This window comes from Cajanus cajan, chromosome 3 (genome assembly GCF_000230855.2).
Source record: "Cajanus cajan strain Asha chromosome 3, NIPB_CcT2T_4, whole genome shotgun sequence".
NCBI lineage: Eukaryota > Viridiplantae > Streptophyta > Magnoliopsida > Fabales > Fabaceae > Cajanus > Cajanus cajan.
Genome location: NC_138519.1, coordinates 30,669,948 through 30,742,036, shown reverse-complemented (window position 1 = coordinate 30,742,036; position 72,089 = coordinate 30,669,948). Strand labels below are relative to the sequence as shown.

At 32.7% G+C, this 72,089-nt stretch overlaps 3 protein-coding genes and 2 long non-coding RNA genes across 7 annotated transcripts; 2 read left to right on the top strand and 3 right to left on the bottom strand.

The window, feature by feature from the left end:
• Window positions 1-4,617: 4,617 nt before the first annotated feature.
• On the bottom strand, window positions 4,618-7,971 carry LOC145956232 (uncharacterized). Its single transcript, XM_083071796.1, has 5 exons — window positions 7,893-7,971; window positions 6,241-7,433; window positions 5,599-6,093; window positions 5,192-5,429; window positions 4,618-5,087 (listed from the first exon to the last, which is right to left on the bottom strand). Exons 1-5 carry the CDS (start codon window positions 7,969-7,971, stop codon window positions 4,618-4,620), a joined length of 2,475 nt encoding a protein of 824 aa, XP_082927922.1.
• Window positions 7,972-15,218: 7,247 nt separating this feature from the next.
• Window positions 15,219-27,377, top strand: LOC109788255 (uncharacterized). Of its 3 annotated transcripts, XR_014432394.1 has the most exons (7): window positions 15,223-15,613; window positions 15,719-15,831; window positions 16,981-17,120; window positions 17,427-17,495; window positions 18,679-18,758; window positions 22,293-22,619; window positions 27,196-27,377. It is a non-coding gene; the product is annotated as an uncharacterized LOC109788255 (long non-coding RNA). The 3 variants fall into 3 exon arrangements; XR_002238715.3 differs by lacking the exon at window positions 27,196-27,377 and having other exon boundaries at window positions 15,219-15,613; window positions 16,978-17,120; window positions 22,293-24,281; XR_002238714.3 differs by lacking the exon at window positions 27,196-27,377 and having other exon boundaries at window positions 15,224-15,613; window positions 22,293-23,852.
• Window positions 27,378-28,417: 1,040 nt separating this feature from the next.
• On the bottom strand, window positions 28,418-35,322 carry LOC145955727 (uncharacterized). The gene is made up of 3 exons (XR_014432395.1): window positions 34,951-35,322; window positions 29,550-34,017; window positions 28,418-28,628 (listed from the first exon to the last, which is right to left on the bottom strand). It is a non-coding gene; the product is annotated as an uncharacterized LOC145955727 (long non-coding RNA).
• A 4,428-nt stretch (window positions 35,323-39,750) lies between these two features.
• On the top strand, window positions 39,751-42,747 carry LOC145956231 (protein FAR1-RELATED SEQUENCE 5-like). Its single transcript, XM_083071795.1, has 5 exons — window positions 39,751-40,755; window positions 41,121-41,410; window positions 41,504-41,583; window positions 41,701-41,769; window positions 42,665-42,747. The coding sequence occupies exons 1-5, from the start codon at window positions 39,751-39,753 to the stop codon at window positions 42,745-42,747; spliced, it is 1,527 nt and encodes a 508-aa protein (XP_082927921.1).
• Window positions 42,748-46,177: 3,430 nt separating this feature from the next.
• Window positions 46,178-47,889, bottom strand: LOC114914884 (hydroquinone glucosyltransferase). The gene has a single exon (XM_029269217.2). It carries the CDS (start codon window positions 47,803-47,805, stop codon window positions 46,393-46,395), a length of 1,413 nt encoding a protein of 470 aa, XP_029125050.1. The 5' UTR covers window positions 47,806-47,889; the 3' UTR covers window positions 46,178-46,392.
• Window positions 47,890-72,089: the final 24,200 nt, after the last annotated feature.

Below are 72,089 nucleotides of genomic sequence, written 5' to 3'. Positions count from 1 at the left end.
AAATTAATAATAATAATATATTTAATTAATCTTTATTTATATATACTTACTTTTATAATTAACAATCTACTTATTTCTATTTAAAATTATAGTTTAAATTATTTATTTTTAGATCAAATATGTAAATTGTCAGAAAATTTAAAAATCATTTGATATCCCGTTTCATTAATTTGAGTCAATGTATAAAATGATTTTATGATTATTCATCAATTTGAATTAATGAAATGAAGTATCAAATAATTTTCAAATTTTCTAAAAATTTTCAGATTTGATCTATGCATTAAGAATTTTAAATTGAACAGTTGGATCGTTGAAATTTAATGTTGAACATGAGTTATTGAACGGAGTAAGTCTAAGTAAACTTAATCTTAGAGTAAAAAGGATCTCTCTTCATATATTAAATTAGGTTATCACGTACCATTATATATACTAGGAGAAAGAGAAAACACACACTTCGTGTCTTTAAATATTTTTAAAAGTAAAATAATTAAAAATTATTTATTTATTTCTTAAGAATTAAGGGTATAATTATCCATAATTTTGGAGAAAAAAATCAGTTACAAGATGACGTATATTTCCCTTTATCTATTACTATAAATAATCAAACAACTATTTCACTATTTATATTCCATTCATTTTCTTTCTTTCTCTCTCTCTCTTTATATATATATATAGAGAGAGAGAGAGAGAGAAAGGTTATTATACTAACACCGGTGTAACTTTTACCAAGTATTACATACTGCTCAATAACTTTATATTAAATGTAAATTTTGTAAATCCAACCATTAGATTACTATAAAAATATAATAATATATAATAATAATATATTTAATTAATCTTTACTTATATATACTTACTTTTATAATTAATAATCTACTTATTTCTATTTAAAATTATAATTTAAATTATTTAATTTTATAATTTATAATGATAATATAATTTATAAAATTATAAATATTTATTTATTACTTACTTATAAATTAAATTTTAACATTTTAAATATAAATTATTAATTAATTTAATATATTTATTTATCTTAAATCAAACATATAAAATTCAAAAAAATGTATTTATCCTTATTTTATTTTCTAATATAAAATTTTGTATATATGATTTAAGAGTAAAGAATTTTCAATTTAACGGTTGAATTTACAAAATTCTCACTTAATATAAAGTTATTGACTGGTGTAATACTTAGCAAAAACTATACCAGTGTTATTATAACCCTCCTGATATATATATATATATATATATATATATATATATATATAATTTTATTGATTTTTTTAATATATGATTGTCAAATTTTGTAAATAAATTCTTATATTTTTGAAAAATATAAATTTGTTAGAAATATTTCATCAGTAATATAACTTTTCCTACAATTTTTTTTTCATAAAAAATAAATTTTTCGACGGAAAAATCCGTCAGAAATTTTTGACAGAGACAAATTCGTCGGAAAATTTATATTTTCTGACAGAAAAATCTGACGAAAACTTCCAAAAATCCATCAGAAATCTGACGGATTTTTTTGTCAAAAAATTTATATTTTCTGACAGATCCAAATCCGTCAGAAATTATCCATCGAAAATTTGTGTTTTTCTTGTAGTGTGACCTTCGTTGGGTATGGAAGTTTCAAGGCTTCTTTGTGACACTTTTATCGTGGATGAGTTGAATCATGCTATGTGTAAACACTCTAGATTGCTCTTGGTGATGTTCTTGCTAAGCATGAACTATAAGAATAGGGATAGAGAGTAGTACAGTTTGACCTATAAGAAGAGGGATAGAGAGTAGTACAGTGTGACCTATTACGGTAAACCAATGGTAGGAAATTTCTAAGGTTAACACCCTACTTTGGAAGGTCATTAAGTCCACCTATTAGTGCATGGTTTTGTGGGTGGATCTAAAAACTCCTCAAGATTTATTGGTCCCCATGTTGCCCTTATCATATAAATAATTAGGACCTAGCGCATGAATCAATCACAAGTAGGGAACATACCCTCTCAATATGATTAAACCATGCTACTAGTAACAACCTGAGCAGTGACTCAACAACGGTCAAGTGAGCATCAAGCCCCTCAATAACAGTCATCAAGCCACCTTCTCTTCTTAGGTTCGCACAGGCTCGGGTATAGAGCCCAAAGTGTGTGAGGTACAAGTGTTAGTGGGTATGTGGGGTAATAAACAGTCATGCAAATAAAATAAATAAAACTCTAATTTAAACTTAAATCTAAACAAAACATGCATAGCACAAAAAAATAATAATAATAATAAAACAATAAATAAATAAATAAACAAAACAAAAATAAAAGGAAACAAATTAATATTTATAAAATCATAATTTTGCGCAATTAATTTAATAAGGCCTCACTCTCAAATGTCTCCAGTGGAGTCGCCATCTGTCGTAACCGGGATCACGACGGGATGACGCTAACATTTCTTTTTCAATGGAGCCGCCACCAATATTTTATTTCAAGGGAAAAATATTGGAAAACCCTTTAAAAGATAATTTTTAAAATTAAAGTTGGGTTCGGGAGTCGATTACGTGTAGGGAAGGTATTAGCACCCTACAACGCCTGTAAAAACAGTACCTTTAATTAATTGCGCAAAATTATATAAATTTATAATTTATTTTATTCCTCAAAAATGTGTATACATATATGTCTCTCTTTTTTTTTTTAAATATGAGAGATGTTTCTTTTGCATATTTTTTATTAAAAAAAAATCATAAGGATTTAGGTTAGAAAATGACTAATCAATAAACCCTCCCAATAACATGAAAGATAGAATTGTTATTCAATCAATGTTATTTATTTTTATTTGTTGATAATAAAATAGGCTTAAAGGTTAGGACAACAAATAATTATTCTATTAACTTTTATGATTTACATGATATTAAAAGGGTAAAAATGCTACTCAATTAATATCATTAACCATAAAAATAATGTATACGTAAAGCAAAATTATGTTTATATTTTTATATTTTTATCTAAAGAAATAGATTTTGCATAAGGATTCAAGTTAGCAAATGGCTAATCAATAAACCCTAAACCCTAAACCCTAAACCCTAAACCCTAAACCCTAAACCCTAAACCCTAAACCCTAAACCCTAATAATGTTAAAGATAAAAATTTTATTCAATTAACATTATTATTGGTCGTATATTAAATATTTTTATAAATAATAATCTTAAATGCAACAAATCATATTCACTATGTACAAACAATAAACAAAAATAAATAAATAGACAAAAAAATAAAAATAAAAATAAATAAAAGAAATAAATAAAAGAAAGAAGAAAAAAAAAGTTAAGAAAAGAACGATACCAAATGAGTTGAATCTTCGAATATAATGATTAAGAAGGTGCTTTTTGGCTACCTTTCACACTATAGAGGTGTCTCATAGATCTCAAGAAATACAAAAGAGAGGGGGGGGAGAGAGAAAAAATTTCGAGCTCTAAAGAGTATTGGACGAAATTTTTCCCGGTCCTGAAAACTGTGCCCCAGACGTCTATTTATAGACGTCAGACCTGACCAGAACGGCTCGTTCCAAAATCGGAACGGCCCGTTCTGAAAATAAATGTTATGTGTTAAATGTGAATCTGGAACGGCCCGTTCTAACTTCAAAACGACCCGTTCTAAAATCGCAACGGCCCGTTCTGAAACTTGGAATGGTTCGTTCTGGATAAGGCAATTTAGGCCTTTTAAGTGACTTGGAACGGCCCGTTCTCATTTTGGAACGGCCCGTTTTCAATGAGGATTGTTGTGTTTTTTTGGAACTAAGAACGGCCCGTTCCGAATTTGGAACGGCCCGTTCTTGGCTAAATATATTTTTTTTTTCAAACTTGCTTGTTGTCACCTCCATACTTTAAGAGCTCCTCCTCTTCATAGTAGATGTCCATTTCATTATTTTTGTGAGTTTGGATAAAATTGATTATTCACAACCTTCTTCTCTCATCTCCTTTTATGGCAGTGCCCACTTTAACTTCCTTCTTATCATTTTCACCTCCTAGATTGATCATTTCAACTTCTTCCTCATGAGGTTGAATTATTTTGTCTTCTTGCTCCACCAATCTTCTCAACTCGAATGGGGCCTCTAGGTCATCATCATCTTCCTCGGCTTCGTAAATAGGATGATCAAAATTGTGACATGAAATATTAGCGCTATTATTTTTAATGTGATTATTTTTGGATCTGCAATTTAGGTTCGACAAAGGATAAAATTGATAAATAGATATTGAAGCGGGAAAGAAAGGAAAATGTAGGACAAAGATAATGATTGGAAGATTCTCAAAATGTATTTCATTCATCTGATATACCAAAAAATAACATGCAAGCCCATTTAACAAAAAGTGATACTAAAATCCTGGGCATGATCATAAAGTTTGTATTACAATTACTTTGAAAAGGAGTTAAAAATCACAGGAAGTTCAATGATCGTCCAATTATGAAGTTCTTCATTAGGGTCACATCGATGCACCAAGTTGACTTGTTCATCAACATTTTGATCTTCTTTAGCCATAGCCACTTGATTTGTGTGTACCCGTCCTCCACTTCGAAAACTCTGATAGAGATCACAAATGGGAATTCTTTTAATCCTTGGCTCCCGATTCTCCATTCAAGCCAGCCTTTTCTCTCTATTTTCCTCGGCCATTCTTCTTTTATCAGCCCTAGTAAGTTTATATCCTAAACCACAACGGTTATTATTCTCTGGAAGCTCTATCAATCTTGTAATTCCTTCTAGGTTTTTTCCCAGCCCCTGCCCTGATTGATATCCTCCATTCATCATGAATCTTGCTACCATCATTGTTGCTTTTGATGGTTGTGAATTCTTTGGCAATGACTCCACATAGGCAGTACTGATTACTTCCAGAGACTGAAAAGAGGTTTCTAGAGCTTCTTCGGCTGCTTCAATATAGCGAGCAGGTGTAGGACTACTCACCAACATGTCTTCTTCGCCTGAGACAATCACCAATTTGTCATCCACTATAAACTTTAGCTTTTGATGCAAGGAAGAGGGGACCACCCCAGCTGAATGGATCCATGGCCTACCCAACAAGTAACTGTATGCTGGTTTGATATCATGACCTGGAAAGTGATATTAAAAGTGAAAGAATCGATTTGAATCGGGATTTCAATCTCTCCCATTACCTCCCTATGTGATCCATCAAAGGCCCTCACAATCATAGAACTTGATTTCATATACGTCCCATCACAAGGTAATCGGTCTAATGTTGACTTAGGCATTACATTCAATGAAGAACCATTATCAATCAACACTCTGGCCATAATATGGCCCTGACATTTCACAGAGATGTGTAAAGCTTTGTTATGCCCCCTTCCTTCAACTGGGATTTCCTCATCCGTGAAAGTGAGACGATTATTGGCTGTAATGTTACCAATGATGCCTCCAAATTTATCTAATGTAAGCTACATGTGCTTCATTCAAAATCTTCATCAGTAAGTTTCTATGACTTTCAGAATTCATTAACAAAGACAGTAAGGACACCCTGGCAGGTGTACGATCCAATTGATCAATGAGTTTATACTCACTTTATCGAATGAATTTAAGGAATTCGAAAGCTTCCTCATCTGGCACTTCCTTCTTCTCTTCCTCATTTTGCACAATAGCATTTTTTTCATTGTTCTTTGTGATATGCTCAATTCCTTCACTGACGGTTGCTTTCCCCTTTGCCCCAAGATCCTTAGTTATATCTCCTTCCTTTAATTCTTCAGGAGTGTAGATCCTACCACTACGGGTCATTCCACCTACTCCTGCAATATTTGTAACATCAGTTTCCCCATCACTGACTTCTTTTTGTTGTTCATTCATGTTCCCATTTATCTTCACCTCTGTGTTGTACTTCCATGGAATTGCCTTGGTAGCCTTGTAAGGAAAAGGAGTTGGGACTTTCACAATAAGAGGCTTATGGATATTTTGTTTTGGCAAAGGAACATTTCTAGTAAAGTGAATTACCAATGGCCTTGGGATAACCACATTTGGTCTTTCTTCTGATTGAGCCATTAACACATCCTCCCCAATTGGAAATTGACTCACTTGAACCAAGTTTGAGTCAATCAGGTCTTGTAGAATCTACTTAAATTCATCGCACTTCTCAATAGAATGCATAGTAGTTGGGTGAAGACCACACATCTTAGCTTCCAATAGGTTTCCCTCAATCATCCCAAATCTACACAATTTTGAAAAAATGAACCTCATAGAGATTTTGATTTCCCCTACGTTTTTCACTTGTTGATCACACACTTCTTCAATAATGTTTACTGACGAGGAACCATGACCGGGAAGCGGATTAGTCCCTACATTTGGACTATCTTCTTTAAAGCTTAACAACCCTATATCTATTAACTCTTGCACCTTATGCTTTAATCCCCAACATCTTTCAGTTGAATGCCCAACACCCCCTGCATGATAATCACACTTGGCATTTGCATCATAACCCTTTGGATATGGTGGTTGAATAGGCTTTAAGGGGAATGACACTATCAAACCATTGCGAGTCAAATGTGGCAAGAGTTTAGTGTAGGTCATAGGGATTGGGACCAATGTCCTTTGTTGGTTGTTTCCTTTCTTTTGAGTGTTATCCACATTAGGAGATAGAGTTTTTGATTGATTTTGTTGAGGTATTGGGACTTGCGAAGGTGGTGCATGTAATCGATAGGCCATCCCAAATTGATAATTTTGTGGATATAGAGATAAAGAAATTGCTGCCACTTGTGGGTTATACATGTATTGGGGTCGATGATTAGGTGCAAAAGGGACACGATTGGACCTAATAGAGGTTGACATTACTTCATTTGTTTCACCTCCTCTCTTCTTATCTGTATTTGTTGATGGCTTCTTTGCGCACATTGATCCTGTTGATGAGTGAGTAATCTTACCAGTTCGCACTCCCATCTCAACCCTTTCTCCAATAACGACTAGGTATGAGAAGTTCGATGATACGTTTCCAATCATCCTATCATAAAAGGGTGATTGGAGTGTATTAATGAACATTATGACCATCTTTTTTTCAGACAAAGGGGGTTGTACTTGAGCAGCCACTCCTCTCCAATGCTGGGCATACTCTTTAAAAGTTTCATTCTCCTTTTTTAACATATTTTGCAGTTGTGTGCGATCTGGGGCCATGTCCATGTTGTACTTGTATTGCTTTAAGAACGCTTCTGCCAAATTTTTCCACGTATGAATTTGTCCTCGCTCCAAGTTCATGTACCAACCCAAGGCAGCCCCTATAAGGCTTTCTTGAAAGAAATGGATCAACAATTTATCATTGTGAGCACATGAAGCCATCTTTCGACAATACACGGTGAGATGGTTCTTTGGGCATGTGTCCCCTCTATATTTATCGAATTCAAGAATCTTGAATTTAGGAGGGATCACAACATCGGGAACTAGACACAAATCAATAGCATTGACTAGACACAAATCAATAGCATTGAGTTGTCTTTAAATGAGTTATCCTCGAATTTCCCATAATGGTTCTTTGGAATTTGTGGTCCACTTGTTTCAAGGTTTGGATCTTGGGGTTTTGTTTGGTTCAATGGGTTTAAGACAGAGGTAATGGGATTACTCTCATTATTGTTAGCCACTAGTGGTGTATATCCTTGAGGCAAGCCATATGGAGGGAATAGAGTTTAAGTATTATGAATTTGGTTTTGAGATTCATGGCGGAAGCATGATGATTGTTTTCTGAAGTGTTTGTAGCCACTGGTGGTGTATAGCCTTGGGGTAACCCATATGGAGGGAACTGAACCTGAGTATTTTGGTTGGTCAAACATGAGGGGGGTAAGCAGGTGTAACATGAGGTTGCTCAAACGAATTCCCATTTGTATCTCTTCTTGACTCCATTGATTGTAGCATGTCCAAAATCTTACTCATTTGTTCTTTCAACTGATTAACATCTCCTCTCAACTCGTCATGTTGTTGTTCCAAATCTTCCACTACTCCCTCCATGATCTTGGTCTTGGCGCGTGTCCAGTAAGGGTGTCGTAGGGATATTTTCTTTGCCTCAATACTTGTTTTTCCTTTCACTTTCACGCACTGTGCAAGATTATGTGATGAGTATGTGATGAATATTAAAATGAAATTATTATGCTTTTGTATATGGGAAATTGTTAGAGCACCATAAGTCACCTGGCTTGTGTGTGAACATCCCCTAAAACTATTCACTAAAACATCACGTCATAGGTACTAAGTCTCACAAAACATTGAATCGAGAATTTGCATGAGCGCCTTTAGTGTTGTTTTTTTATTTAGAATGTCACGTTCTAGATTTAATACGAGATTCAGATGTAATTTGTGCACGAAGGTCTATTTTCAAACCTCCTTTATACTATAAGCATGAAGTTACATAAAATGAATGAGTGAAACAATAGTAAAGAGAAAAACATCAACAACCTTCTTCATTAAATAGATAAAGTGAAGTACAAAAAGTTTAGAAGGGTAGAGCACTACAAAATACATATATGATATTTCTCATACAACTTAAAGAAAAATACAAATCATTTATCACTAGTAGTCATCTTCTTCATCTGAGATATCATATCTCTACAATATTCAAAGAACTCATGAATCTCTATGGGAGTGGACAGCGGGTTTATCATTCCTTCAGCTCTTTGCAATAAGTAAGAGGCATCACTGAGCATTCCTTTGATTTGCTGAACTCGATTCACGAGGTTACGTGCCCAAAGTCTTTGATTTGCTTCATGTATTTCAACAGCATTCCTCAATTGCCCCACTTCCTCTACTAGTTCTATAATATGTTGATTTCTTGCATTTAACATGGCTTGATGTTGCAAAAAAAGATTGGCATTTAGTTGTTTTTCATCTTGGACTCTACTTTCATACTCAGCCACAACCTTTTTCAATTGTTGTTTCAAATCCTCGATTTGCCTTTGTGCACTTCTTTCAGCTTCCTTGGACTTTTTCCATGCCTCTCTCCATCGTTCACTATTAACTCTAGCCTCATCTCGCTCTCCTCTTCGTAATTTTAGCTCTGTGTCAGCAGCCTCTAGACAACTTCGAGTGTTTAACTTGCATTCTTCTTCTATTCTTGCTCGTTTGTTGGCTAACTCAACGTACTTCTTTACTTGTGTAATTTCTTCTTGTAAGGCTTTATGTTCTTGGCGAGTCTGTATCAATTCCTTCTTCAATGCTTCTTTTTCGTTTTTAGATTTTTCCAGCTCTTTTTTTAGTTCCTCGATTTCCTCCAAACTCATGGGATCTTGAATTGTTATTTCTTCAATAACTGGAACCGAGCTACGAAATGGAAACTTGACCTTTTTTACTCTCTCACAAAGCCATTGGTGATAACTTCCCTCTATAGTGCAACTTCTTTTCCCTAACTCTCTTCTTTTCTTAATTACTCGATCCCAAGCACGTCTAACCTTGTTAAGCATATCCAAATCTTTACTCATTTCATAGACAATGAACGGAGTGATTGACTCTTCTATAGGTGGCCTCCTTATTGGATAACCAAATTGCCTTATTACAAGAGTTGGATTGTAGTTTATACACCCTTTGGTTCCCATAAGTGGTACGTTAGGGAAGTCTCCACATTGGCAAATCACTTCACCTATGTCTTGCTCACAAGAGTAACACACAACGGTCTTTTCGCTAAGACTTGCTATGTTGTGGGCCCATTCTCTTTTACTTATAGTCTTTATCTATCTTCCTTTTTTGAACATGTGAGTCATGAACCACAAGTATAATGTAGGCAAACAACACAAAATCATCCCCCCTTTTCTTTCATGGCGTAAATTAAGTGTGTGGTATGTATCAGCAAGAATGGTCGGTACAGGGCTTCTCCTCTTATGCTTGTAGGCCAAGAAAACATCAATTGCAGCAAAGTCAACAAAATCTTCAATATTTGGGAATAAAATAATCTTATAAATGATGAGTGCAAGCACATCCATGAAACCATCCCACTTTTCATTTTCTGCCAAACATGATGCATATCCTTCTAAGTAGGCTCTTGAGAAACCTTAAATGCCTCCTTTCGTCTCTTTCTTACTTGCCAAATCCCTTACTCCAATCCCCAAGGTTGCAGCAGTTGCAGCTAGTGAAGGATAATGACCCATATATAGGTAGGGTCTTTTGTTCCCTAAAGGAATATCTAGTATTTGTTCAAATTCTTCAATTGTTGGAGCAAGTTGGAAATCCTTCTTGCACGGTAACTTCTAATAGGTTAAGAAGCTTTCCGAATCTAATAGTAAAAGTTCGACGTTGGCTATTTTTTAGCTTATTACTGAGATCCCTTAAACTCTTCAAATTGGTTTGTCTGATCTTCAACTTCAATGTCTTCTTCAAATCTGATACCATGTCTCTTAGAAAATGTTCACAACGAGTTTTAGGTCTTTATGGTCCCTTAACTACCTAGAAATAGATGCAACATGCCATTTATGATTCCATCTATTTTATTTTGCATTATTGTTGAAATGCATAATGCTAAATACAACAAAAATTATTTTCACTTACTTTATATGAAATGCGTGATACTTATTATGAAACGATATAGTAAAGGAAGAGAGAGAGAGAGAGAGAGAGATAGTTTCTTTATTTTGTGCATAAGCTATGTTATTTGACTGTAGAGGTAGAATACTTCTCCCATTGCATCTTATGAAGGATTCTCCTAACAATAAAAAGCTATAGGACCATTAATATGTGTTCCTCACAATAGGTGGTTCTATAGTTCTAAAACAGGTTCCTAGAGCCAATAACCCCTTTTTAGAATATCAATCACAACAATAGGTAAACTATTAGAAGTGATAATACCCTTGAAAAGATTAAACTCTAGGTGAGGCCTTCATGATAACCAAACAAGATGTACATCTAGAAGGTTACCACTACTTGACCTCTTACTTATCCTAGGTTGCACTCAAGTCCGGGCATAGGACCTCGCTCATAAACGTGTGTGAAAGTGTATAGGTGAAGTGTGTGAAGGGAGTAATCCTAAACTACCCAATCTGCGAAACAAACAACACACATGATATAACAAAATCTTCTACCCTAAAGTTCAAATACCCAACACAAATACACGCAAATAAGACAAATAATGAATAAGGAAAATATTTATTAAAAATAAAGGTGAGGTAAACATTTTAAAACTTATTATTAATTTACTTAATTAATTATTATAGGCTTGACTCTCATAAATATTTCCCAGCGGAGTCGCCATCTGTCACAACCGAGATCGCGACGGGACGACGAAAAATAAATTAAAAATAGGGAGTCGCCACCAATGTTATTTTTTTATGGAAAAACATTGGAAAAACCATAAAACAGAAAATGGTCTACGAAAATTAGATTTTTGGGTTCGGAAGTCGATTACGCCTAAGGAAGGTATTAGCACCTTACAACGTTTGTCTTAAAACGATTACCTTTAATTAATTAAGCAAATTTATTATAACTTTTAAAACATTTATCTCACCCCACATTAATATGAATTAACAATAATAATCAAATATATTATTTAACAAATGTATTTATTTTAATTTAATGAGTAATAAAATTATTTATATTGTTACTATTAAAAAATGAGATAATATTGTTATTTTTATTTTTATTTTTTTGGCTCGACAAGAGTGATCTCCTGCTCCTACGTATCTCCATGTGTAATGAAGAATCAGAGTCACGTAGTTCTTTGGTAGAAAATATTTGTGTGTTGGAATTTTTTTATTTATTTGTTTATTATTTTTCTTTTAAAAAGGTTAGGATTTTTGAACTGTCACAGCTCATACATCCCAAAATATAAAAATTGACAGAGGTGTACACCAAAGTCAGATATTTAATTATTTTTAAAAAATAGCATTATTATTCTTAATATTGTTATTATTAAGGTACATATTTAAAAAGATTTTGGTTAGATATTTTTTATTATTTTGGAGAAAAATTAAAGATATCAAGTTATCACAACTTGTATCTTAAATTTAAATGTTAAAAAGATATTACATCTAATCAATTATTTTCCCAACAAAATCTTTCATATAATGACCTTGAATATTTATATTAAAATTGTGATAATATTTTTTATGTTTAATTATATTTTTAATTTAAATAAAACGAACTTTAAGATAATGAATTGTCACAATTTGCACCTTTAAGTCCAAGAATTAAGGGAATGTCACATTCCAATAATTCCCTTTTTTTATGAATAAAAATTACACGAACATCTAACACATTTATATTGGAAAATAACTTAATCAAGTAAAATCAATTAAGCTAATTTTGTTAAACAATAAATAAATGCTATCCTCTAAGATCAAGGAAACGCCTCATAATTTTATCAATATTATTATTATTATTATTATTATTATTATATTATTATTATTATTATTTATTATTATTAATTTCATCTAAAATCCAAATAGTATTTCTATTGGTCATTTCTTTTAACGTTAAGTTCTAGGACTTAATTTTAAGATATTATTCTTATTTCATTATAATTATTAATGCTATTATTTATGTTTATCTTATGATCGTTTGAGAAATATGAGGATATGGGCCAAGTTATTTGCAACGTTTTAAAATACGAAGGAGAAAGAAAAGAAAAGAAAAGAAAGAAAAGGAAAAGAAAAAAACAAAAAAAAAGGAAGATAGAAAAAAAAAAAGTAAGCCCAAAATCTAAGAGAAATCCACACGGTTACATTGCCACTATCTGATCCATAGAGACCAGCCCACCGTAAGGACCAAAAGAGATAAAATGGAAAGAAAAAAAATGAGGGAACAAATACACAGCAAAGGGTTTCACAACAGAAAGAAATGAGGGTTTGTTTTTAGGGTGAAATGCGGCGCTTCACTTCCCGAACTGCAACGGCACGATGACAAACAGAAGAAGATCTGTGCTACAACCCTGCGGTGGTTGAAGTGATTGAACACGTGGTATGGAGAGAAAGTCAAAAAAAAAAAAGAGCGGATGAGAAAGATGCGAAAGGGAGAAGACGACGACGTACGGTGGTTCAATAAAGATCGAGTACGCATAAACACAGTAAAAAGAAGATGATGAAGGCATACATCACCGTCGTTGGACCTTACCTTCGAAAAGCGGTTCATCGTAGTCGCAAATAGTAATGGTGCAAGAAAGAAGAAAAAGAGAGGGGTACATCTCCAACTAAGGCACACAACAATTTGTAGAGGTTGAAAAATAATATTTTTTATCCATAATTTTTATTCGTCTTTCTTTGCATCTTAATAATCTACATTATGTTGGTGATTTAAATTTTAACTGAGAATGAGGTTATTGTTCAAGTCATACTTGCGATAAAATTAGACAGGAGAAAAAAGAATCACAATACATAATACACAAAAATAATGTTAGATCATAGTAAGGATGATACCACAATTGGGAAGTCGTGGTTAGTTATTCTTGTTCGTGCCTTCTCTTCTCTGACTATACTTCAGTTACCATTGTTTCTATTTTTCTTCAATTTTTCATCCCCTTGTTCATCTTGTGTTCTAGTATTTATAGGCACACGATTTTTTTGAATTTGGTTAATCTGATATCTTTCTCTGCCAAAATCCCTAAATTTAGGGATATGGCTTGTGGATTTGGTTAAATGAAAGGTTTGATGGTTCCAGCAAGGCATGATTGCAGGGTAAGGTTTTGCAGAGTAGTTGAGGAAGCAGTTGCAGGGGTTCAAGGAAGATCGTGTTTTTCTTATTTCCATTTTGTTTTGTTTTGTTTTTTGTTTTTTTTTGTTTGATTTAGTATATGTATTATTATTATTTATGTATGTATGAATATAATTTTGATTTATACAAGAATACAAAATTTGGAGTTAACACTTGTAAATTAGAATTCATAAAAAAAAAATTAATAGAGAAATTTGCAGTAAAATTTGCAAGAAATTCCTTTGGAAAAAATTATAAGAAAATATGCAGGGAATTTACATATTTCTAGTAGTGATATATTACCTAATTGTATCTAATTTTAAATTAGTTATTATTGATTAATTTGAAATTTACATTATGGCTAATTAAAAATGAGCAGTAAAGTCAAATGTTAGAATTTTGATTAATTATATAGAATATTCGTCAAAAGGTATTAATTTTGACATTAAACTAAAAAATTAATAGACTTCATGTATATTTGGATGATTTTTTCTTCTAAATTTTAAAAATATTGACAAATTTAGGTTATTATAAAATTTAGGATTTTTTTTTGTAAAAAGTTTAGCGTGTTAAGTATCATTATAGAACTAAGACATCCTAACAAGATTGACATCTTAAAGTCTACCAATCATTTACAACATACTAAAATATGTATAAAAAAGAGGAAAATAGCAACAATAATATGGGAGACTATATCAAAACCCATGTAGTAATCAACAAAAATGAAAGGTAAATCACAACCATCACGCAAAAACCTACCAAACAAAAGAAGCCAGAACAAGTCACTCTTATAACGAATTTTATGTTTTAAACCAAAACCAACTATTTTGTCTGCACATTGATTTCCCTCCCTATAAATATGAGAATGAAAAAAATGCATATGTGAATAAAGTGTGAGACAATATGTCACCTGTCACAGATGTCACGAGGAACAATTTAAGTGTTTTCAAAAAGCGTTTAGAATAAGCTTAGAATCACATTCTAACCAAAATTTCCGCTACCCAACATCATGCGCATGTTCAATAGCACACAACAATAATAAGTTAAGTATGCAAAGTGATCTTAATAGTAACGTAGGATGCAATAGTCCACCAAAAAAAAACTTTACTACTATCTCTATAAAAGCTACCAAAGGCACCATGATTAAGGAAGCCTTAAGCACCACCATTTGTGTTAAACTTTATAAAGTCATGAGTTGGAGGGTACCGATTAACTTGTTTGATCAAAATGGGCTTCAACGAATGAATAGGGATCATGAGGCATTTCAAGATATTGAATTCCTCCATGGAATGAGAAATCAAACCAGTTGACAATTTACCCGTCAAAGAAACGACTACGACAACCACTAAAATTGAGTATTGGAACCAAAGGGATCTATTGTTGAAGCGCAAATAATTTCTCTCTAACCAGATGATCCAAATGACATGCACTACAGCAGAGGCCAAAACATCCATAACTTGACTACTTCAACTTCTTTATAGGAAACTAAAAAGCGAGATGGTGGATGACAAATCAATGGTAACCAATATGAACTAGAAAAACACTGTTCAACATCGATATATCTATATTGGTTCCAATAGAAATGATGTAAATAAAAAATGCAGTGGCAATTTTGTAAATAAATAGAAGATATAAACATATTTACATCAGTTTTGTCGAGAAACGATGTAAATATGGACAATTCTACATCGGTTTGCTATTGACTGGTGTAAAAATGAAACCACAAAGTTGTTCTACATCGGGTTTGTTGTTCACCGATGTAGAAGTGAATGCTAAATTTTGCCAACATTCATCGCGCTCGCAAGAAGCAAATCCCTATACGTGTACAGATCGATTGCGCCTTTTCTCCAAACTCTCGCGAGTTTTTCCATTCTTGTCTAATAGAAGCTCTTCCCTTCTCGACTGACAATAATCCTTCCCATCTCAGCTTTCTTCGACGAACGGTGTTGTTGGGTGTTGGTGTTATTGTCCAAGTTCATTGCAGAAGGTATTTGTTTGGTCCATCATGCATTACATTTTTTTCAAATTAGGGTTTGTTTCTCTATTGATCTATTACTTCTTGATTGATGGTGAATGGTGATTATGGGTTTAGGTTTAATGTGTATCGTGAGTTGAGTGTGACAAATCCCCCAATTCTGCACTTCAATCAAGACACATTGCAAAGCACGGAGGACGTTAAATAACGTCAAACAAGTTTTGGCTAGAGTGAGTAATTGCCTGAAACAAAGAATTCATGTAATTTTCTTTAGGGTATTGTGCACAAATTTATGGTGGTTTGGTGATTATATGTTATGTGAGAAGCGTAGAAGTCTTGAAATATGCTAAGTATTCTACAATACTAAAGCACAAAGCATAGAGAATTTACTTTTGTCAATCTCTGATGGGTTTTATGATTGACATGATTAGATTGTACACAAAGGTATGACATTCTAGATCTTCAGCAATTCATGGCATCATTTTGGGCTTTCCAGTTGATGTCCCTAAACTGCACATACTGTGATATACATGATTAAGACTAGTTTTTGACATAAATTAATACAAGCAAAAACTTATAACAATGGAATGAATTGAATGAACAAATACTAGAGGTAACAAAGGTTACCTACATAACATTTCTTTTATAGGGTGACCAGTGATAAGAGAAGAGTCTTCCCCATTTTCAATTCTCTAGATATATGGGAAGGTTCTTTCATAAGAGATGTTAGGAACACAACTCTTAAATTCATCTTTGTTTGTTACATTTTTTCTCCCCTCATATACTTATTGGAGTATAATACAATAAGTACCTTAAATACAATACAATTAATCCTCCAAGATAGTTCATGTTGGTTAGATTAGATTAAATAGTTGAGTTGGTTCAATAAAATAATTTGATTAGTACTGTATCATTATGAAATCACACAATTATGTCAAGGACTTATAATTTTGCATCACTTGAGTGAAATACAAATACAATACAAAGTATGTGGTTCTGGTTCATGATTGGACATGTATATATTCTTCTATGCACTTTTAAGATAAGATATACTCATGTTCTTTCAAATTGAAGGTGATATGCCAAAAATTGAAACCATTAAATCATTTATTTTCCATAACTACACATGTATTCAACTTGATGCTGGTCCTAAAAATATCAGTTAGGTAAATAAGTTGCAAGCATCATTTAAAAGATCATTCACAACGTCCATGATATTGACTATAGTTAATAATTAAAAAACTTGGTTGTTTGTAATCGATTTAGCTTTTATGTTTGTATTTGTATTACAAAGTGTTCACTTTCATGAATCTATTTAGGTTCAGATCATGTATTGACTGATGATTAAGAGACAATATTTTTGCTCTTCATCTTAGCAGGATAATTGAAAGTTATATCCTTACTTTCCACCTTTTCCTGAAAAAAAGATAAGAAAAAATCAAGTGGTACAACCAACCTGTTTGGAAATCAGAACTAGCTTGCAACTCCTTTACAACAAATTCATTCTACTCTTGAAAAGGTAAATTTAGAACCTTTACCTTGCAATTTTTTAATGTACTAATCAACTTTTGAAGCCTATAGACAACTATTTTAACTTTTGAACCAATTGTGCTTATTTTCAAGAATTCATTGCTGCTTTCATGAATGGAAATAAACATCCCTTTGCCTTTGAACTAGTAGGCTTGATAATTCACAAAATGAATATGATTTCAATTAGTAGTCCCATATTCTCTAAGTGTAATTCACAAAATGAATATGATTACTATCTTCCTAGAACCTTGAAAGTTTACTCTGCTTCTAATATGAGGGTGTAATTGATTTACAGCTCATACAAGTTGAAGAATCTTAGTGCAGATCAGAATATCTACAATCATAGTTACTAAAACTTTGAAAGGTAAGCTTCGTTCATTTAAATCCCCTGCTATTATTTGTTTTTTATAAAAAAAGAGATAAATAATTAGGAGTCTCAAGAAAAATAAGAGGAAACAGGTTTTATGATTAATAAAAAGAAAAGATAGCAAGAGAAATGTGAAATTGTATTGAATTGTATTATTGACTCATATATTATAAATATGTTTAACTGTTTGTAGAAAAGAAGTTTGTTAGAATAAAATAAAAATAGTTTATATTCCACTAAATTTTTAGTATATTTAATTTAGGGATGAAATCTAGAAACATAAAAAAGGACTTAAATTTTTTTTCTTCCTTTATAATTATTTAAATATTTAATTTCAAATAATATAATGTAATTTCATAATATTGTTTATTACATGTTTATTAAAAAAAATTCATAATTTTTTAATTAAATATATATTTTTAAAATATTTTATACTAAACTATAATCTATATTTACAAAATAATAGATAAACTTTTTATGGGAATGTAGAGGTCATCCCTTTTACATGTTCATCTCTGTTGCAGTTTGTTAAGAAAAGAGAAAATCAATTATTTATTAAAGATGTGAGCAGGATGCGTGACTATGTGTGATAAATGTGTGAGTATGTGCAAAGAATGTGAGTGATTTAATATTAAAGAAAAGATAAATAGGTTATAAATTATTGCTATATATTAATTTAATTTTACATCATGCACATTATCATCCTTCATCATTGTTTATTTTTTATTTTTAGTTCATTCCTGTAACATGCATGTTCCAAACATATATATTCATTTTTTCTTCTATTTTTTTTTTTGTAACTTTTGAGCAAATGAGTTTAAAGTCCTCTATTAAGTTATACTCCAAACCTACTACATAAAGTTAGTCTAGAAATGTTTATCACTTTCATCGTATGTTTGTAACCAAATTTTTGTTAATTATCCAATCACAAAGACTTGCAGGCAACTTCTTCCAGCCAACCTACAAGTAGCCAGCCTTATATAAGTTACCTAATGAGTCAACAAAATCTTACTAAATATAACATATAAATGGTCAACACATAGGAAATCTCAACAGTCTAATACATAGAAAATCCTTAAACCGTCTAATTGTGTTATTCTGTTTTCATAATATTTCAATAATTTCATTATTGGCGTGTTTTGTGTTTAAATCATTACAAATCTTAAACTTGATTTGACAGGAAGCGTGCAGAGGGTGATACTTCTCTTCTTGACATCTATTAGTCAACACATATCTAGTTTGTCGTCTATTCTGATTAAGGTACCTTAGACTCCTTAATTTGTTTTTTTTTTTTAAATGTTACATGTCTAATTTGATGAATTTATTTATCTAGCGGATGAAATGAGATGAATTATATTTGGATCTTCTGCCTACTTAGATAAATAAAATAATAGCTTCAAATAACATTGATTTAGTATATGATTTTCTATTGTACTACATAAAGGCACCGTAAAAACTCAATTTTGTAAATAAATTTGTCCCACAGAAGAAGAAAAATGGACCATAGTTGGATGAATGCAAGAAGATTCACTCATGAGTATCAAAATGGGGTTGAACAATTTTTGGAATTTGCTCAATGAAATCGAGCAGATTTAAATAGAAAATTGTATCGTCCTTGTGTTAATTGTTTAATTGGGAGACGACATGCAATTGATGAAATACGGGACCATCTTATTTGTGATGGGTTTTTAATGAGCTATACAACATGGATATGGCATGGTGAAGATAAAGAAACTCGAACAGTGTCTCATACTGAGTAAGGTGATGTAGAAATGGAAGATCAAATAGAGGACATGATTCGTGATGTGGGACAAGAGTCTTTCCAACAAGAACATTCACATGTGTATGATAATTTAAAAAGTGACTCAAAGACACCCTTGTTTCGTGATTGTACAACCTTCACACGATTATCAACGGTCTTAAGATTGATAAATTTTGAAGGAAAAAAATGGGTGGAGTGATAAAACTTTCACAGAGTTGCATGAGTTGTTGAAGTTAATGCTTCCAAAAGACAACACGTTGCCAAATTGTCATTATGAGGAGAAAAAGGTTTTGTGTCCTATGGGTCTACAGTATAAGAAAATACATGCATGCCCTAATGATTGCATATTGTATAGAAAAGAGTTTGAAACATTGCACAAATGTCCTTCTTGTGGGCTATCATGGTACAAAGTGAATGATGGTGGTGGTAGTAGTGATGAAGATGTAGTTGAGAAGGGGGCCCTAGCGAAGGTGTTATGGTATCTTCCAGTCATTCCAAGGTTTAAGCAATTGTTTGCTAATGCAAATGACACAATGAACCTTACATGGAATGTGGAAAATAGAAATTGTGATGGCATGCTTCGCCATCCAGCTGATTCTCCGCAATGGAAAAAAATTGATGGTTTGTTTCCAGATTTTGGTAGTGAGGCAAGAAACCTTAGGCTCAGACTTGCTTCAGATGGAATGAATCCTTTTGGTAACTTAAACACTAACCACAACTCATGGCCTTTTCTCCTTTCAATTTACAATTTGCCTCTTTGGTTGTGCATGAAGATAAAATATGTGATATTGTGTATGATGATTGCAGGCCCAAGACAACTATGAAATGACATAGATGTTTACCTAAGTCCCTTGATTGAGGACTTGAGAATTTTCTAGGAAGAAGGGCTTGATGTGTTTGATAGGTATCGTCAACAGAGTTTCAAGTTGCATGCAATGATATTTTGTACTATTAATTATTTTCCAGCATATGGGAACTTGAGTGGGTATAGTGTTAAAGGACATCACGCATGCCCTATCTGTCAACAACAGACAAGCTACCTACAACTAAAGCATGGAAAGAAAACTGTTTACACTAGGCATCAAAAATTTCTCATACCTAATCACCCATATCAGAGATTGAAAAAAGCTTTTAATGGATGTCAAGAACATGAAATTGCATCGATACCCTTAACTGGTGAGCAAGTTTATGATCAAGTCAAGGACATAAATATTATCTTTGGAAAGATCCAAAAGAAGTCAACTGAGAAAAACTTGTGGAAAAAGAGGTCAATATTTTTTTATCTTCCATATTGGTGCCATCTAGATGTTAGACACTGCATAGATGTTATGAATGTGCAAAAAAATGTATGTGATAGTGTAATAGGCACACTTTTAAACATTAAAGGCAAGACAAAAGACAGATTTAATGCTCGTCAAGATTTGTTAGATATAGGTATACGTTCACAATTACATCCAAGGTTAGAAGGTAAGCGTACATATTTGCCTCCAGCATGTCATTCTTTGTCAAGAAAAGAGAAAACAAGTTTTTGTCAATGTCTACGAAGTGTGAAAGTTCCACGGGATACTTTTCAATGTTAAGAGCCTTGTAACATGGAATGATCTTAAATTGGTTGGCTTAAAGTCTCATAATTGTCACGTCTTGATGCAACAACTCTTACCTGTGGCTATACGTGGCATTTTGCCTAATAATGTCACAAGTGTGTTAACTCATTTGTGCTTCTTTTTGAATGTTATATGTGCTAAAGTCATTGACCCTAAGAAGTTGGATGAGTTGGAAAATAAGTCTGTTATTATCCTATGCCAATTGGAGATCTATTTTCCTCTGGATTTTTTTGACATCATGATTCACTTGATTGTTCATCTAGTTAGGGAGATCAGACTACGTGGCCCTATTTATTTACGATGGATGTACCCAGTTGAGCGTTACATGAAGATTTTAAAAGGGTATAGCAAGAATCCATACTGTCTAGAAGCATTTATTGTTGAAATGTACATTGTAGAAGAAGCTATTGAATTTTGTTTACATTACATGTCCAAAGCAAAACCTGTAGGGATTCCTAAGTCTCTTCATGAGGATAGATATGAAGCCAAGGGTACAAAAGGCCAAAATGTTAAATTGATTCTTCGAAAGGATTTACTTCAATCACACACACACATATATATATTGAACAACACTAAGGAGGTCCTCCCTTACATATCTGAGCATCAAACCCTTTTGAAGAAAAATAACCCTAGAATGAACGAAAAATCATTAACAAGACATTCTTAAAATGGTTCAAAGAAAAAGTCTTTAGTGATGATAGTGTTTGTGACACATTAAAATGTCTTGCAAATGAACCTAAATATAATGTTTTTACTTATACTAGATATGATATCAATAATTTTTCCTTTTACACAAAGTCATAAGATGACAATAGTACCATGCAGAATAGTGGGGTTACTCCTCAGGCTCAATCCAGGCATTTTTCTAGTAGAAATGATAAAAATCCTGTTGTAGCATCCACAAGTTACTATGGAGTCATTGAAGACATTTGGGAGATTAGTTATGGTGCATTTAAAGTTCCTATTTTTAAGTGCAAATGAGTTGATATTAACATTGGTGTGCGAACTGATGAAATGGGATTTACAATGGTAGACCTTAGCAAGGTGGGTCATAAGGATGAACCTTTCATCATGGCAAACCAAGCAACATAGGTATTTTATGTCAAAGATCCTATTGATAACAGGTGGTCCATGGTTCTGCAAGGTAGAAGTATAAAAAATGTTGATGATTCAACAATTGAGTTTTGGGAGAGTCTTTCTTTCTCAACACGTATGCCTACTAACAATGAAGAAATTGAGCAAGACGGTGTTCATGTCACTCGTAATGACCAGGATGAAGGCATATGGGAAAACATTACTATCTAATTACTGCATTAAGTTATGTTTATCTTGATGTATAATTTATATTCTATTCATTCATTTTTTCATGTTTTTAATTCATTTTATTACTTTTTTCCAATTGACCTTGGTTATTTTTTGTCAAAACAGACACATGGATACTCAACCGAGCTCTACTCCTCAAAGCTCCCCTGCTCCTCAAGGCTCTCCTACTTCTTAAGGCTCCCCTGCTCCTACACTCTCTACTTCATAGGCTACATCTAGGAAAAAGAGAAAGCCGACAAGAATGAAAAGTTTAGCTCGTAAGCGCATGAATGGGCCTAAAATATCACTTGATATGGATCCCACTACTGGGATAGTTTCAAGGCCAAACAAAGTTCAATTTGCAAGTTATTTGGGAACCCTTGCTCGAGAGGATTAGTATTTTAGCTCCTTCTTGGAAAGAAGTCCCACAAACTACACTAAAAACATGATTTGGTAGGATATTTTGGTATTTCCACTATATTTACATAATTTGACAAAATGATGATTATTTTTAATGTTATTATTATTAACTCTTAAATCTGAAGTTGTTTTGTAGGAAGTCTATAACATCACTGATATTTATATATTGAAGAGTAAAATGCTTTCGTGAAGGAGGGGTATTCCTCTCAATATATAGTAGAAAGGTCACTAGAAAAATAAAAAGAAAAACCAAAGGAGAAATTTTCAATGGATTCTAAGACAAGTAGTATAAAATGCTTTAAATGTCTAGGGAGAAGACACATAGCCTCCCAATGCCCTATTAAGAAAACTATGATTTTGAGGGGCAATGACATTTATAGTAGTGATAGTACTTCAACCTCCAGTGAAGAAGAATAAGTCATTGTAGACACCTAATTTTGTTTGGACATCCAAACAAGGCAAGGGACTAATAAAAAGAAGATAGAAGGACCTTAAGGGCCCAATGTGACATCAGAACGAACCAAAATAACATCAAGAGGCCTAGAAGCTCAAAAAGGTTAAATTAGGAGCCTGGAACAGGTCGTTCCCAATCTGGAACGGACCGTTCCAAACCATCAAAAAGGCCTAGAAACCCTAGGTCAAAATGGTTGTTCCCAATCTAGAATGGGTCATTTTGACAAAAGTTGTTATGACCAAATTAATAGTTTAGAACAAGTCATTTCACTAATCAAAACAGCCATTCTAGTTGGTTATGATGCCTATAATTAGGTGCCTCATGCACAGTGCAAATGGACCAAATTTTTATTGAAGATTAGATCGAAGATTCAGAGAAAAAGACTTATATATATAGTGAGGAGGTGGATTGTGGTGCAAGCTATAGGCTAACTATGGTTCAAGGAGAACCATGGTTAGCCTTCTTACACTTAGGCTAACTAGTCTAGTAACTTGGAAGCTTGTGGAATAAGCTAAGCTTCAAAGCTTGTGGAGCGAGCCAAGCTAGAAGCCTGTAGCACAAGCTAACCAAGTGTGTGAGAGAAGCTAGAAGAACTAGGCGTCCATCTTGTTTTCCTTCACTTAATCCAATCCAAAAATGTTGGAATTGGTTTAGTTAGGTTCACCTAATGAGGGTGAGACCTAGCTAAATCAATTTCTTGGATTAAATGGAGCAAAACAAACCCAATATGTAAAAATTAGCCTAGGCCCACTATAGGCTTAATTGCTAGCTTCACCTACACACTTTACTATTTGTCACCCCACTTCTACTACTAAAAATATGAAAACCAATGACCCTTAATACAAGGTCAAATAGAGCAAAATTGTCTAGAAAACATAACCTAAAATCCTAAAGGGATGACCTATAAGAAAAGGAAAAAGTACCTTACAAATACAAAGGCAAAATACACCTATACAAGTATCTACTATATACAAGGTTCAAGAACTCAAACTATACAAGGTATGTACAATAGAGACTATGAGACTAAAAAAAGGAATGATACTCAATGTTCATATTGAGCATAGGTCTAAGAAACACCTCCTCTGTAGAAGCCTCCTCTAGCCTCCTAACCATTGACCTAGTTAAAGGCCCAATGGTTTTCACTCATTTGGTGCAAGACTAAGTACTTGGGGATCTAAGTATACAAGTTGCACTATCAAGGGAGGTGAGCTACAAGGAGCCACTTAATAACCAAGCCTTCTCAAGTGGAAATTACTAAACCCCTTTATACTTGTCTCACAAATCAATTTTTCACACAAGTCAAGTCAAGTAATAGTGTGTGTGTGTGCACGATACCCCTAGTAGGCAAGGAAGCCTTCTAAACAAACTTTGGAAATGTTCCTAATCACAAATGGAAAGTAAACTAACGAAAGAAAGCAATTAAAGCATACATTAGTCGAATTCCCTTGGGTGGAAGTTCAAGTGACACTAAGAGTTTCTTAGACCACTTCTACAAGTACTACACGTTCTATGAAAGCAAGTAAACTAGTCGAATCCTAGTGGATACCCAAATGACACTTGAAGCCTTTTGGGGACACTTCCACAAGTGCTAAATGTTTAGTAATCTTTATTTAAAACTATTTAGGAAGTGGTGGGATTAAGCAAAGGCTTTCCCAAAACAACCACTCCTAAATGTGAGTTTGAGTTAGCAAAGAGATTCAAGAGATTAATCCAAGGATAGGGTTAATGATTTACAAGAAAAATTAAGATACAATACAAAGGAATTGAAAATTTTTACAAAAAATTAGTAACCGAATTTAGTGACAGCTTTGGTGACTGATTTAGTGACTGATTTGGAGCCCTTGGTATTGTTCCTCGAAGATCCGTTGCAAAATTCCGTCTCTAAGGTGTTGTTTTACCTTGCTGGAACAGTGGTCTCGAATTTCGTCGCTAAACTGGTCGCTAATTTCGTCTCAAATCTAGTCCAGCTTCAGTTTGCTGAAATCTGTCTCTAAATCTGCCACCTAAAACAACAACAAAAAAATCTTGGATGAAAAATGAGCAAACAAGTGAGCCTTTCCAATGTGTTTCACTCAAGGATTTTATTACCTCAATCTCCCTCAAGTTGTGGCCTCTTTGAGATGAATCTAATGTGTCTCAATTATCCATTCCTTTCCAAGTGTAATGACTTGAAAATAGACTAATTTCACCAAGATTTAACAACCATCAAGAGAATGTGGAGTCCAATAAAATCAAAACTAAAAATGCAAAATTATAAGAGGCTAAACTCAAATAGGATATATTGTGACAAACTCAAAGAAAGCCAAGAAAGACACAAAGCAACAATTAAAGGACAATTTCAACACTAGCACTCAAAAGATTACTCTTAGAAATGACTCTAGAGTTGATTAAAAAATTAAAACAAAATTTGTTCTAATATTTTGAGTGTTTAAAGGTTCTTTTCCAGCCACTAGACAGAGATCAAACCTTAAGCAAAATCACACAAAAATTTGAATGCCAAGTACTCTAAACTTGTTTTGTTTTCTCATCCTCCTTTTTCTAACTTTTGTTTTTCTTTTGTTTCCTTATTGGATCTTTATTATTTTTTTATACAGAAAATGAGCACTTAAAAACAGAGACCAAACAATGATATAAGAAATTTCCAAGTGGTAGAGAAAAGAAAGAAATAAGAAGTGTAAGTGTACAAGTCAAAATTCAATGTCACTAGTCACTAATTTTACTACTAATTTGTTCTTCTTTTTGTACACTTTTGATTTTCGTTTTTCTTACACTTCTTACTTTATTTTATTTTTCAAAATAAGCACACAAGACACAAAGGATTGTTGGCCTAAAATTTCTAAGAAACAATTAGCAATTGAGGTTCACAAAATTAGCTCTAGAATATGTTAGGACTAATAACATGCACATGAGTCATATAATGAGCACATCTAAGAATCAATACATGTTCAGCCAGCAACAAAACCACAAAAAAAAGGCACAATTTATTAAGATTCAAAAATAAAAAGGCACACAAGAGATGTAATGACAAGTAAAGCAACTACACATGACTCTAAGATAAAACTAGGAGATTAAGAAATGTGAAAAATGCTTACTACTATAGTTTCTTTTAGGAGTTTCTTTTTGACCAAATTATTAAGGAGTCCAAACAAGATAAAAGCAAACCTAAAACATTAAAAGCACATACCAAGGAATCCTAAAGGCACACACAAAGATTGATTCACAAGAAGTAGTGTATGAATCAAAACAAGCAAGACATAGTGAATTGTTCTATAGATTTATCATTGTGCACAAGAACAATTCAAGACACATAATACTCACGACAATGAAGGAAAAAACAAGTGGAAACAAATTTAGACTCAAAACAACATATTTTGACCAAACAACAACCCACAAAAAGCTTAAGGAAGAAGCTACCAAAAAAACCTAGCTCTGATACCAAATGATGGAAAACTTAAGAGGAAACTGGATTGTTGCTGGCTTCTTTTCAAGTTTCTCCCTAAATCTTCGGCTCCTTGATTCTCCTTAAGCTTTTTTGAAGCTTCCAATGGAGGTAGAAGCTCCAAGGTTCACCTTAGAAGGTGAATAACACTCTCAAAAGGTATCACTCATTAGAGGAAGATTAGCCACTTCAAAACTCATCACACTCTTGTATGAAGAGGATAAGTGAATTGGATTGAAATCAAAGAGGTTTGAGACTTTTGGAAGAGAGAAAACTCAGAGGACATTTTGGAATTCTCTCAATAGATGCATCAAAAGTGTTTACAAAGGGAAGAAAAAGACTTATATAGGGAGGAGGTGGATTGTGGTGCAAGCTAGGCTAACTATGGTATATGTGGATGAGGGTGAGACCTAGCTTAATCAATTCCTTGGATTAAATTGGAATATGTGGGATGTGTGAGGCAATTAACATGTATCACTTATGTCAGATACGGCGTGGCCTTGGCATAGTGTTAATTGCAAGATCTGTGATGGATTGGTGTGATTGTGAATTGTGATGTGAAGATGATGCATGATTGATAAAATTATGATATATAGAAATTCTTGTGAATATTTCATTAAGTAATGACTTATGATGAAATTATGTTATGGATTTTCCTTGTGTGGTTTACTTATAGATGTTTTCTTTTCTCACCATAAAACTTGTGGATGTTTTAGGTGAGGAAGATTCGGCTATGAGTGGCATCTAGAATGCCAACAGTTGAATTATGGGTATGCTCTGATATTGTGACATCGGAACAGATGATTTCTAGGACATGGATTTTTATATGAATTTGGAGTTGTATTTATTATTTTGAAAATAATTTGTAAACTCTTATGTTTTATTTTCCAAGTTTTATTTTCAATTATTTTGGATATTGAAGAACAATTATGAAGATTTTATGTGAACTTTTTTTACCAACGTTAAAAAATTTATTCATTAGTTTTATTTATATTATTACAAGATATGTGTTGGGGTAGTAAGGGTGTCACAATCGTGACACTATAAATCTATATTTGTAGATCACGAAAATCGCCTCAATCCACCTGAAATCTAGAAATCTCCAACCTTGTAACATGTAAACAAGTATATAGATACTTTAAAAAAACTCAATTCCAAGTTCAATTTCAAGATGTAACATCATGTATGATCAATCACCAAAATTTACCTCAACACTCAAACCACCAAAAACTTTTTCCTTAACCATTCAATTTAATTTCATCCACATATATACCCACATTGGATGAAAATAACAATGCAATTCACCCAATCATCCAGCCAATTTTTTTTCTAGCTTCCTTTACCTCAAATCTAGCCGCACAAAAGAATAATTGAGGAACAGGAAAAGAAGAAGGAACCTGAGTTCTCTGAAGAACTCCACACAACCTTGAACCAAATTCAAGCTTCAAGAACCTAAATCATGACATACAAGCAAGAATTAAGGATTTTGAGGAAAGAATTATCTGATCAAGAGAAGGTTTGAAGAGAAAGAAAATTTGCTGACTCAAAGTACATCTGTCTAAAACATCTCTTTAGAATATAGAGAATTAAGTTTGTGAGACCCAGTTCTCAACAAAAATATTATATACCGCCTCTTTTCAAGGTCAATTAAACATTTAGTCAAAGATCTCACAACTAATACAATATTATACTTTCTATGAATTTAATATCTATATTTATTGGCCTATTTTATTATCATGGTATTAATGCATTGTGAAGCTCCTAATAAAAAATATTATGTTATGTAGTGTAATATATATATATATATATATATATATATATATATATGTTCACTTATTATTATAGTTGGGTTTGTGACACCCTTACTACCCCAACACATATATAAAAAAAATTTATAATACATTTAAGAAGGTTAAATTTTCTAAGTTGGTAAAAGGGTTCACATAAAAATTCGACAATCACATTAATAGAGATATAAAACATAAAACACAAGAGTTTTACAAATTGTTTTCAAAACAATATTACAGTGCCAAATACACATAAATATTTCATCCTAGAAATCCTCTGCCCCGATGTCACACTATCAGAGCATTCCCAGAATTTTAACTGTTGGCATCCTAGAAGCCACTCGTAGCTGGATCTTCTTCTCCTAAAATATCCACAGTTTATACGGTGAGAAAAGAAAATATCCATATGCAAAGTACATACAAACACATCACAATATAATCTCATAATAACTCATTATTTAATAAAATATTCATAAGCATTTATCTATATATATATATATATATATATGTGTGTGTGTATCATAATTTATCAACCATTCATCATATTCACATCTCAATTCACAATTACATCAATCCATCACAATCCACTTGAACATTACAATTCATTCATAATCTACACAAATTTCACTATGTCAAGGTCACGCTACCCTTTTTCCAACCTAGGGCCGTGCTCACCCCTGACATAACACTGTGCCAAGGTCACGCTACCCTTTTTAGTAGCCTAGGGTCGTGCTCACCCCTGACATAACACTGTGCCAAGGTCACGCTACCCATCAGCTTAGGGTCGTGCTCACCCCTGGTCATCAGTACCATAATCACATCTCATTCACATCTCAATCACATTCCACACTTCTCATTTCATAACTCAAATTCACATCACGTACATAATTCCACATCACATACACATCACATACACAACAGATAAGCCCAACAAAATGAGGGTTTACACACCCTTCAAGCAATTCACATCAAGATCATCCATTCTTAACGGGTAATATAGCAATAATATTCATAAATCATAATAATCAATAAGATAATCAATTTAATATAACAGTGAAACTCATAATTATTCCAAATTCTAGTTCACAGCATTTATGATTTCTTCTTTCTTCCCAGATCATTATTCCTACAATTTGGCATATCTATAAACCTCAACACATAATTTCAATAGAACTAATGATTCTTCAAATAAAATAATTATAAAATCATAATCTTAAGAAATTCTTCCTCTACCCAATTCCCTCATGTACTCTACATATAAATAATCCCCTTTTCCCCCGTACCTGGTTAACTAGAAATTAGGCTAGAACCTCCTCTTCTTAGATAGGGACCAGAACTGTAAATAGACCAGAGCTTCCTCCTATGGATTCCTCTTGGTCTTCAAAGAGAAGAAGAGGAAATGAGAGAGAGTAGAAGAGAAGAGAGAATGAGAATTGAGGGATGGTTTGCAATGGAGAAGTGAAGGGCTATTTATAGCCTTCATAACACATTAAAATATAAGTAAAATGGGCTTAGTGGAGTAATATGAAATGAATTAGTGGAGTTGGTGGAGTTGGTAGAAGAATTAGTGGAGTTATTGGATGAGTTAGTGGTGCTGGTGGATGATTTAGTGGACACGTTCTTAAGCACGATGATTTAGACCTTCTAGATGGCCGAATTTGGTCAGGTGGTCTTCATGAAAGTTTTAGCCGTGGCTGTTATCTTTTCAGTCGTTTTGGAATCACCGAAAAAGGAGGTTTATAACTCCAGATATGACCGTTTTAGTGAATAGGAGTCAGGCTGCCAGCGTGAGTCAAAGCTGTTGCGGTGTTTAGAATATTTAACATGGTAGATGAAGGAATTTGAAAATGGTTTCTTCATAACAGTTATACTATTTTCTCTTAGCTTTCCATTGATACAAAGTTTGCATCATTTGGACAACCACAGACCGAGTTATGCCCCAAAAACCGAGGCTTGCCAGTCAGCCCTGCGAAAACGATTTTAACAAAAAGAAAGTTTTTCAACTATTTAATTAAGTCCATTAACACACCTATCTTTCTAAAACCTACAATTAATCATAAATGGAGTGTAAATTAGCTACAATTGAAATAAAAGATAATCCTCAAATTATGACCAAATACTATGTAATAATAATAATAATAATAGTAATTACCATTTTGAAAATTGGGATGTTACAATACTTCCCCCCTTTTAAGAAATTCGTCCTCGAATTTCCGCAACGAAGAGGTTTGACTATGACTTGTTCAAGATTTCTAAACTTCCTAGGAAAACCCACAACAAGGTCTAGACACATTATCTCATTTCCAAATAGGAACATCTAAAGGCTACAAAAGTCCTAAAGGCTTCTGATGTTTTGTCTCAGACTTATACTATACTAAATATGAGTACACACCATCCTCTATTCCTCTCTACACTTAAGGCCACCAAAATATCTTTTTAAGATTTTGGTACATCTTAGTGATTTCTGGATGGATACTAAGAATACTCTTATGTCCTTCTTCTAGGATTGCTTTATTAAACTCTAGCACACTATGAATGTACAACCTATCCTTAAATCTTAAAATTCCATCCACTCCAAATTTAAACTCACTCTCCATACCTTAATTCAACTTCTCTACTTCTATTCTCATCTTAGACCATCACGCTTCTGCTGCGCCACTCTGATACATTTTAGTAACTCCTAAATAAATGTGAAGAGTTCTTATGTCCTTTCAAGTTTACTTAGCATTCAAATTTGCTCCTTAAAACAATATTGATTCTACTCAGAAACGATTATACGTACTACTACCAATCTTCTCTATTTGATTCCCTAAGAAAGGATCTGACTCCTAGGCTTCTCTAATCTTATCCATTAATTTACTAGTCACTTTAAATATAATCAATTCAATTCTCCTAAGGATAATCTCAAACACCAATCATAAGTCTTAAATTCTTCAATCAAATCCAACCCTTAAATCATCAAAAGTGATATATCAAAGATCAACATAATTAAGGCGTCTGTCACAATATTAAGATTATTTCTAAAGATTAACCACCTAAGCGTAAGTTCACTACATGTACATATCAGATCTCTAATTTCACCACTCCATTTACACCCAAGTTAAACTCTTATTCATCACTTTATCTTATAGCCTCATATCTTATCACCAAATGAATCAACTAATTATGCTTTTCCAATTTCTTTCAAGAATTCACTTGTTACTCAAGTCATACCTAGTTTCACACTACTAGGAGTAATCTAAAAAAATCCATTTCTCTAATCATAAAGGAAGATAAATATAAAGGTTTACTACTCAAAACATCGGTTGCCATAATGGCTTGGCCGAATAATCAATAAGATCAAAATCTTATTTCTCAACGAATTCTAACTATTTCTTTTGGTTAATAGATATTTAAAGCTATTATGATCGCTAAATACCTCAAGCTTAGAATCATATACGTAGTGTTTTCAAATCTTAGTATTCATATTAAAACTGCTAACTCAAAGTTATGGGTAAAGTAATTCCTCTCATGAATTTTCAGTTGCCTAGAATCATAAGCTTCTACCTTTCTTCTTGCCACAACACTCTTCCTGATCCTATCTTTAGAAGCATAACTATATACCACAAAAGTCTTTGTTAACATCTAGTAGTATTAACACTAGCCAATTCTTCCTTAATAGTTTGAAAACTACCTTCTCCTTTGTTATGCACACAAAGGCAACTTTTTCTTAGTCAATCCAGTCAAAGGTAATACTAAGCGACCTAGAGAAGTAAGCGATAAAATGTTTTAGGTACTTAAAATAAACATAGGTCCAGAAATTCCTAATATGGGTTAGCCTTTCAAACTACTGTTGAATTCATGGGTAGGCAAACGACAACTTAGTGAACTGAAACGTCTTAGTAGCTAGAGGAAAAGAAAGCAAAAGTGATTCCTGTAGTAGAGGCGAGTGAAATGAGAGTAGCCTAAACCTCTAACTGCTACCTTAGACATTTACTTAATAAATCTCCTATAAATTATCCTAAGAAAACTCTTAATTTTACTAATTGAATTAGGTATCTCTCACTTAAGAACAACTTCTACCTTAGATAGCTCTATGTTATACCTTCGCAAGAAATTACATAGCCTAGAACACTCACCTCATACAATCAAAATCATAATCTAGCTAAGTTTATCTTAGATATATCTTCACACTTAACTCTAATATGATGGTATCACATCCTAAGGTCAAAACCTCTCATTAACACACAAATATCCACTAATTGATCCATAAGGTCACATACTTGCATATCAATTCATATTAGAATACCTCTTTCACATATATCATCCCTAAATATGTATGAATTTATCACCATGAACCAATCATATCATTTGAATCAACCTTTCAGTGACCAGACCTTAAAACATCATCAAATCTATTTTTATCCTTGTTATGCCTAAAATCTCAAAAATATCATGATAGCATATATCTACCTGACACACAGAGTTATACTCATCCAAATGATCTCAAACCTATCTCAAACGAAAGGTAAATGAATAAGCTATAATTCTTATGAAGGCATAAGATTTCAAAAAGATCACCTTCCTAACTAAAAATTCAGAAATCATTTCAAGTATATTCAGCTCTTATAACTAAACTTCTGATCACCAAAGTAGTCATAACTAAGGTTCTAGACCTCTGTTTTATCTTATTCTAGTTCCATTGGAAAAATAATATCCCAAGCCACAATTCTCATGAAGACCACAAAATCTGAGTCTGTCATATGATACTCATACTAGCACAACAGAATTTCAACGAAAATAATCCCCATATCATAAAGCAGTAGTGTACTAACATTTCACAAAATACCTCAACCATTTCAAATTCACTCCTTCCCACCTTAACTCATATTCAAGTTTTTCATTACAAATCCTAGACCAAAACAGCTCACAAAGGACTTAGAGAATAAAATTCACATACTACCTCAACCATAAAAGTTAACATGCAAGCACCAACACTCAAGGAACGTACCAATCTCTCATCAAAATATCAAAACTCCAATTCTCAAATACAACCTCCTTGGATTCAACCACTACTACTATAGATTCCTAACTTCCATTAACCGTAAACTATTGAAAAATCATCCAAATCTAAGGTCTCAATAATTTCTAGTTGATTATCAAGGCTTTGTCCGTACTATTGGTACATAAGCTCACCATACGAGTGATACTACTCAATCACTACTTCTTACGTAAGCAAAAAGTATCAAACAAATAAGCAATTATGAAAAGATCAATCAAAAATAGCATCATCAATTTATATCATGTCTATCAGACAAATCCTGAGAATACAATACATACAAATAAATAAATAAGAACATAATTAATCATCACATTAGCACATCAATCATCTCATCACATTATTAATCTACCAAACAAGCATAGTAGACTCATAACTCACGGCCGATTGGATCGGCCTGCTCTGATACCACTAAATGTGACACCCTTACTACCCCAACACATATATAAAAAAAATTTATAATACATTTAAGAAGGTTAAATTTTCTAAGTTGGTAAAAGGGTTCACATAAAAATTCGACAATCACATTAATAGAGATATAAAACATAAAACACAAGAGTTTTACAAATTGTTTTCAAAACAATATTACAGTGCCAAATACACATAAATATTTCATCCTAGAAATCCTCTGCCCCGATGTCACACTATCAGAGCATTCCCAGAATTTTAACTGTTGGCATCCTAGAAGCCACTCGTAGCTGGATCTTCTTCTCCTAAAATATCCACAGTTTATACGGTGAGAAAAGAAAATATCCATATGCAAAGTACATACAAACACATCACAATATAATCTCATAATAACTCATTATTTAATAAAATATTCATAAGCATTTATCTATATATATATATATATATATATATATATATATATGTGTGTGTGTATCATAATTTATCAACCATTCATCATATTCACATCTCAATTCACAATTACATCAATCCATCACAATCCACTTGAACATTACAATTCATTCATAATCTACACAAATTTCACTATGTCAAGGTCACGCTACCCTTTTTCCAACCTAGGGCCGTGCTCACCCCTGACATAACACTGTGCCAAGGTCACGCTACCCTTTTTAGTAGCCTAGGGTCGTGCTCACCCCTGACATAACACTGTGCCAAGGTCACGCTACCCATCAGCTTAGGGTCGTGCTCACCCCTGGTCATCAGTACCATAATCACATCTCATTCACATCTCAATCACATTCCACACTTCTCATTTCATAACTCAAATTCACATCACGTACATAATTCCACATCACATACACATCACATACACAACAGATAAGCCCAACAAAATGAGGGTTTACACACCCTTCAAGCAATTCACATCAAGATCATCCATTCTTAACGGGTAATATAGCAATAATATTCATAAATCATAATAATCAATAAGATAATCAATTTAATATAACAGTGAAACTCATAATTATTCCAAATTCTAGTTCACAGCATTTATGATTTCTTCTTTCTTCCCAGATCATTATTCCTACAATTTGGCATATCTATAAACCTCAACACATAATTTCAATAGAACTAATGATTCTTCAAATAAAATAATTATAAAATCATAATCTTAAGAAATTCTTCCTCTACCCAATTCCCTCATGTACTCTACATATAAATAATCCCCTTTTCCCCCGTACCTGGTTAACTAGAAATTAGGCTAGAACCTCCTCTTCTTAGATAGGGACCAGAACTGTAAATAGACCAGAGCTTCCTCCTATGGATTCCTCTTGGTCTTCAAAGAGAAGAAGAGGAAATGAGAGAGAGTAGAAGAGAAGAGAGAATGAGAATTGAGGGATGGTTTGCAATGGAGAAGTGAAGGGCTATTTATAGCCTTCATAACACATTAAAATATAAGTAAAATGGGCTTAGTGGAGTAATATGAAATGAATTAGTGGAGTTGGTGGAGTTGGTAGAAGAATTAGTGGAGTTATTGGATGAGTTAGTGGTGCTGGTGGATGATTTAGTGGACACGTTCTTAAGCACGATGATTTATACCTTCTAGATGGCCGAATTTGGTCAGGTGGTCTTCATGAAAGTTTTAGCCGTGGCTTTTATCTTTTCAGTCGTTTTGGAATCACCGAAAAAGGAGGTTTATAACTCCAGATATGACCGTTTTAGTGAATAGGAGTCAGGCTGCCAGCGTGAGTCAAAGCTGTTGCGGTGTTTAGAATATTTAACATGGTAGATGAAGGAATTTGAAAATGGTTTCTTCATAACAGTTATACTATTTTCTCTTAGCTTTCCATTGATACAAAGTTTGCATCATTTGGACAACCACAGACCGAGTTATGCCCCAAAAACCGAGGCTTGCCAGTCAGCCCTGCGAAAACGATTTTAACAAAAAGAAAGTTTTTCAACTATTTAATTAAGTCCATTAACACACCTATCTTTCTAAAACCTACAATTAATCATAAATGGAGTGTAAATTAGCTACAATTGAAATAAAAGATAATCCTCAAATTATGACCAAATACTATGTAATAATAATAATAATAATAGTAATTACCATTTTGAAAATTGGGATGTTACAGGGTTAACTTGGTCTTTTATTAGAAATTTTCTTCTAATTACATATAGATAAACACTTATTTTCTTCTTCTATTAATTACAAGAAGTGATAGTTGTTAAATAAAATAATCGGAAAAGAAATTAATTAGGTATACCTTTAACTAAGGATGGTAAAAAAGCAAGATGGATAGTAGTTATATGTTACCTCCTCCAGTACGAGTATTTGTGAAATTTTTATATATTTATGACTATTTACAAATATTCGTAGGTTTCAGAAAACGTGAAATTTTAATTAAAAAGTAAGAAATAAAAATAAAATAAATAATTTTAAAACGTATATTTATATTAAAAATAATTTTGTAACACATACTTATGCAAAGATAAATAAGTATGATGTATTTGGTATAAAAATAAATTTAACTAAAATAATTTGTATAATTAAAAGTATTTTTAATATTTTTTAAATACAGATATTGATATTTTAGTATCCGTCTCCATCTCATTATTAAGTCGGTATTTATTTAATTATTTATTTAAAATTTATAATAAATTTTATCATAAATATTTACAAGTATGATTGAATTTTTTTTTCATCCTACCTTCAACCCATTTTTAATTGTTTTTAGATAGATTTTCTCTTATGCTATCAAATAACGTATTGAAACAAAAGGACTAGGGTCATAAAGTCATGAATTCAAATCTATTTGTAAATGTAAAATCTTTATTAGTAAAAAATCTTTAAATATTTTTTATAAGCATTATTATATTTGATGTCTATTATAATCTTTAGTAAATTACTCAATTCACCAAAGCTCTCTATTATCAAAAGAATAAAAATGAAATTAAGGAAAGTCTCTAACAAACTGTGGAAAAAATGCTCAAGTTTCAACACAGTATTTGACATCTTGTCAAGTTGTTACATTTTTTTTTTTTATTCCTTGAAATCAAACTTTGATATCATGAATTTTGTAAGATCAGACACCCTGCTTAATTAATTCAATAATAAATTAAGAATTATATACATTATTACAATAACACAAGAAGTATCTGACGTATTTTCGTGCCACGAGATTTCAATTATGAATTTTAGAGTGACAATGAATGGCTATTCATTTAAATAATGTCTCTCTAGGCAGCAATATCTCAAGCCGGCCTCACGACCAAAGATATTGTTGGAAATAATTGATTAAAAAATTAAAAAGGATTGTCAATTTTCAATAATTTTTGTCACGGGCTCTCAAAAATAAGTGATTTTTGTCACGTAACATCATACATATCATGTCATTTATTCCTTACTTAATTTAATTAGTAACTGTCATGTGAGTTGTGTGGTTGTATGATAGATTTGTTTGTTTTTTTTTTATATATAATTACAATAATAATAATACTAAATTTAGAATCCTATAATATACTACTACTTGAGATCTTGACTACTAAACCCACTTTCGTGATAGTTGTATGATAGATACAACATATAAAGAATTTTATTGATCAGTCCAACTAGACAACTAAACTAATTATGCCACGTGTTTAATTAGGAGTTGCTCCAATGCATATATAACAAAGCAACACATTTTTAAATATAAAAGTTATTGGTGCAAAATCAACTCAACAATATCATTCTAAGTATCAGAACCTACTCGCCCATATATGGGATCTTGCTCTTAAAAAATATTTTAAAGATGACTTTTAATCATTGTCATTAAATCACAATTAGAATCGCCACCGCATCTAATATTCTCTTGTAATTTTTTTATAATATTATTAAAGATCATGATAAAATTATAATCACGATTGCAATTACTTGCGATTCAAAATCATGGTTGGAAACTAATGTTTCAAGACAATGATTTGATGTTTAATGTTTCAGTCACAGTTAAAAATCGACAGTAATAAAATAGTATTAATAGCTAAATAATAGATAAAATAATATTAAAAAATATATAATATCATAATTTTATAATATCAATAACTATAAAAAAAAATTATGAGTTCTTAACATTTAAACAAATGTTCAAATCAAATATAATTTTAAGTTTAATCTAAATTTTAATTAAATGTTGGGTGTTATTTAAGAATAATAATATCTAAAGTGCAAAATCAATTTAGGATTTAGACTCCAATAATAAGATTTTTTTATTTTATTTTGGATGTTGAAGCATCCGTCATAGAAATATTTTTCTATTTTAATAACTCAACACCCATCATTAAAAAAAAAATAAAAAAATAAAAAAAACTGTTTTCTGACTTCTTTCTATCCTATTTTTTTCATCGAAGGGGGAGCTGTGTATCAAATATAATAGGTAACCATGGTTAAAGCGTTTGCCAAACTCCACATGGATATAAAACCCTCGCAATATTGAAAAAGGCTAAAATAAGACGATTATTTAAAAAAAATTTAACAAAGTTGTATTGGATTATCTTTAGTTAGTTATGGTTTATCTAATAGTGGGTCAGCAAATCTGTCATTACATAGTATTATAGGTTAACAATGTTATATATTTTAGGCTTAGCATTTTTTACTTGTTACTTGTAGTTTTTATTATTCAGTTCAATTCAGTGAAGTATTTTTAGTAATTCATCTTCTTCTTGTCTTCTGCTTCCTTGCTTCAAACTCTTCATCCTATCAAGATCTTCACACTTCTAATAAGTTGTAATAGTATTAGTATATGAGCATAATAACAAATAAAAAAAAAACACTACCATATCACAATATTTGATCAAAAATGCAATTGTAATTAGTATGTAAGGACTTATTTAATTATAAATTTTTTCTTATTATAATATTATTTTTAAAAGTGTTTTTAACTACAAAGGACTTAATTTAAAACTTAAAATAACTTCGAAAACTTACGGATTAATTAATTTTTCTGTATATTTCTATATATATATATATATATATATTTTATCATTTTCCATATCTATTATTTTTTTTTATTCGTACACTAAATAAATCAGATAGTATTAGATTATGTTTATATGACACGTATTCAAAATTTTAATTTTTATTAAAATATTTATGATATATATTACATGTAATGTAATTTGTTATGTAAAAATAATGTTATGATTGCTCCCAAGAGTTTGAGATCATACTTGGTCTTAATCTAACCTAACAATTCACCCACGTGCCAAGTAACTCCATATCTGTCTATCTCATTGTAATCATTTTTCCACCATATGCCATGTTAATGCATAGTTGCATACTTATAGACTTTTAGTTTTGTAGCAAAAAAGTTTTTCCTATAACATTATGTGCTGTATGACACCTAGAAAGAGATAAAAGCCAGAAAATTTTACATCGTATAAGTAATGCACGTACCTTTGTGTAGATTAGGATTTTGTTGGGCCTTGGGCCCGAGATCAGTTTATGACCTAATTGGATAGCGAGCCGATGTCGCCTAGCGTGTCCGAGGTTACTCCGTGCTGTGATGCCAAGCTCGAGCTCGGCATAGCGGTACGGATAGTACATATTTTATTTGAAAATTTTCACGGATGCAAATTTTGATGGGTTAAAAAATGAGTCGAAAGCTTAAGGGGAAAAAAGGTATACGAGTAATAAGAAGAAGGTATAGAAAAGAGATAAATAAATTAATAAAATAACGTGAAAATTAAGTATATTAAGGATTATTTTGCTTTGACTCTCTTTTGACGAACAAATCTAAAAATGCGTTAAAGACTTTATTGACTTCTCACGTAAGTCATTCTCATGTTTCTCATTGTCTTTTGGTTTCTCCTACTCCTATTCTTTTTCTCGATTTCACATTACATAATTTGTGGTTTTCTTCTTGATTTAAGATTTATTTGATCTCTTTAAATATCGTGTTTGTTTCATTTTGTTTGAATCTAATTTTGTTGGATTGTTACACAAGTTCATTCTTTATTTCATATGTATCTGATTCTTTGTCACTTGTTTAGAGCATTGTGTTATGGCTGAAGAAGAACATCAAGAAATGGGCATTGATAATGTGGATAAAATTGAAGGAAAAAAAATTGATATGATACATGATACAATTCCTAGTCAATTTATACCAAAAGTTGGGATGGAGTTTGAGACTGAAGATGCAACATATAATTTTTACAATGATTATGCTTATAGAGTGGGTTTCAGTGTGAGGATTAGTAAAGGACATAAAGATAAATATGGGAAGATAGTCAATAAAGTATTTTGTTGTTCATGCAAAGGATATCGTGGGAAAGATAAGCGAGATGATAATGTCAAAAATCCTCGACCACAATCAAGATTTGATTGTTTGGCAAAGATGAAAGTTAATAAACATTTAACGGGAAAGTATCGTGTAATTGAATTTATTGTCGAGCATGCACATGAGACTACAAATCCTAGTAAGAGTCATTTGCTTAGATTTCAAAGGAAAATGACTATTCCTCAAGTAGCCAAGGTTCATTTAGCTTATGATTCTGGAATTACTCCAAAAGCAAGTTGTGAGTTAATGGCTAAGCGAGCTGGTGGTTGTGAAAATCTTGGATTCATTCCCGAAGACTATAAAAATTATTTACGTTCCAAGAGAACAATGCAAATGAAGTCAAGAGATACAGGTGGTGTGCTAGGGTACTTGCAAAAAATGCAATTAGAAGATTCTAATTTCTTTTATGCAATACAAGTCGATGAGGATGACTTAATTACTAATATCTTTTGGGCTGGTGTGAAGATGATGATTGATTATTCATATTTTGGTGACGTTGTTTGTTTTGGTACTACTTATAGAAAAAATAAAGAAGGTCGTCCATTTGCAAAGTTTGTTGGAGTCAATCATCATAAGCTTACCATTATTTTTGGAGCAACATTATTATATGATGAAACGGCAGAAAGTTTTATTTGGTTGTTCAATACTTTTGCTAAAGCTATGTCAGAAAAGAAATCAAAGACTATTCTTACTGACCAAGATGCAGCAATGGAAAAGGAATTAGCTTTGGTATGGCCAGAAACATGCCACTGTCTCTGTATTGGCATTTGTATCAAAATGCATTAAAAAAATTGAATATAGTGTTTGGGAAGTTTCAAGACTTCAGTAAGGATTTTAATAAATGCATCTATGAATATGAAGAGGAAGAAGAGTTTATAATAGCTTGGAACAATATGATTGAGAAATGTGATCTTAAAGACAATAGTTGGTTGAAACAGACTTTTTCTTTAAAGGAGAAATGGACATTAGTTTATGGTCGAGAGAACTTTTGTGCAAACATGACTACCACACAACGAAATGAGAGTATGAATAATGTAATTAAAAAATATGTGAGTTGTCAACATGATTTACTAACATTTTTTCACCATTTTCAGAGAATGGTAGAAGATCGTCGATATGAGGAATCAAAGGCAGATTTTAAAGCAACCCAAAGAAGTTTAATTCTGTCATTTGATGTGGAAATTCTACGGCATGCGACAACAACTTATACTCCTGCAATATTTAAGATGCTACACGAGGTATCAAGTGGTTATGATTGTAGTATGTATATTTTCTCTCAAAATGGGGAAGTTACTGAATATAAAGTTACCTCATATAAGAAGTTATTTCAACATATTGTCCATTATGACTCCTCTATTGGTTCAGTGAAGTGTAGTTGTAAAAGGTATGAGTTTATAGGGATTTTATGCTCACATACTCTCAAAGTTCTCTCTTCAAGAAATGTTATGAAAATTCCTGCTATGTATGTATTAAAAAGATGGACAAAACATGCAAAAATGGGAAATGGCATACCAACTAACCATTTTATAATCCATGAGGACCCTAAGGTAAAAATAGGTATGTGCTATAAAGATATATGTAGGATGCAAGTTTAGTTAGCAACTAAAGGAATGATAACTAAAGAAATATATAATATAGCTATTAGTTATTTGACTAAGGCCATGAATGATATAGATGTCTGTCTTAAAGGTAGAGACAAGGAAGCTAGTACTAGTGATGATTCACTTATAAATATTGAAAAAGGTTGGTGTAGTGGGAATAAGGATAGTGTGAAAGGAATAAAGACTAAAGAAAGATTTTGAGGATCATCTACTAGGCCAAAAGGTATTCTTGAAAGAAGAAAACTATGCAACAAGATGAACCTTCCATGAAAAACTTAGATAATGAATTGCCTTCATCTCAATTTAATCAGGTATTCTCTAATTTATTTTACTTTTTGTTTTTCATGCTAATTTATAATCTATATGATAATTTGTAATTGTTATTAAAATTGCATTATTTAGTTTCCCACATATGTTGCTAACAATACATTCATGGAGTCAAGTAGTAACATGAGCATGACAGAGTTGTTACAGGTGATAAATTATAGTGCCTTCTATTTTTGTTAGTTTAATATTTCTTTTAAATCACGTTTGTAAAATAGAGCATATGTATATGTATAGGCACAACTATCTAGCATATTGAACATGGAACAAATGATGTTACAAATTCTCAAAGCAAAGAAAGATAGAATGATCTGTGAAACAATTTGGTCATAGAGAGTTTTTATAAACATCAAGATGTTTCAATGATTCTAGTTTAAAATTTTGGTTTTATGTATTTTTCAAACTTTGCAAATAAACTATTACAATTTAGATATTTTTCTTGGCCTTGTATCGTAGAAATACAATTTCTCACTTTATTAGATAATCTTATTATGATCAAACAAGAAATTCATTTGTTGTTATTGTTAATGCAAAATAAAAATTATAGTAATAAAATAACCTCTGATCTTTTTTATTATTAATGAATTTATAGTACATCAATACAATTTTACTAGCTCATATTTGACGTTTACAATTGAGTAGTTTGCAATCTTTACATATCAAAAGTCAAAATGTATTTTAGTCTTCAACAATCACATATAATTGAAATTCAGAATCTAATGCATTCACTGATGCATTCTTGTGTGTTTGTAGTCTTGGTGAAGCTTTGTGTTTGGTAGAGGATCCATTGGTGTGATCAATAAATTAAAAACTTGTTGGCTTTGGTCTCACTAACCTGCACAATATTAGATCTTATAATCAATGTGTAAGTTATTAGAATATCAATATAAAAAAGAATGCTAGGAAAAAAATTATTATAAATAAGAAAATTATTTTTTATTTCTTAGAAATATGACGATGAATAGTATCTATTACATATTCTTTTAGGCCTTTTATTTTTATTTATTTTATTTAAATTATTTTTTACTTTAAAAATATTTAAATATAATAGTTTTTTTTAAATATATCTAAAAATGATTTTCCTATTTATAATATTTATGTGAATCATATTCACAAAATTACAAAATAAAAATAGCTAGGAAAAAAGTTATTATAAATAAGAAATTATTTTTTATTTCTTAGAAATATGGCGATGAATAGTATCTATTACATATTCTTTTAGGCCTTTTATTTTTCTTTATTTTATTTAAATTATTTTGAATTTAAAAATATTTAAATATAATATTTTTTTAAAAAATATATCTAAAAATGATTTTCTTACTTATAATATTTATGTGAATCATATTCTTGAAATTACAAAATAAAAATAGATATTTTCTTAGAAATAAAATATATCTGAAAAAAAAAATTATATAATCATTTAACAAAATAATAATTTTGTTAATATAATAGTATCAGATCTTCATCATGTAGTTTACGTGGCAAAGTTTATTCCTTTCCCCTAAATTGTTTTCTTTTCATCCGATTGACATGCTAGTAATTTTGATAAAAATAAAGCATTTTTTTTATGAAGAGAACATAACCTGAGAGAAAAAATCCTAATAGAATCGTTTACAATTTTTTAAAAATCAAAATTAAAATTAAAAGTAGTGATGTGACATTTTGTGATTGGAGAGACAGGGTTTGGGGACAGGGGTTGGAGATAGAAGATTTTGATCCAAGGAAACACTCCCTTGACACGTGGAGAATTAACCACATCTTGCAACTGCTGCCGACGAATTTTAGAACTTTTACTAAGTATTACACCGCTCAATAACTTTATATTAATTATGAATTTTGTAAATCCAACCGTTAGATTGAAAGTTCATATCACTTTATAAGTGTATATCAAATTTTGTTAAAATTGAACAACAACTTGAAGGTAATCAAAGTGTTCATATTTTAGTGTATTTTGAAATGAATATATTACGTCAATTTTATTTTATAAAAATGAAGTATCAAATCATCTTGGATTAATATAAAATTTTGTATATATGATCTAAGAGATATTAACTTTCAATCTAACGGTTGGATTTACAAAAATTCACATTTAATATAAAGTTATTGAGCGGTATAATACTTAGTAAAAGTTACCCCAGTGTAATTATAACCCCTTTCATATATATGAGGATTATAATAACACCGGTCTAACTTTTATTAAGTATTACACCGCTCAATAACTTTATATTAAATGTGAATTTTGTAAATCCAACCATTAGATTGAAAATTCTTTACTCTTAAATCATATATACAAAATTTTATGTTAATCTAAGATGATTTGATACTTCATTTTTATAAAAAAAATTTGACATAATATATAAATTTCAAAATATACTAAAATATGAACATTTTTCTTATCTTCAAGTTGTTGTTCAATTTTAACAAAATTTGATATAAACATATAAAGTGATATGAACTTTCAATCTAACGGCGGTTGGATTAATTTACAAAATTCACATTTAATATAAAATCATTGAGCAATACGTGTAATATTTGGTAAAAGTTACACCAGTGTTATTATAACCCTCTTACATATAGAGAAATCCATTTATTCTAGGAGTAAGTCTATTTAGACTTATTCTGTTTAATAATTCATGTTCTATATCAAATTTCAATGATCCAACTGTTTAATTTAAAGTTCTTAATCCATAAATCAAATATGTAAATTTTTTAAAATTTTGAAAATCATTTGATACTTCATTTCATTAATTCAAATCAATGTATAACATGATTTTATGATTAACTGTCAATTTGAATTAATTAAATGAAATATCAAAAGATTTTCAAATTTTCTAAAAATTTACATACTTAATCTATGCATTAAGAATTTTAAATTCAACGGTTAGATTGTTGAAACTTGATGTAGAATATGAGTTATTGAATGAAGTAAGTGTAGGTAGACTTAAAATAAATCTCTCCTATATATATATATATTATTTTGATTGATTTTAAATGATTAAATATTATTTTAACACAAATAGATAAAAAGTAATTTTTATATAACATGTAATTAAGTATAATTAATTTTTTTTATATATAATATGTAATTAAATATCATAAATTTTTTCTTATAAATTAAAAAATTTAAACGCATGTTTTTATAATGATTAGTTAGGAGTTAGTATCTGATAGTCTTGGATTATCTAACAACTTCTCATGCTAAGAGTGTGTGACAAAGCGTGAGAAAGTAGTAACTTAATGAGATCGTTGAACACAATTGACAATATGGTTTTAAATTGTGGTGATAGTTGCAATTGACACAGTTATATATTGTGAAATTTTTTATGATTTAAAAGCACACCTCAATTGTGAGTTATTACGATTGCAAGAAACACTACAACAATAATATTAAAGCTATGTTGCAAACCATAATTTAGAACATGTTTATATAGCCACCGCTGGATGGCGGCACAGGGATCGATTGTGGCGCCAAGTTTTTCTTTGTTCGTTGTTTTACGATATGAGAATTAATTTAGAAAAGTAGACACGAGACAGAAATGGTAATTAACTTCATAAACTCGTTCATATGATTTAATTTTTTTCTAACTTTGTCATTATGACTTAAATAGGTTATAAAGCTTTTACATGCATGTTAACGTTATTAGCTTGCCTTGTTGGTATTGAACTCTACAATATTTCAAGTTTACATGTAGCATGTTTCTGTTGTGTATGTTCCTCGGCAAAAGAAAATTTGTTCGCATCCTTATATGGTACATTTACTGCATATAGGCAAATGCATTTAATAAAATAAAATATTATTAATATAATCCAAAGCAGACAATAGATCAGTTCAGAATTATTATTGCCAAAGTAAATTATGTTAGAATAATACAAATAAAATGATACATATTGTTAAAACAAAAAGATGAACTAGGATTTATAATATATATACATATATTCAATTAGTATAATTTTTTTTTATAATTATTAAAATTAATATTCTAGATAATATCATATTAATATAGAGATTAGCAATGTGAATAATGCTCTTTACACAATAATATATAATACTATTTTTATAAATATATAACAAGCAATGCAAGTAAAAAAAAGACAACCAAACAGATTATTCCTCAACGAAGCATGAACCATTCCTAGGCTAAAAGCATTTGACATAAAACTGCATAATGTAAACAGAAATTAAGATCTAACAAATGACGACACTATATACAAAACCAATAAAAGTATTAAAAATGAAATCATGCAAATCCAATAATATTGGAGATCATCATATTAACATAATCAACTTTCTACAAGGTCAAGGATCCACATAAGAACCGACGGATATTAAAAAGCAGAAACATGACAGAATAGAACAATTAATAAATTAAGTTGACAAAACCAAGATCCAGATCCCACGACCAAATTATTCGATTCCATAGAACTTGCTTAACTAATTTCGCTAAGCCAAACTCTTCCACTTGAGTGCCAACTGAGAAAGAGTCTTGGTGGAAGCCCCATCTTCCTTGAGTGTGTTAGTAGCAGCTTCTTTCAACTCCTTCATCCTATTGCGAAACTTAACACCTTCCACTCCTTCCATCAACCTCTTCACCACATCACTGATCTCATCCCTCTCCACCAACCCCTTCTCATTCGCCCTCGGCCTCACCCCCACCCTGAGGCTCTCACTCAGCACAACCGCGTTCATCTTCTGCTCCGCGAACAGTGGCCACGTGATGAGTGGCACGCCCTGAAGCACACTCTCCAGAGTCGAGTTCCACCCACAGTGAGTCAAAAACCCACCAACCGAACCATGGCCAAGAATCTGAACCTGCGGTGCCCACGATGGCACCACCATTCCTTGCTCCTTGGTCCTCTCCATGAACCCAAACGGCAAAAACTCCAAAGGGTCAACGCACTTTTCTCCACCACCGAGATAAGCAGCGTTTGCAACGTCATTCGGTGCCCTCACTGCCCACAAGAACTTGTGCTTGCTCATCTCTAAGCCATGAGCCAACTCGTTCATTTGCTCCTGCGACAACGTTCCACCGCTCCCGAATGAAACATACAACACCGAACCTTTCTCTTGTTTGTCCAACCACGTCAAACACTCCAACCCTTTCTCGGACTTACCCGTTCCCGTTTGGACAATGGGTCCAACGGGGTACATTCTAGGGTACCCTCTTATCTCATCCTTCAACGCTGCTATGGGACCCTCTTCCATCTCCAAGAAGCTGTTAATGAAAATCCCATCGACGAAACGGTAGCGTTTGACGCGCTGGAGCAAGAGTTTGTAAACGAGGTTGGTTCGATCTTGAGTTGGGGTGTAGAGATCCTTCCCGTGGAGTGGCACACACCCTGGCACTTTAACCGGATAGGGCAAATCTCTGTACTCACACGATGTTTCCTCGTCGAGCTTGGGCAAGTGCATGAGCACAGAGAGTGTGGTGGCTGCTGCGGGGAAGTACACGTAGGATAAGAGGTTGAACTCTTGAGCGAAGTCTAGGGCTTCGAAGGCGAAGGAATCAACCACCATGGCCACGAGGGCGGTGTCTGAGTCTGAGGTTAAGGACTTCAACGTTTGGTGGATGGAGGGGAGAGAGTGTGTGACCGTGAGTTGCATTTGGACTTCGTTTGCAACCCCTTGGGGAAGGTCTTTGGGACTCACTGGGGGAAGGAAAGTTGAAGTGATGTTTGAAGGGAGGGTCTCGAGGATGGTTTTTGAGGCACTTGGGGGAGACCCTAACGAGGGAATGATGCATGTGACGTGAAAGTTTGGGTGGAGGTTGACGAGTCTTTTGGAGAATTGGAGAATGGGGACTAAGTGGGTGAAGCCAGGGCCTGCAATTACGACAATGTGAGTGGTTTTCGCCATTGCCAAGTTCAATCGTAGCTACTAGAACTTGGAACCAATGTTCTTGTTCTTTGTGCTTTGTGCTTTGATTTGAGGAGTGAATGAAATTAACCACATTTATATAGAACTTGGAACCTAAACCTACTACTATTTGCATAATGGTAGCAACTTGTAATGCTAGGTTGGAAGTTTGTAACGTGTAGGAAGAACAGGAGCATAGAATTATAATAACAATAATTGAGAGCTTAGAATTATACCAACAATAATTGAAAGCATAATTGAGAGCATATTAAATTTGATTTATTTTTATCTTTTCATTGCATTGATATGTGTTTTCATTTTATATTCCACAAATTTCCTTATTTTTAATTTTAAAAATTGCAAAAATAATGAACGGGTAGAATTTCTCTTTTTCACTTCGTGGCTGTGAATTGTTTCTCTTTAAATGCATATTGTTATCATACGCGATTCTGGTGTTGGTGCTTCTATGTGCTTGGTTTCGTGCGGTTATACGACTGGCTTTTAATGCCAGATCAGATATAAACGCACAAGAGTTTGTTTCAAGGGAGTTGCTACGGTACCCTCAAAGATGGAGGGGTTTCAATACATTTTTCTATGTAAATTCATAAAAAATTTTAAAAAAATTAATTTAATTATAAAATAAATAATCCAAATTATACTTATAAAATAAAAAATAAAATAAAATTATAGAAATTAAAATTATAAGTTTTCAATAATATTATAAAATATTAAAGAAAAAGAAAAAAATTAATAAATAGTAGAAATAAAAAAGTTATTAAAATTACAATATAAAAATTCAAAATTTTAAGACAAAAAGACAAAAAAATATACTTAAAAAATTATTAAAATTAAAATATAAAAATCCAAAAATTTTAAGTGAAAAGATAAAAATATATTTAAAAAATTATTAAAATTAAACTATTTAAATATATAATAATATTATTACAAATAAATTAGAATATATAAAATAAAAATAAAATAATTAAATAATTTAAAAATTAAAAGAATAAAATATCATATATAATATTTAAATAAATTACTAAAAATATAAAATATAAAAAACTGTACCGGTACCCTCTTAAATAAGATGGGTACCATAGAATTTCTCTTGTTTCAATAATTTTTTCTAAAAATATTTCTAGATGTAAGGTAAAATTGCTTTATATGTAAGAGTTTATATGGTTAAATTTCTTTTAAAAAAAAATAATTTTAGGAGAAAAATATGGGGAAAAAATAATTTTTTTTTTTCATAAGTTGAAATTAATTAATACAGAAGTTAATTATAAAAGTTTTTTCTTATTAATTTCTACTAAATCTTTTTAACTTATATGTAAGTTAGTTTTGTCTTATAAAAAAGTTTATTTCAATTTTTTTGTTTTATTTTGCTCTCCTAAAGGTTAAGAATAAGATTTTGGTCAAATTAACATGAGAAATGTTTTTATTAATTAAATTATGAAAAAACTTATTTATTTTTATTTTATATTTTTCTCTCCAATAAGACTTTTCGAGAAATTTCTTCGAACAGTCTTATGTTTCACATATTTGCAATATTTTAAAAAAATAACTTCTTTAATTATTTGGGTTACATTTTTAGGTTACTGACTTAAAATCTAATCAAAGGATTTTTTTTTTCTTTTCTTAAATTGTTGTTTTTATAATCCATACTTTCCTAATATAGGAAGAAGTTACTGTTATAGTCTTTAGACTATTAATAACACCACATGGAGCAATTTTATATTATTTAAAAAAAATTATTCTGTTGGTCATGCCTTATTTATATCACACGTTCATATTTTCATTATAACCGACATGAAAATCAGAAGATAAGGATACGATAATGATGTTAAACAAACCATATTTCAATCGGTGGCCTTGATCGAATTTTGTCAGAAACATATATGAAGATTTTTGGTTTAATGTAATTTTAGTTCTTGCATAATAGTGAATTTTGATTTTAGTTAAAAAAAAAAAGAAGAAAATTTATTTAGTAATCTTCCCGAATTTGTAAATATTATTTTTTATTTTTTTAAAATAATTTGAATTTATGTAAAATAAGTAAATTTTAATTTTGATATTTGTAAAATATTATCTTTTTTATTTTATTCTTCTAAAATTTGAAATCACTATTTTAGATCTTAATGATGATTTTGTGGTAATTAAATCATATTTATTTTTCGAATCTATAAATTTTTTAGAGATATCATATATTAATATAATATTGTACTAATAATTATGTGTAACACTTAAGAATATCACTTTTAATAAATAAATAAATATTTAAAAATGATTATATAATAATATCAACTAAAAATAATAATACTAAATTTTATAAGTATTAAAAAAATTATTAGAACCAAAATTAAAACTTATTCATTTTATAATAACTTAAAAATATATTTAAACAAAAATAAAAATAAAAATAAACCTCACTACAATAAAGTAATTTGAAAGACTTGATTGTTTTTTCCTTCATGACCTCTTAGGCTTATATAACAACCTGACCTTGAGTACTAGAATTTTTATGTAACAACGATGATGACTAAGAATAAGATTTTTTTTAAAGAAATAATGAGATATAAGTATTTATTTATTACTTTGTTAATGTTCGTATATTAATTTATTACCATTAAGAAAAAAGAGATACTTTGTGTAGGGGTGCAAGCGGGTTGAGTTGAGTTGAATTTGGATGGATTTGTTATCCAACCCAATCAAAATTTAATCGGTTGGACTAGATTTGTGCAATTTTTTTTAAACTCAACCAACCCAATCATGAACGGGTTGGATTGGATTGGATTAATCGGGTTAACATAATTAAATTTATTTATTTTTTGTGAAAGTTTAAATATTTTAAAACATATATAAATTATTTGATACATTGTTGCAAATATAATGTTTTCAACCTATAAAGTAAACAATGATACAAATTAAATTTTAAAATAAGTTTATTAATTTATTACATTATTATCAACTTAAAAAACCATATTTATTAATAAAAAAATAAAATTTAAAATAAATATATTATATTGTTACAATGCTATCAACCTAAAATAGAAAATTCGTTACTAAGAGTGAAAGTGAGTATTATCCTGATCAAATTATCATTCAAACATTATTATTATTATTATTATTATTATAATACTAATACTACTACTACTACTAATACTACTACTACTACTACTACTACTACTACTACTACTACTAATAATAATAATAATAATAATAATAATAATAATAATAATAATAATAATATATGATCGAGTTGGTTTGGGTCTGACTTGAACACTAAAATAATCCAATCCGAACCCATTGGACCGGTTTGGGTCATATCAAGTTCGTAAGTTACTCATACCCACTTACACTCCTAACTTTGTGTCTTATTATTTAAGAAGAAAGTAAAAAAAAAATGAGAGAAAAGGTAATTGTGTGAATATTAGAATCTACAAATTTCAATTAAGGCATGAGTAGTTACTTAGTTGGAGTAGTGAGTGAAAAACAAGATAGTTTAAGTGAGAAAAAGACAGAATGTAATGGAGACCTCCCTTCAATGGATGAAGTAGACGTCTTTGATGAAGGGGGTCACCTTTGCCCAATGATCTAGGCACACCAAGGGGATTAGTCTTCAAGGGGTGAGAGGGGCGTTTATGGTGGAAGGAATTTGGGCGTGAAGATGGGGTGCTCTCAAGGTAAGTTGGCTCACTTCAAGATGAAGATGGAGGCCACTCTAGGTTTCCCACTCTCCAAGGGTGGAGATAGGAGAAGGCTAACTGAAGTTAACCTAATGACTAAGGATGGGATGTTGAAGCAAAAAAATGCTCACTCAATATCAATATAATCCAAAGTGGTTATATGGAGCAATACTTAGGGTATTTATAAGTGTAGGGTGACATCAAAACCCTAGGGAAGTGTGACGGCTAGGTCATCTTTAGGTGGTCATTCCTTCCCTAAATGGGAAGGAAATGCACTCTAAATGACACTCAAATGACCCCTAGAAGGTTTCGTCCACTTACCCTAAAAATGGGAGCCTTTTGGGTTAAGCTAGGCTACATCTAGGTGCATGCTAGGGAAATGCAACCTAGGTGCCCTTCCACTTGGGCTAATGCTCTTCTTAGCCCAAAAACCCATTTTTGGTCACGCCTAACACTCATATCACCTAGGAAATAAAGCCCTAATTTCTAAGTGCCCCAAAATACAAGGGCAAAATAGGAACTACAAAAAAAATAAATTCTAAGTCCTAAGCACCCCAAAATACAAGGGTAAAATTGGAAAATAAAATAAACCCTATACTAATGACACATTAGAGAGTATTTAGTACTCTATGATAACGAGGAGGGTGTCCTTTGGTGTGTGAGTTCCCTCCTCTTCCACTCTCCTAGCCATGGACCTAGTGATGGGGCCCACATGTGTCTTCAAGGATGGTCCTCCATCATCCCCACCTTCTTGAGAAGCATTTGTCCTCAGATCAAGATCTTCATCCAAATCCTTAGCTCCTAAAAATGGTGTGAGATCACATACATTAAAAGATGAGCTAATGCCATACTCAAAAGGAAGGTCTAATTGATATGCATTGTCATTTATTCTGTGAAGGACTTGGAATGGTCCATCTCCCCTAGGGTTTAGTTTTGACATCCTTTGAGTGGGAAATCTATCCTTCCTCAAATGAAGCCAAACCCAATCCCCAACCTCAAAGGTGATTTTCTTTCTTCCTTTGTTGTTCTATTTGGCATAATTTTGTGTTTGTTTTTCAATTTGACTCTTGATCTTCTCATGATATTTCTTAATAAAATCCGCCCTAGATACACCTTCTTTGTGAAACAAGGAAGGAGTATTAGGAAGGGGTAGTAGATCAAGAGGGGTTATTGAGTTAAAGCCATATACAACTTCAAAGGGTTAAAGATTAGTACTCTTATGAACTACTCTATTGTATACAAATTCGAGGTGGGGGAGATAATCATCCCAAGTTTTCTTATTCCCTTTTAGGAGTACCCTTTAATAAAGTGGATAGGGACCTATTTACTACTTCGGTTTGGCCACTAGTTTGGGGATGACTAGTAGTAGAATAGAGGAGCTTTGTTCCTAGTTTTTCCCATAGTATTGTCCAAAAGTGACTAAGGAACTTAGCATCCTTATCGGACACAATTGTCTTGGGTAGACTATGCAAGTGAACTACTTCCCTAAAGAACAATTTAGCTATATAGCTAGCATCATCCACTTTGTGGCATGGTATGAAATGAGCCATTTTGCTAAAACGGTCCACTACCACAAAGATGGAGTCAAATCCCCTTTGAGTCCTTAGAAGTCCAAGTACAAAGTCCATACTAATATCTACCCAAGGGGAGCTAGTTGTGGGAAAAGGGGTATAGAGTCCATGAGGCATTACTCTTGATTTAGCTTTAAGACAAGTAATGCATTTAGACCAATGCCTTTAGACATCTATTCTCATATGTGGCCAATAAAATTTTTCTTTTAAGAAACTTAGGGTTTTGTCATCCCCAAAATGGCCCATGAGACCCCCTTCATGGCTTTCTTTGACCAAAAAATTTCTAATGGATCCTCGGGGTATGCAAAGTTTGCCCATTCTAAAAAGATACCCCTCAAGAAGATAGAATCCATCAAAAGGATTTTGGAGACATTTGGCATAAGTGGCTTGGAAGTCCAAATCAAGCTCATACAATTCCTTTACATCATCAAAGCCAAGTATTTGTGTTCCTAAGGTGGAGAGCAAGGTATGCCTCCTTGAAAGAGCATCAGCTACCACATTACTCTTCCTTTTTTTATATTTGATGATGTAGGGGAATTGTTTAAGATATTCCACCCACTTTGCATGTCTTTTATTCAACTTACCTTGCCCTCTAAGATACTTGAGTGACTCATGGTCGGTGTGTATAACAAATTCTTTAGTCACTAAGTAGTGCTCCCAAACTTGGAGAGCTCTTATAAGGGCATAGAGTTCCTTGTCATAGGTGGGATAATTCAAGGTGGCCCCATGGAGTTTTTCACTAAAGTAAGCAATTGGGTGGCCCCCTTGAAGTAATACAACACCTATGACCGGATGCATCACATTCTAGCTCAAAGGTTTGGTCAAAGTTTGGGAGAGTTAGGATGGGTGCATTGGTGAGTTTCTCTTTTAGGGTTTTGAAAGCTTTTTCTTGGGCTTCACCCCAAAGGAATGGTACATCCTTCTTAACAAGCTCATTAAGAGGGAATGCAAGTGTGGAGAAGTCTTTTACAAACCTTCTATAGAAGCTAGCTAAGCCATGAAAACTTCTAACTTCTCCAACACTCTTTGGGGTGGCCAATCTTGGATAGCATTTATTTTCTCGGAGTCAACTTGTATTCCCTCTTTGCCAACTATGAAACCCAAAAAATTTACTTTTTCTTGACAAAAAGTTCATTTTTCAATGTTGGCATAAAGGTGGTTGTCTCTAAGAATTATTAGAACTTGCCTTAGATGTCCAAGATGCTCATCTAAGGTTTTGCTATATACAAGAATGTCATCAAAGTAGACGACCACAAACTTCCCTATGCAATCCCTAAGAATATGATTCATTAGATGAATGAAGGTGCAAGGGGCATTAGTGAGGCCAAAAGGCATCACTAACCACTCATACAAACCAAATTTTGTGTTAAAAGCGGTTTTTCACTCATCACCCTCTTTGCTTCGAATTTGGTGATAACCACTTTTAATGTCAATGTTGGAAAATATGATGGCTCCATGAAACTCGTCTAACATATCATCTAACCTAGGGATTAGGTGCCTATATTTTAGTTTTATGTTATTCATGGCCCTACAATCAGTGCATATCCTCTATTTTCCATCTTTCTTGGGTACTAAGAGAACAGGGACGACACAAGGGCTAACGCTCTTTTGAACCCAACCCTTCTTCAACAAGTCATCAACTTGAGATTCTATCTCTTTGGTTTCTTGAGGGTTAGTCCTATAGGCGGGCCTATTAGGAAGACTAGCACCCGATATGAGGTATATTTGATGTTCTATTCCTCTTAAAGGTGGAAATCCACTTGGAACTTCTTGAGGAAACAAATCATCAAATTCCTTTAAAAGTTTTTGAACCTCATGAGGTAGAAATTCAAGTTCATGGATAGTAGCAACTAATGTCTCTTTGAAGTGGATAAGGTATAAAGGTTGATCACACAAAAGAGTTTTCTTGATATCATTCTTAAGTGACAAATGGCTTTTGTGCACAACTTCCTTAGAGGGAACACTTGCCTCTAAGCTTGATACCTTTTCCTCCCTTTCTTCATCCAAGGGAATGTTTTTCTTTTTTTTTTTTGTCTTTTTTTTTGTTTTCTCTTCTTCTTCTCTCTTGGCTTTCATTTTTATTTGGTCTTCACTCACTTGTGAGGGTGATAGAGGACTCAAAAAAATTTTCTTGCCTAGGTGATGGAAACTTATCTTATTAGCGAGGCCTTCATGAATGGTTTTCTTCTCAAATTTCCAAGGCCTCCCAAGTAAAATATGACTAGCATACAATGACATTATATATGCCACACAAAACTTCATCTTTATACTTGCCAATGGATATAGGTATATTTACTTGTTGGTTAACTACAATACCTCCTTCCTCATTGATCCATTGCAACTTGTAAGGTTTAGGATGAGGTAGAGTAGTCAAGGCTAGCTTGTTAACCAATCTAGTACTACAACAATTACAACTAGATCCACTATCCACAATGAGAGAACAAGTGTTGTCTAAAACCTTTCATGTTGTGTGAAACAAGTTCTCTCTTTGGGATTGATCTAAGTCACTAGATTGGTTCCCAAGGATCCTTCTTACCATTAATAAGTCTCCTTCATATTGGTAAGTTTCTTCCTCGGATTCTAAAACTTCTTCTTCATCACTTGAAGATGAGGAAGTAGCTTCATCAAGGCTACTATAGTGATCTTGGCCCCTTAAAATCATGGTTTTCTTAATGGGGCATTGTGAAGCAATGTTCCCACGGTCAAGACACTTGAAACACTTGACGTCACTTGTTTTAGTGTCCTTGGAAGATGCCTTAAGAGAAGGTCTTTCTTTTTCTTTTTCTTTCTCATTAGGAAAAGGTTTGGAAGAGGGGCACTCCTTCTTAAAATTCTTGGAATAAGAGAGAGTGGAGTCTTTTCTAAAAGATTTTCTCTGAAGTTGATGTTCCACTCTAGAACAAAGTTGAACAAGCTCATTCAAATCTCTATATGGTAAGAGTTAAACTTTGTCTTTTATTTCAAGGTTAAGACCACTTTGAAACCTTGAGATGGTGGTCCTCTCTTCTTCCCTTATCCTAGCCCTCATCATGAGTAACTCCATAGATTGCTTATATTCTTCCACACTAGATGACCTTTGTTTCAATCTTTGTAGCTTGTCCATAAGCTTATAGTCATAGTATGGAGGAATATGACTCCTTCTCAAGGAACTACGAAGCTCATTCCAGTATTGACTTGGGGGCTCATGGTTTATTCTTCTGTCTTTTTCTAAGGAGGTCCACCAATACATGGCATGCCCTTGGAAGCTAAAGGTTGCCAAAGAAACCTTTCTTTCTTCACTTATTCCATGGTAAGAGAATAATTGTTACACTTTCATTTCCCAATCCAAGTATGTTTCCACATTATCCTTGCAATGAAATGAGGGAAGAGTGATGTTGGGTTCCTTATTGGAAGACTCCCTATGTCTTGGTTTCCTTGGGGTCTTTGATAGTAATCATCATTGTGATGACTACTATAGAAGTTATCACTTGGAGGTTGGGTATGATGCCCTTCCTCCTCATGAACACTTGAAGGTGCTCTAATCCCCTTGCCCTTTGAGGACTTGAGTGGGGGAACTCTAGGGTTTGACCCACTAGCTTCCCCTCCCACAACTAGCCTAGCAAGTAGTTGTCTTATTTCCTCATTATTTCTAGCATTTTCTTTTTCTCTTTTTTTAACTCTTCCTCTCTTTTTATATTTTCCTCCTATTTTCTTCTCAAGTAATATTTTAATTATCTAAGTTTATCTCTAACACTAGGCCTAGAACTACAAGAATTATGACCATGTACACTAGAATGATCACTCATCTTTGATCAAGAAAAGGTTTTCACAAATTTGTTGCAAAAAGATTGGCACTAAAAATTTTCACAAAGAGTGAGTGATAAAAAGGTTTTCATAAAGGTTTTTAAAGGTGTAAGATTGGTGCAAAAGGCTTATGTGTACAAAGTGAACTATCAAGGGAGGTGGACTACTAAGAATCACTTTAAAACCAAGCCTTTTCAAGTAAAAATCACTAAGCCCTTTGTCATTTTTCTTACAAAAACAATTTTGCACAAGAATTAAGTGTGTGGTGTGCACGACCCCCTAGTAGGAAAATTGAAGCTTTCTAAACGTCTATGAGCAAAGGTAAAGGTCCTAGGAAATTATACTACAAAAGCTTTTAAAACATGCAAGAAAACAAGTAAAGCATAAGCTAGTCGGATTCTTAGGTGAAAGTTTTCAAATCACCTTCAAACTACACGAATTTACTACTAAAAACAATCAACCAAGGGGAGATGGGATCAGACCAAAGGCTTCCCAAGAAACCCCTCAAAAGGCCTTATACAAAGTCAAAAGAAAAATTGGCAAGAAACTAAACAAAGTAACAAAGAAACTTGGGTAGAAAATTTAGTGACAAAAACGGTCACCAAATCTGTCACCAATTCTTGTCTATGGTGTCTTCTCTTTAAGTCCTGCACCAATGAAAAAACTTTGGTCAACCTCTCCAAGTGTTTAAGCACTCCTTTTGGTAGTGGAAATCCCTCCAAAGGTCTAGGTAGAGTTTCGTTTTGCTTCTCCACTCAATCCACCAAAGGTTTGCTAGTTGTCTAGGAATGTTCTTCACCTACACTTAAAATGAAACCAACCCAAGAGCAAGAGTCCAAGAAATAAAAACTGAAAAGGCACAATTAATGAAAGGCTAAAATAAGAGAGAATTGATTGAGACAAAACAAAAGAGGTCAAGAAATGACAAACTAAAATTAAGGCACATTTTAAAAGGAAGCACACAAAGAGTAGTCTTAGAATGGCACTAGAATAGATTAGTTGTTTTAGTCCACTTGGTTAGGTCTTTTATAAGGTTCGGTCCAACCACCCTTAAGGTCTCAAAATAGGTTCCATAAGGTCATAAGTCCAACTCCTAAAAGCATAGGTAAGGGTCCAAGTCCACTAGTCTAACAACAAGTCCTTTTTGGTCCAAAACTTTTTTGTTCTTTTTCTTTTTGTCTCTTTTTTTCACGTCAATTCTTTTTCTTTTTTTTGTTCTTTTGGGTCCAATTTATTTTAATGCTTTAGCCTTTTTGTTACTTAGGTTTTGCACTTGTGGGTGGAGAGAAAAAAATTAGGTCAAATTTTAGGAGAAAGGAGAAGAAGACAAGTGGCATGTTTTTAGAGGCTTTTAGGATATCTTTTGACTGGAAATGGTTTTGTACTATCTAGTACAAGTTGTTTTGTACAAATTTTTTAGCACACCTCTTAAATTCTTTTAGGGTTATCAAGCATCAAATATTGACCATTTGACATGGAAAATGCAAGGAAAAATGGGCTGCAATTTAAATGCATGTGCAAGGAATCATTTTACACATGGATACTCAAAAACATATGGAACACGCTAGGACTAAATAGAATGCATGAATGACTCCTAAATGGTTTCTATATGTCATGCCCACTTCATGTTATGCATATGATATTTTTGGTTTATGTAGTCATGCAAAGTTTTTGGCATACATACATGGAGTTTTGTAGACAAAATGGAAAACAAGACTTAGACAAAACTTGAGTGGATTCAAAAATCAAAAAGCATGTTCATAGCATGTTCTTCATGTTCATATGAAACTCAAGCCTAAAAATGAAAAGGACGGATACCACTTAACAAGGAAACCTAAAGCATTCAAGGAAGGTTCACAAGGAAGCATAAAATGAACCAAAATGTCAAGCAAGACACTTAGATCATATAACAAGGAATGATACGCAAGGAAGACATGACATGACCAGAAAGAAGAAATACAAGACTAGAGGTTACACTTGGTGAACCTTGGCTCTAGAAACAACATGATAGAGACCTCCCTTCCATGGATGAAGTAGACGTCTTTGAAGAGGGTCACCTTTTCCCAATGATCTAGGCACACCAAGGGGGATTAGTCTTCAAGGGGTGAGAGGGGCGTTTATGGTGGAAGGAATTTGGGCTTGAAGATGGGGTGCTCTTAAGGTAAGTTGGCTCACTCCAAGATGAAGATGGAGGCCACTCTAGGTTTCCCATTCTCCAAGGGTGGAGATAGGAGAAGGCTAGCCGAAGTTAACCTAATGACTAAGGATGGGATATTGAGGCAAAAAAATGCTCACTCAGTATCAATATAATCCAAAGTGGTTACATGGAGCAATACCTAGGGTATTTATAAATGTAGGGTGACATCGAAACCCTAGGAAAGTGTGACAGTTAGGTCATCTTTGGGAGGTCATTCCTTCCCTAAATGAGAAGTAAATGCACTCCAAATGACACTCAAATGACCCCTCGAAGGTTCCGTCCACTTACCCTAAAAATGGGTTGGGTTAAGCTAGGCTACATCTAGGTGCATGCTAGGGAAATGCAACCTAGGTGCCTTTCCACTTGGGCCAATGCTCTTCTTAGCCCAAAAAACCATTTTTGGTCACGCCCAACACTAATATCACCTAGGAAATAAAGCCCTAATTTCTAAGTGTCCCAAAATACAAGGATAAAATAGAAAATACAAAGAAAATAAATTCCAAGTCCTAAGCACCCCAAAATACAAGGGTAAAATTGAAAAATAAAATAAACCCTACAATAATGAGACTTGGGAGAGTATTTAGTACTCTATGATCATGAGGAGGGTGTCCTTTGGTGTGTGAGTTCCCTCCTTCTCTTCCACTCTCCTAGCCATGGACCTAGTGATGGGGCCCACATGTGTCTTCATGGATGATCCTTCATGAGAATGATACAAAAAAGAAACAAAAAAAGAGAAGAAAAAAAGATTAATTATTATTTTAAAGGCATATTGGTCCAACAAAATGTCAAACTTAATGGCTCAAATTACCCTACATGGAAAGTATATAATTAACTTAATGTCCTTCTTGTGGGGTATGATATAATAAGTTTCGTGAATGGCACAAATAACATGTGTCTAACATCCAGTCATTGTGGCTTCATATACTAAAAGCACCAGGACTAGTTGATCTTCCATGTAATCATCTTCTTATTTGATCATATTGTGATTACATTGCTTGGAGGTATGCTAGCAACACCCATGACAAAATTATGCAATTGAAAGAGTATCTAACTCTCTATACAAAAGGCTTTTAGTTTATGACATAGTATTTTCATAGAATCAAATCCTTGGTTGATGAATTAGTCATCATCAACTCCCCTTGGACGATGTTGATCTCGTTATTCATACCCTTAATGGATTGGGTGACCAATACTAGGTACTTTTTGTTGCCCTTTACATGAGGGAAAAGCCTATTGAATTTGAAGAATTACATACTATTATCTTTGGTTAAGAGAGTTGCCTCAAAGGGGATGAACACAACAATGATCTACCATTAGTGGTCATTGCACATGTTGCACAAAAGGGCAAGTATACCTATCACAAAAATCTCTTATACTCAAAATCATGGATCCTATTCCAACACCAATCGATTCACTTACCCTGGTTCATCTTGGAAGGCTTTTTGTCAATACTATGACAAGCTTGATCTCATGGCCAAGGTATTGTTGGAACCCAAAAGATTCTGATCTTGCCCACGAATGGTTTGGACTTCTGTTTGAAAATTTCATCGATTAGGGAATGCTAGAAAACCAGACTAATCCCTAATTAATGATTTTAGAAAAGTGTTCGAAGGAGTCACCACCGATATTTTACTCAAAACATCGAAAAAAGGAAAGATTTTTATAGAAATGACCAAAATGACCTTCAAAGCCAATCTTGGGTTCGAGGATCGATTACGTGTAGGGAAAGTATTAAGCATCCTACAACACCTTATATCAGTACCCTATGATGAAATTAGCGAGAATGAAAATAAAATTTCAAATATTCAAGTCCCTTATGTGACACCCTTACTACCCCAACACATATACTGTAACTTTACAAATAAATGTTTTTAAAAAAAAGTAAAAGGGTTCACATGAGAAACTTCAAAAATCGTTCTTCAATAACCACAATAATAAAGATTTAGAAAATAAAACACAAGAGTTTACAAATTGTTTTCAAAATGATATTTACAATTCCAAATCCATATAAAAATTTTGTTCTAAGAGTCCTCTGCCCCGATGTCACAATATCAGAGCATACCCCTAATTTAACTGTTGGCATTCTAGATGCCACTCGCAGCCGAATCTTCCTCACCTAAAACATCCACAAAATTGTACGGTGAGAAAAGAAAATATCTATATGTAAAGTACGTACAAACACACAACATATCATTTCATTATAACTCGATACTCAACGAAATATTCATAAACATTTCAATGTATCATAACTTTATCAATCGTGCAGCATCATCACGTCACAATTCGCAATCACCACAACCATCACAAATCTTGCAATTAACCCTATGCCAAGGTCACGCCTATAGCATCTCTTGCCCAAGGTCGTGCCACCCCTGACATAAGTATTAATTACCTCAGGCATCCTACACCATGCCAGGGGTACGCTCGTCCTTGTAGCATCACTTACCCAAGGTTCGTATCATCCCTGGTCATTAGTGCGAGGAACCACAATCACATCACAATCACATCACAATCAATTCATCACAATCCACATAAATCTTAAAATTAACACTATGCCAAGGCCACGCCACAACTGACATAAGTGATACGGGTTAATTGCCTCACTCATCCCACACCATGCCAGGGTCACGCCCTCCCTGTAGCATCACTTACCTAGGGGCCGTGCCATCCCTAGTCATTGATGTGAGGAACCACAATCACATCACAACCCACAAAATCTCTTGCAATTAACCTTATGCCAGGGCTACCATATTTGACATAAGTGATACGTGTTAATCGTCTTACTGATCCCACACCATGCCAGGGTCACGCCCTCCCTGTAGCATCACTTACCCAGGGGCCGTGCCATCCTTGGTCATTGATGTGAGGCACCACAATCACAATCACATCCATACAACATCTCATTTCATAGCTCAATTTCATATCACATACACAATTCCATATACACAATAGATAAGTCTAACAAAATAAGGGTTTACACACCCCTCAAGCAATTCACATCTAGATTATCAAATTTTAACAAGTAATATAACAATAAAATTCATAAATTAATATAATAATCAACAGAATTACCAATTTAATATAATCTCAACATAACGGTAAAACCTCCAATTGTTCCAAAACCTAGCTCACAGACACTTTTCTACAGTTTCGTTCTGCCTCTCAGATCATCATTCTTACAAATTAAATATATATTTCTGATCCTCAACACATACAGAATCTAATGGGATCATCAATTTCTCAAACAGAAATAATCCAATTTTTCCAAAACCTAACTTACAGGCACTTTTCTATAATTTCGTTCTCTCTCCCAGAGTATCTGTTTTACAAATTAATCATATATTCATAGTCCTAAATACATACAGAATCACATAAGACCAATAATTTTTCAAACATAAATAATTATAAAATTATTCATAATCCTACAGGCTTCCTCTTCTACCCAATTCCCTCATGTAACTTTGCATACAAATAATCCCCTTTTCTCCTGTACCTGGATAAACAGCAGTTGAACTAAAACAGGGATCTCTTGGTCTCCTCCTCTAAGTGCCCCTTGGTCTTCAGAGAGAAGAACAGGAAAAGAAGAGAGAACAGAAGATAATAGGAAGAGAGAATGAGAGATGTGTGAAAATGACAGGTGAGGTGTGCTATTTATAGGATTTCAAGCTCACCTACCGGAACGACCCGTTCCAAAACCAGAACGGCTCGTTCTCAATCCCAGCAGAACGACCCGTTCTCCCAGTAGAACGACCCGTTCTCCAAACTAGAATGGCCTGTTCTGCTTCTTCAATTTTGGGCATTTTTCTCCTTCCGGAATGGCCCGTTTCACTTTTGAAACAGCCCGTTCCGGGCAATCAATTGGGCCTTTGGCCCAGCGATTTTGGGCTGTTACAATACTCTCCTCCTTTATGAAATTTCGTCCCCAAAATTTTTGCAATGGTAGACTCTTCGCTTCTTACTTTCTAATTCTTATGCAACCTCACTACCTTATTGATGTACAACTCTATCAATTTCACCAAAAGATATCTAAGGGCAAAACAAGTAAACTTGGCGAGCCTATCCACTAAAACACAAATAGAGTCAACCTCTTAAGCGTCTCAGACAAACCTACAATTAAGGCCTATCCACTCATCATCTTACTTCCAAAATGGGACGTCTAAGTGCTACAAAAATTCCTAAAGACTTCTAGCATACTAAACACGAGTATACAATTTCTCTACTCCTCTCTTCACCTTAGGCCACCATGCTTCCGTTGCACCACTCTGATACATCCTCCTAAGGTCCCGATACATCTCATTAACTCCTAAATATATGTTAAGAGTACTGTTATGTTCTTCTTCTAAAATCATCTTTCTTAATTCAAGGTTACTACGCACCCAAGTTTGTTCTTGCACCTCAAAACAACGTCGATTTCTACTCAGAAATGGTTATCTATACTTCTACCAATCTTCTCCACTTGGTTCCCTAAGAAAGGATCTGACTCCTAGGCTTCTCTAATCTCATCCATTAATTCACTAGTCACTTTCAGTCATAATCAATTCAATGCTCCTAAGGATAATCCCATACACCAAGCATAAGTCTTTAAATTCTTCAATCAAATCCAACCCTTAAATCATAAAAAATGATATATCAGAGGTCATCATAATCAAGGCATCTGCCACAATATTGGTTTTACTTCTATGATCATTTCTAAAGATCAAGCACCTAAGCGTAAGTACACTTGGTATTCATATCAGATCTCTAATTTCACCACTCCATCTACACCCAAGTCAAACTCTTATCCATCACCTTATCCTATAGCCTTATATCTTGTCACCAAAATGAATCAACTAACTATGCTTCTCCAATTTCCTTCAACAATCCATTCGTTACTCAAGTCATACTTAGTCTCACACTACTAAAGGTAACCTTATAAGCCCAACATAGGTCTCCAATTTGAGCCAAAAGAATTCATCTCTCTAATCATAAGGGATGATAAATATAAAGGTTTTCTACACAAAACATCGGTCATCACAATGGCTTTACTCAATTAACAACTAAGTTTGAAATATTAATCCTCCAGAAATTAAACTATCTCTTTTATCACATAATTAACTACTTCAGTCAACAGATAATTAAGGCTCTAACGATTAATAAATACCTCAAGCTTAGAATCATATAGGCAGTGTCTCTAAGTGTCTCTAATTATTACAAATGCTAACTTAAAATCATAAGTAAGGTAATTCCCGATATAGATTAATCTTTCGAACTACTGCTGAATCCATGGGTAGGCAAGAGACAACCTGGTGAACTGAAACATCTTAATAACCAGAGGAAAGAAAGCAACAGCGATTCCCATAGTAGCGATGAGAGAAACGAGAGCAGCCTAAACCGTGAACCGCTATCTTAAAAATTTACTCAATAAACTTCTTATAAACTATCTCAATAAAACTCCTAACCTCACTAATTGACTTTTGGTATCTCCCACTTAAGCACAACTTCTACCATAGGTAGATCTACGTTATATCCACGCAAGAAATTACAAGGCCTAGAATACTCATCTCATACAATAAAAAATCATACTTAGATAATTTAGCCTAAATCTATCTTAGATATATCTTCAGAATTAACTCTAATATGATGATATCACATCTTAAGGTCAATCTTACTAAACACACAACCATTCACTAATTAATCCATAAGGTCATCTATCCTCATATCCATATACATGCATATCAAATCATATTGGAATACCTATTTAAACCTTCATATATACCATTACTAAGCATGTACGAATCAATCACCATTTACTCCATATAGCACGTACATGAACCATCTTTACCACATAGCATCATATCATCTAAAACAACCTCTCAATGAAAAAAAAACTTCAAAACATCATATCCAAATCTTATTTTTATCCTTGCTATGCCTAACAACTCAAAAACATCATGATAGCATATACCTACCTTCAACAACAGTCAAAGCAAAAGACACACAGAGAGTTATACTCATCCAAATGATCTCAAACCTATCTCAAAAGAAAGCTAAGAGAATAAGCTACAACTCTTATGAAGACATAAGATTCCAAAAAATTATCTTCTTAGCTAAAAATTTCAAAAACCTCTGCAGATATATTCGGCGCTTACAGCTAGACCTTTGATCACCAAAGTAGCTATAACTGGAGTTCTAGACCTCCGTTTTACCTGATTCTAGTTCCATTGGAAAGATAACGTCCAATGCTACAACTTTTGTGAAGACCATAAAATCTAAATCTGTCAATACTGTACTCATACTGACACAACAAAACTGCAACAAAAATATCCTCTACACCAAACAGCACTAGTGTATCAATATATCTAAGGCAACAAAAATACCTCAACTCTTCCAAACTCACTCCTTTCCACCTCAAACTCATATTCAAGCTTTCCACTATAATCCAAACCCAAAACAACTCACATATTCATTACAAAGGACTTAGAGAATAAAATTCACATACTACTTAAACCATAAAAGGTTAACATGTAAGCACCAATACTTAAGGAAATTTCCAACGTTCCAACCTCTCATTAAATATCAAAACTCAAATTCTCATATACAACCTCCTTGGATTCAATCGCTACCACTATAGATTCCAGAAATTCTATTAACCGTAAACTCTCGACAAATCAATGTCTCACCCAAATCTAAGGTCCCAATATTTTCTAGTTGATTATCAAGGCTTTGTCTACTACTACTGGCACATATGCTCGCAACACGAACAATACCACTCAACCACTACTTCTTACATAAGCAAGAAGTATCAAAACAAATAAGCAATCGTGAATAGCATCAACTAAGCTATATCATGTCTTTTAGCCAAACTATGAGAAAACAATATAAGTGCAAGCACAACACTAACAACGCAAGGGAAACATCATCATCATTATCATTATCTTCATCATAAAGCAAAACATTGTCAGAGTACACACAATTAAATAAACAACAAACGTAGTCGTTAATCATTAGCACATCAATCATTTCCACAATTCATTTCATCATTCATCTACCAAACAAGCATAATAGACTCATAACTAACGGCCGATTGGATTGACCTGCTCTGATACCACTAAATGTGACACCCTTACTACCCCAACATATATACTGTAGCTTTACAAATAAATGTTTTTAAAAAAAAAGTAAAAGGGTTCACATGAGAAACTTCAAAAAACGTTCTTCAATAACCACAATAATAAAGATTTAGAAAATGAAACACAAGAGTTTACAAATTGTTTTCAAAATGATATTTACAATTCCAAATCCATATAAAAATTCTGTTCTAAGAGTCCTCTGCCCCGATGTCACAATATCAGAGCATACCCCTAATTTAACTGTAGGCATTCTAGATGCCACTCGCAGCCGGATCTTCCTCACCTAAAACATCCACAAAATTGTACGGTGAGAAAAGAAAACATCTATATGTAAAGTACATACAAACATACAACATATCATTTCATTATAACTCGATACTCAACGAAATATTCATAAACATTTCAATGTATCATAACTTTATCAATCGTGCAGCATCATCACGTCACAATTCGCAATCACCACAATCATCACAAATCTTGCAATTAACCCTATGCCAAGGTCACACCTATAGCATCTCTTGCCCAAGGTCGTGCCACCCCCGACATAAGTATTAATTACCTCACGCATCCCACACCATGCCAAGGGTGCGCTCGTCCTTGTAGCATCACTTACCCAAGGTTCGTATCATCCCTGGTCATTAGTTCGAGGAACCACAATCACATCACAATCACATCATAATTAATTCATCATAATCCACATAAATCTTACAATTAACACTATGCCAAGGCCACGCCACAACTGACATAAGTGATACGGGTTAATTGCCTCACTTATCCCACACCATGCCAAGGTCACGCCCTCCTTGTAGCATCACTTACCCAGGGGCCGTGCCATCCCTAGTCATTGATGTGAGGAACCACAATCACATCACAACCCACAAAATCTCTTGTAATTAACCCTATGTCAGGGCTGCCATCTTTGAAATAAGTGATACGTGTTAATCGTCTTACTGATCCCACACCATGCCAGGGTCACGCCCTCCCTGTAGCATCACTTACCCAGGGGCCGTGCCATCCCTGGTCATTGATGTGAGGCACCACAATCACAATCACATCCATACAACATCTCATTTCATAGCTCAATTTCATATCACATACACTATTCCATATACACAATAGATAAGTCTAACAAAATAAGGGTTTACACACCCCTCAAGCAATTCACATCTAGATTATCAATTTTTAACAAGTAATATAACAATAACATTCATAAATTAATATAATAATCAACGGAATTACCAATTTAATTTAATTTCAACATAACGGTAAAACCCCCTATTGGTCCAAAACCTAGCTCACAGACACTTTTCTACAGTTTCGTTCTCCCTCTCAGATCATCATTCTTACAAATTAAATATATATTTCTGATCCTCAACACATACAGAATCTAATGTGATCATCAATTTCTCAAACAGAAATAATCCAATTTTTCCAAAACCTAATTTATAGGCACTTTTCTATAATTTCGTTCTCTCTCCCAGAGTATTATTTTTATAAATTAATCATATATTCATAGTCCTAAATACATACAGAATCACATAAGACCAATAATTTTTCAAACAGAAATAATTATAAAATTATTCATAATCCTACGGGCTTCCTCTTCTACCCAGTTCCCTCATGTAACTTTGCATACAAATAATCCCCTTTTCTCCCGTACCTGGATAAATAGCAGTTGAACTAAAATAGGGATCTCTTGGTCTCCTCCTCTAAGTGCCCCTTGGTCTTCAGAGAGAAGAAGAGGAAAAGAAGAGAGAACAGAAGATAATAGGAAGAGAGAATGAGAGATGTGTGAAAATGACAGGTGAGGGGCGCTATTTATAGGATTTCAGGCTCACCTACCGGAACGGCCCGTTCCAAAAGTGGAACGACCATTCTGAACCCCTCGTAACTATGCAAAATTCTCGACTGGAACGACCCGTTCCAAAACCAGAACGACCCGTTCTCAATCCCAACAGAACGACCCGTTCTCCCACCAGAATGGCCCGTTCTCCAAACCAGAACGGCCCGTTCTGCTTCTCCAATTTTGGGCATTTTTCTCATTTTGGAACGACCCGTTTCACTTTTGAAACGGCCCGTTCCGGGCAATCAATTGGGCCTATGGCCCAGCGATTTTGGGCTTTTACACCTTTTATTAATGGTTATCTACATACTTAAATTTAAGATTACATGATTGAATCTAAGATGTCTACATGGTTGCTATTATTTATAACAATGTTTATGACAAAAAAGTAGATGATAGAGAAAGAATTTGATAGGAATACATCTTGAACAAGATTTTATACAATATACTTCCAATATTGTAGACTTGAGACACTTTTTGGCTGCCTTGCACACTATAATTCATCTCACAAATCTCAAGAAATACAAAGAGAGGGGGAAAAAGAAGATTTTGAGCTATATGAGACTCTAATAGGAAAATTTTCCCTCTTTTGGCACTATATACGACCCTCGTATTGATCACCAGAATGGGGCATTTCAGATTATTTTGTTATGAGCAATTTTTGAATCTAGAACGGCCTGTTCTGAAATCAAAATGGCTCGTTTCAGATTTAAAATCAACTCATAACAACCTGGGTCAAAATAGCACGTTTCAAATTAGGAACGCCCCGTTTTGACCTGGGGTTTCTAGGCTTTTTTAAAAGCTTGGAACGACCCATTCCAGATTGGGAATGGCCTATTCCGAGCTCCTAATTCATCATTTTGGATTTTCATGCCTTTTGATGTCATGTTGGTCCGTTCTGATGTCATATTCGGGCCTTTAGGAATTCTTTTGTCTCATACTAAAGGCCTATTTCCTTGTTTACATGTCCTGGATAAAATTAGGTGTCTACAAATGCCTTTATTTAGTTGTCGTTTGGATGGTTATGTGTTGCTTTTCTAAAGGCAAGTAAAGACGTAAACATCTCATCCATGTTGGAGATGATGGAGATCATTAAGATGACAAGAAGACTCCTCAAGAAGTTTTAGTTTTGATGATATAAATGTATAAATGATGTTTGAGCCTATGCAAAAGGATATTGTATTGATTGTAATAAATATAGGCTTGTGTATGTGTTTGTTTATAATTGTTGATGATAATGAATGCTTAATTCAAGAACCTGTCAAGTTTTTAAAGAAACCAAGAATTTGTTTGTTTGTTTGTTTGTTTTTTAAGTATTTCCATGAGTAAACATGAAGTAATAGATTATCTTGAAAAAGGTAATTTACAACCAAGTGTTTAAACATAGAAATATGACATGATTCAAACAAGAGCTTTCAAGGTAACTTTGTCAATCAAATTACCATTTAAGGTAATAGATTACCAAACTTGTTACTAGAAAAGGATATTCAAATGTCCTTTGTGTTAATAGATTACCAAGTCTGTTACTGAAAACATGTTTTTCAAGTACTCTCTGAGGTAACAAATTACCAAAGTTGGTAATAGATTAAAACAAAGTATTTTGCTTGGAATCAGGCTGAAAAAACAAAGTTTTCATCGTGTTAATCGATTACCACAAGAGATAATCGATTACCATAGAATGAAAGGAAATTATGGGACTTTAGAATCACGGTTTAATTGATTCCCCTGGAGATAATCGATTATCCTGGATAGTTTTATGTTTCTGGTTCAATTTTAAAGAGCAGGTAACAGATTGCCATCACAGGTAATAAATTAATTTTTTTATTACTCTTTATAACTAAATCACGTTTTGCACTCTATAGAAATAATCTTTTTGAAATTAAAAAGAATCATCAAGAGAAATTTTTAAAAATCTTTTAGAAAGAAAAGGCTAAAACACTAATTTGGTCCCTTATAATAATTGTTTGTTTCAATTTAGTCCCACTTTTATTTTTGGTTTCAATTTGGTCCCAAACTAATTAATTGGTTTCAATTTGGTCCCTTAAAAATTAATTGGTTTCAATTTGGGACTTCCGTCCAAATTATTTAAACGGATTTAACTTTTGCCCACGTGGATGCCACGTAGATGCATACATGGATACCACGTGGATGCCATGTGGATGCCACGTGGATGACAATTTTTTTTAAAATACCTGGACCCAGAACGGCCCGTTCTGAAACTGGAATGGGCCGTTCTGGTTTCTTTTTTGGTGTATTAATTTTGCATTCATAACGGTCCGTTCCAAATGCAAAATTAACACACAAAAAGTGAAACCAGAACGGCCCGTTCCGATTTCAGAACGGGCCATTCCGGTTTTAACTTTTTTTTTTTAAAATATAAAATATTAATAATTTTACAAAATATATATTATTAATTATATTTTAATTATATTGTTATATATAATAAAATAAATATTTTAATAAAAATAAGTAATTTTAAAATTTTTACCATAAAAAAATATTTTTCAAAATTATTATATTTTTTAATAAAGTTAATAAAGAATATCATAACAATACGATTTTAGTTTCTCCCATTAAAAATTAATAATTTTAATATATATATATATATATATATATATATATATATTGCGGAAAAATATAATGTATATTTCTCTGATTTGGGAAAAATACAAAAGTGGTATAAATAGAATACAAGGGAATAAATCTGCACACTAATCTATCCCTAAAAATCTGGGAAATAATTCTCCCTATAAATGTTGTATCTAAATAATTAAAGGAGGGGAAATAAAATTGATCTTATTAACATTAAATCTTTACAAATCAGAATTAAATATTCTGATTGATATATGCTGATTTCCAACAGATTCTGATTGATATGTGCTGATATCCAACATATATATATAATATTTTAAAATTAAACAATTATTTATCTATTCAAATTAACATATGTTATAATTTTTGATATTATATCAATAATATTATTAATATATTTATAGATAAACTAATATACTTTTACAAAAATATAAGTATATTAATTAGAAATATATATCCGATCTTATATATTTATATTTTTGTAAAAATATATTAATATATATTAATATATATTTATCAAATTATTAGTTTATTTATAAATATAGGAAAAATATTATTGATATTAATTTATTAATAATATTAAAATATTAATAATATATAAATTTTATTTATTTAGTAATAATAAATATATATCATTTGATACATTACAAAAAATTATAATATATGTTAATTTAAATAAGCAAACAATTATATAATTTTAAAACATTATATATATATATATATATATATATATATATATATATATATTAAAATTTTAAAATTATTATATTTTTAATAAGAAAGACTAAAATTGCACAATCATGATATTTGAGAGATTAAAATTATTCAATTAAAAATGGTGAGACTAAAATTACACAACTATAATCTTTTAAAGACTGAAATTACTCAATTAAAACCTTAGGGATCAAAGTTGCATAATTATCAAAAATACAATGAAGGCACTATTCTCAGTTTTGGAACGGCCCGTTCTGAATCCAGAACGGGCCGTTCTGAAACCAGAACGGCCGTTCTGAAACCAGAATGGCCGTTCTGGTTTCAGAACGGCCAGTTCTGATGCACTTTTGGTGTGTTAATTTTGCACCTGGAACGGGCCGTTCCGGATGCAAAACTAAAACACCAAAAGTGCAACCAGAACGGCCCGTTCCGGTTTCAGAACGGGCCGTTCTGGGTCCAGGTGTTTTAAAAAAAATTGGCATCCATGTGGCATCCACGTATGCATCTACGTGGCATCCACGTGGCTAAAAGTTAACTCCGTTTAAATAATTTAGACGGAAGTCCCACATTGAAACCAATTAATTAATTTGGGACTAAATTGAAACCAATTAATTAGTTTGGGACCAAATTGAAACCAAAAATTAAAATGGGACTAAATTGAAACAAACAATTAATATAAGGGACCAAATTAGTGTTTTAGCCGAAAGAAAACATTTGAGAAAAGGAATACTTTAAGAAAACAAGATTAAAAAGTGTTACCAAAGAAATTTTCTAAAATTTCAAGAAGTG

Bases quoted from the DNA above. Each gene is read 5' to 3' on its own strand.
- LOC145956232 (XM_083071796.1), bottom strand. From the start codon at position 7,971: ATGGAGGGAGTAGTGGAAGATTTGGAACAACAACATGACGAGTTGAGA. The intron at 6,094-6,240 runs GTAGGGGAAATC...GAATTTAAGTAG, and splicing joins GTGATCAACAAGTGAAAAAC to ATTCTACAAGACCTGATTGA. The intron at 5,430-5,598 runs GTGCCAGATGAG...AAGCACATGTAG, and splicing joins ATGAGGAAGAGAAGAAGGAA to CTTACATTAGATAAATTTGG.
- LOC145956231 (XM_083071795.1), top strand. From the start codon at position 39,751: ATGGCTGAAGAAGAACATCAAGAAATGGGCATTGATAATGTGGATAAA. The intron at 41,584-41,700 runs GTATGTGCTATA...TGAATGATATAG, and splicing joins GGACCCTAAGGTAAAAATAG to ATGTCTGTCTTAAAGGTAGA. The intron at 41,770-42,664 runs GTTGGTGTAGTG...ATTGAAATTCAG, and splicing joins ACTTATAAATATTGAAAAAG to AATCTAATGCATTCACTGAT.
- LOC114914884 (XM_029269217.2), bottom strand. From the start codon at position 47,805: ATGGCGAAAACCACTCACATTGTCGTAATTGCAGGCCCTGGCTTCACC.